The 72,089-nt window shown below is 40.8% G+C and overlaps 1 protein-coding gene across 3 annotated transcripts; it reads right to left on the reverse strand.

Moving 5' to 3' along the window:
- Nucleotides 1-4,605: 4,605 nt before the first annotated feature.
- GNL3L (G protein nucleolar 3 like) lies at nucleotides 4,606-48,733 on the reverse strand. Of its 3 annotated transcripts, none has more exons than XM_077145791.1 (14): nucleotides 48,586-48,733; nucleotides 46,345-46,410; nucleotides 28,781-28,821; nucleotides 27,238-27,345; nucleotides 26,100-26,216; nucleotides 25,356-25,439; nucleotides 25,050-25,185; nucleotides 23,969-24,072; nucleotides 11,393-11,537; nucleotides 9,195-9,282; nucleotides 8,479-8,653; nucleotides 8,249-8,391; nucleotides 7,797-7,933; nucleotides 4,607-5,986 (listed from the first exon to the last, which is right to left on the reverse strand). In XM_077145791.1, exons 1-14 carry the CDS (start codon nucleotides 48,713-48,715, stop codon nucleotides 5,757-5,759), a joined length of 1,704 nt encoding a protein of 567 aa, XP_077001906.1. In that variant the 5' UTR covers nucleotides 48,716-48,733; the 3' UTR covers nucleotides 4,607-5,756. The 3 variants fall into 3 exon arrangements, with proteins under 3 accessions (XP_077001907.1, XP_077001906.1, XP_077001908.1); XM_077145793.1 differs by having other exon boundaries at nucleotides 4,610-5,986; nucleotides 46,345-46,444; nucleotides 48,586-48,698; XM_077145792.1 differs by lacking the exon at nucleotides 46,345-46,410 and having other exon boundaries at nucleotides 4,606-5,986.
- Nucleotides 48,734-72,089: the final 23,356 nt, after the last annotated feature.

Genomic DNA, 72,089 nt, shown 5'->3' on the forward strand with positions numbered 1-72,089 from the left:
ACATAACAGCCCAGGCCAGGCCCTTTTGAGTACAAGGAGTCAGCAATGCATCCACCCTGATACCCACCACTTTTTCTGCATCTTCTTCTTATCTTTTCAAGGCAGATGCCAGAGCCTGGCCCTGTTGCAAGGGGGTCTGTCTCCAAATCCTCTGTAGCATCGGGCGGCGGTCCACTGGGCGGATGTCTACCCGTTATAGTTTTGTGGGCAGTGGTCCACACTGCGTTTAGCCCACCCTACTGATGACGATTCGGATTGGTGCAATACCCAGTGAGATCATCTCACAACGAGAAAGGAGGACAACAATGAGGTCTTGGCCCCCAGAAGCAAGACTTCTGCAGAGGAGGCAGGGACAGGCTTGGGTAAAAACAGGGAACCCAGCCGTGCAGAACTATGTCCCAGTCATAACTCCACCACAGACTAGAAGAAATTTAGCTAACCTCATAGCTCAGTTTGCTCATGTGTCAAATGGGAGTGATAATGGATAGCTTGCTTAGCTTTTACAAGGATAAAATTAAAAAGTAGAGTTATTTAATCAATGCCAATTGGTATTACAATGATTCTTTACTCAAGTGACTCTTCAAGTTCTTACTCAATTTAATAAATATTTTCTGACACCTAGTTTTATGGCCAGCTTTGTACGGGGCAATGATGGGGACAGAGAAATGAGAGGCTCAATCTCACCTTCGGGAAGCAACCAGGCTAAAGACGTTGCGACCCACTATAACCCAAGTCAGTGTGGTAAATATCCATTAAAAAGATAAAGGATAAGTTGCTTGAAAGATGGGGAGAGGGGTGTCAAACTAATTCTACTGATGGCATGAGCATTCCTGACAACATTGGAAAAGCATGGAGCACACATGGATACCAGAAAGAATTCTATTTGGCTGAAATGGATGGTAGATGGTAGTAAAAGCTAATACTGACAGATTTCTCTGAGACAAACACCATTATTATTCCCATTTTACATACAAGGAACAAAGAGGGTAAGTCTAAGGTCACATATCTAGTCAGTAGTGGAGCAAATTAGAACCAAGCAGTCTGGCTTCAGAGACTATATGTATGACCACCCGCTACACTATAGTGGGGCAAAGGCAACACGGGGTAGATCTGAGCAAGGCTATCACAGGGTACAACTCTGAAGTTAGGGGGTTGGCACCATTCACAATCAAAATGGGGTCCTCAGGAATTGTGCAACAGGGTGGCCCTACTGAGGACCTTCAACCTGAGTCTCAAACCTTTAGTAGACTGAGGAACTACTGAAGGTTTCTTGAGGGAATGATATGTTCTAGGCTTATGGGGAGAAGGTTTGAATATACACCTTTAGACTTATTTTCCTATAAGCAACATCTGAAACTGTGTAAGCATGGGAATATGTGATAATTGTCACTGCCCTAATTCAGGCCTCATCCCCTCTCATGGAATATAGGCTATAGTCTCCTTCCTGGACTCCTTGCTTCTACCCTGGCCCTTTTGTTTCTAATCTAATAACACCAGACTGGACTTTCTAATACACAAACCTGAACATGTAGCTTCCCTGCTTAAGTAAGATATTATTTAGTCATGAGAAATAAAGGACCAGTTCTTTATGTAATCAGTAGAACAATCTCCAAGATGGATTCTTACATGAAGTACACAAAGTACAGAACAATGCAAACATAATGCTACAATTTGAATTCAAACAGATATCTTAATCTGCTTGTATGTATCCATGAATCGTATAAACATGGAATAGCTCTGAAAGAACACTCAAAAACATGCTAATAATTACTGCCTCAAAGGAGGAAAACAGTAGCTGGGAGACTGCAGTAGGAGAATTTTTTTTTTCACTGTATACCCTTTAGCACCTTTAAAATTTTTTGCCATGGATATGTATTACATTGTCAAAAAATTAATTAAAAATTCTTTCAAATAAGGAAAATAGAGAAAAAAATATTAAGACCCTTTGACTCCTCCCCTCAAAACTCAACTTTTAGTGTTTTCCTGTCCTGTGGTTTAAATTCAAACTCAAGGCCATTGTTCCCTAAAGTACTACAATCTGACCCTGCTGGGGCCTGGCATGAGCATAGGCTGAGCCTCCTGCCCACAAACTTCTGTTGCACTTTCCCAGAGAATTTCTCGCCTTCAAGACATGGGTCAAACATCAAGTCCTCTAAGAATACTTGACCCACAAGTATAGGTTAGGCCGCCTTATACCCATGCTTTTCTAACCTCCATCCCTATCACCACCCCATGTATCTTCCTTATCATAGTTCCTGTTTCTGAAACCCATTAAACTGTGAACTCCTGGGGAAAAGATGGGAACAGGCTGAAGAAAATGCTAAAAAAAACCTCAAGGAGTCATATCATGCCATGTAGGTCATGAAAACCAGGCCTTTTGAATATGTACTTGATCCTGTAGGTGATGAAGAGAAAGACTAGGCCATTAAAAACCATGGGACAGGGTGCACAGGTGATTCAGTGGTAGAATGCTTGCCTGCCATGCATTAAAAAAACATGGGACAACAACAAAAAGACAAACAACCCAATTAAATCTGGGCAAAGTCCTATATTCTGGAGCAGCTAGAAGGAAAAAATTGGGAGGATCATATGGTAGCCCATGACAAACTCTGGGATCTGTCCTGTAACTACTTGTTGAAGAGTGCTTTGAAAACTATTCCTTTTTTCTTTCTTTGCTTTGTATGTATGTTATATTACACAATAAAAAAGTTTTTAAAAATGGGCAAAGGACTTGAGTAGACATTTTCCAAAGACAGAGAAATGGCCAATAAGTACATGAAAAGATGTTCAACATCATTAGCCATTAAAGAAAAGCAAATCAAAACCATAATGAGATAACATTTCACATCAATTTGAATGGCTATTATTAAAAAAATGGAAAATAACAACTGCTGATGAGGATGCGGAAAATCAGGAACCTTAATATATATTGGTGGGAATGAAAAACAGTGCAGTCACATGTGGAAAACAGTTTGGTTGAAAACAAAAAACTACCATATGACCCAGCAATTCCACTTCTAGGTATATACCCAAAAGAATTGAAAGCAGGGACTCAGACATTTGTACACCAATGTTCATAACAGCATTGTTCACAACTGTCCAAAGATGGCAGCAACCCAATGTCCATCAACAGATGAATGGATAAACAAAATGCAGTATACACATACAATGGGATATTACCCAGCCTAGGAAGAAATAAAGTTCTGATACATGACACTACATGAACAAACCCTAAAAATACCATGTTGAGTGAAGTAAGCAGAATATACAAATTCAGAAAGTAGAATTAGGTTACCAGGGGCAAGGAAGAAGGGGGAATGGGTGTGAACGAATGCAGGGTTACTAGTTGGGGTGATAAGAAAGCTCTGATAATGGATGGAGTGAAAAGTACAACACTGTGAACACTATTAAACTCACTGAATTGTATACCTGGGAGTGGTTGAGATGGGAACTTTTTTTTTAATTGCAGAAAATTGTGAATTTACAAAACAATCAAGTATAAAATACAGGATTCCTGTTCACCAGCCTACCACCAACACCTTCCACTGGTGTAGAACATCTGTCACTATTAATAGCACTTTTTTTTATATACATCATACCTTTTAACAGTAGTTACTTTTGTTACAATTTTTACATTTAATACAAAATTATAAAAATAGTTCTATTGCCCATTATTTACAAAAGATGTTTTTCCCCATATACCACCTTATTATTACCACCTTGTTTTAGTATTGTACATTTATAATTTATAAAAGAATATTCTTATAGCTGCACCATCAACTACAGTTCATCAACTGGTGAATAGGGTTCACTATGTTATACAGTCCAATGCTTTTTTTCTCTTTTAATTTTTATTCTGGTAATATATAATCCTCAAGTTTCCTCCTTTCACTACATTCACCTACAGTTCAGAGCTGTTGATTACACTCACAATAATGTGCTACCATCACCACCATCCATTTCCAAACCTTTACCATCAGCATAAATAGAAATTCTGTACAAGTTAAGCATCACCTTGTACTCTCTAAGCCCAATCTATTTCCTGGTAACCTATATTTTAGATTCTTACTCTATGAGTTTGTTTATTATAATTAGTCCATATCAGTGAGATCATACAATATTTGTCCTTCTGTGCCTGGCTTGTTCACTCAACATAATATCCCCACAATGCATGCTGTCGCATGCATCAGGACTTCATTCCCTTTTACAACTGAATTATATTCCATTGTATGTACATTCTACATTTTGTTTATCCATTAATTGATTAGACACTTGGATCATTTCCATCTTTTGGCAATTGTGAATAATGCTGCTATGAAGATCAATGTGCAAATGTCCGTTCAAGTCTCTGCTTTCAGTTCTTCTGGGTACATAACAAGCAGTGGGATTTCCAGATCATACGGTAATTCTATACTTAGCTTCCTGAGGTATTGCCAAACTATTGTACCATTTTACATTCCCACAAGTAATGAATGAGTGTTCCTATTTCTCCACATCTTCTCCAACACTTTCAGCTTTCTGGTTTTTTAATAGTGGCTGTCCTATTAGGTGTGATATGATATCTCATTATGGTTTTGATTTGCCTTTCCCTAATAGCTAGTGATGTAGAGCATCTTTTCATGTATTTGTATTTCCTCTTTAGAGAAATGTCTATTCAAGTCTTTTGCCCATTTTTAATTGGGTTGTCTTTTTATTGTTGAGTTGTAGTATTACTTTATATATTCTGGATATTAAACCCTTATCGGATATGTGGTCTCCAAATATTTTCTTGAGATGGGAAATCTAATCAATTTTTTTCTTAAAGTTTTTATTTTGAAATAATTTCAAATTTATAGGACAGTTGAAAAATAACACAAAACCCATACAGAGAATCCTACATACTCTCCAGATATCCAGATTCAACAATTTTAACATTTGAGATGGCAAATTTTACATTGTATATGTGTCCACAATTTTTAAAAAAGAGACAATTACAATTAAACGTAATATATGATCCTAGACTAGATCTACCAATTGAGGAGAAAAATGCCCAAAAGGACATTATTGGAATGAGAATATGGAATGTAAGCTTTATAGCAAAGTTAAATTTCTTGACGTTAATAACTGTACTTTACAGTGTTTAAATAATTGAATATCCTTCTTCTTAGGAAATATGCATGGAAATATGAAGTATTCAAGGAGCATGATATATACAATCTACACTCAAATACTCAGAACATATATAAATAAAAAGACAGGTAGGTAGGTAGGTATGGAGATGGATGATAAATAGATAAAATGATACAGCAAATATGGTAAAATGTTAAAGATGGTGGATCTGAGTATCTGGGTGGGGGATATGGGTTTTGATTATTTTTATAACTATCCTGTAAGTTAGACATTATTTCAAAATAAAAAGTTTAGGGGAAAAAAACACATAGGACAAATATATATCCAGGTAAGAGAAGACTGGCAACTCAGACAAGGGTTCTGGGAATGATAGCTTATCAGAGATTTAGGAGGGAGGAGCCATGGAATTTGGTGCTGTCTGTTTATGGGATCCTGGATACTAAATAAGGAAAAGGAAGAGTCAGGGATAACCACATCTGCAATTCTGACAATTTAGTACCAAAATAGTGAGGCTGTTCTCTGAGCTAAAACCAGGGCTAAGGAAGCTGCTATAAGAGACCATGTTTCCTTCGTGGTAAAGGGTGTACCAGGCCAGGCACACAAGTAGCCCACATGGAGTGACTAAAACAACCCATATCTCACCACTATCACAAGCAGACTTTGTGGGAGCCAAGAAGAAGGGATTCACCACTTCCAAAAAAGAGGCCTGGGTAGAAGAAAAGGTTACCATTAAGAAAGGGGACAGGTACCTTATACATGGTCGTTTCATTTTCCATGGTGTCTGCTATTTTCATCATCGGAGAATGGAGCCACTTGATCTCCATTTCAAGTGGATCCAAGTCACCCAACAGCTCATCAGATTCTCCAGTGGCTAAGCCTTTAAAACAACCAATAGCACTGTCAGGGCCCTGGTTCCTCCCTGCTGACAGCCCCCTGGTCAGGCCTCAGTAGAAAGGACATGTGCCCAAGGGAGTAGGGAGAGAGGGCCTTTGCAAAATTCCTGCTGGGAACATGACAAAGGATTAAACATGAGTTCTGCAGTAGGGCAAACCAGGGTTTGCATCCCACTCACCTCTGGGGGCTTCCCCCTAAGCCTCAGCTTCCTCATGTGGAAAATGGGAATGCAACAAAATCACATCACCCAGCGATGTTAAGGAGAGTCATAGTGGAGAATTTCTGTAAAGCACTAGCCAGAGATGGTACTCACTAAATGAGAGCCACTGGGATTCCTCCCCAGACTGGGACTCTCTCTTCCTCCCTCTATCCCGTTGCTGGGAGCTATCCTCCACTACAATCCTAGATGTACTCAATGCCCCATGTCCACATTACTCTCATGCCTGCTTCCACAACTCAGCCCCCAGCACCTTCCCTGAGCCTTCCAATGCCTACTCACCCTTCAAGATCCATCACTAGGACCAACTCCCCCAGGAAACTCTCACCACTAACCTCTCCCCTGCTCTCTTTTCAACTTCCCAGATCTCAATCTTTTGCCAAAGTACCACTCCTGCCCTCACATTTAGCTAAAGTCAAGTATCATCATAAAAGCATAAGCTCCAATCTCTCCCAAATGCCCACCTGATACAAGAGGAAACCAAAATTCAAAAAAGGGCTGACTTGCCCGAAGCCATCTGAGGAATAAAGTATGATAAGCACTAAGTCCTTGTCTTCATTTTTAATCCAAGCACACGAAAAGGCCCAGAAAAAAGAAAGCTACCAGCCCTCAAGAGACACTAGAAGCCAGACTAGCCATGACTTTTTCACACTATCCCTGAGTTTCTGCAGACAGGTCCAGAAAACACTAGGAATCTTTCTTTGTCAGGGTAGAAAAGAAGCAAGACCAACAGGCCAGTAGCACACAGGGTAGTGTGTGAGAAAGGATTCTGAAGAGAACAAACTTCCTAGAGGAGTTTCTGGAAATCACATCTCTGTGCCCCAGCAAATAATCATCTTAGTAACAGTCAAAACTTACTTGAGCATTTATTACATGTTGGGCACAGTTCTCGGTGTTTTTTTTACATAATAAATGAATCCCCACAACTACCTTATCAGGTAGATGCTATTGTCCCTGTTTTACAGACGACATAATTGAGACATGCAGAAGTTAAGTAACTAGCTCAGGATCACACAGCTAATAAAAAACAGTGCTTGGCCTTGAATTCAGACAGTGCATACTTATAACCACTTAGCTACTCTGTGCTTGTTCAAATGTCACCTCTACCTGCCACTGACTACATGCCTTCAGGCACATATCATCTTTCTGTGACTCCAAATTCTTCATCCATCAGTGGGGGTGAGAATGAAAATCCAGGACTAGATAAGAAACAGCTGTGGAAAAGCCTAAGGCAACATTAAAGAAAGTTTTTTTGAGGGGAGTATCTCAGTTTATTCAAGGTCCCAAGAGATAGGAGAATTGAACCTTGCATTTCTTGAGCACTGTACTCTGTACGAGGTACTTTGCTGACATCATTCTTATCTACCAAAACTCCTAATCACCTGCCATGACCTAGATTAGAATTCTTCATCTTGCAGGAGAAGAAATGAAGCTTACAGTTGGTTAAACAACTTGTTCAAAATCAAAACAGGACCCGGGAAGGGGATGTCCAATGTGAGATGTGTTCTCAGGTCTATAAGGCTCCACTATGGCAAGACAAAGTGCTCAGTAAGCCAGTCCACCCATCTCCACTTACATTCCATGGTGTCTCCATTGGCTTGCTCAGTATCCTTAATGTCAAAGACCTCAGTCATCTCCTTCACAATCTCAGCACTGAGATGGGCAGGCAGAGTATGGGTGGGTGGTGGTGGTACATAGAAGCTTATCTTCCCACTGCATTGGGAGGTGGGGGGAGGGATTGATAGTGATGACATTAAGAGAACAAATGAACACTTAAGAGAGAGAGTATCCAAGCCTGAAAGGGTAACAGACAACAAGGAAACCCAGGCAGTGGCCTCTGAACAAGGAGTTAAGTTGCTAGGTTGAGTTGCTAGGTAATCTTGAGCCATGAATACCAGAGCAGGACATGACCTGGTCTTCCTCTGCCTTGGACTTAGGACATCAGTCTACCCCGCTGGCTACAATGAACAGCAGAGATGACTCCTTTTATGGCATCTATCTTCCCTTACCCCTAAACCCCCTCCTTACCTCACCCAGTCAGCCAAGACGGCCTTGGCTGCCTGCTCCTGACTATATATGCCTCCCTTCTTCTTCTTCCCCAACCGGTGGGCCACTGCAGTCAGAAATTGCTCGGTGGTCTGGAACTCAGAGATGCCATAATAGTTGGAAATCTGGTAAAGGGAGGAAGGAGAAAAGTCATGAGGAAGAGTAAAGACCTCCTGGATTGGGGCAAGACATTAATAAGGAGCCCTGCATACCTCCTCTAGGTTGCAGCGCTGCAGGATGGTCTCCACTGGGGTCACCGGGTCTGCCAGCTTCTGTACATGGACACAGTTACGCAGAATGGTGCCTACCTCTGAGTTGGGTCCTAAGACAACACCTGGAGCATCCAGAAGTCTGATGAACTTGTCCAGGTAGACCTCTTGCATGAACCTGGAGCCAAAGAGAGATAAGAGAAGCAGGACATTCAAGAACCTGAATGTATCTAGCATCCTCTAGGCCCCAGTCATAGGTTTGGGCCTGGGTGGGTTGGGGGTGGTGGTGAGGGAGTGAGGGGAGAGTGTTTACAGATGGAAGTAGAGAAAGATAGGGCCTAGGGCACTGGAGTCCTACATACCCAGGACTGATTCTAATCTGGCCTCCAACACTAAGGATTGAGTGGTAGGACCTTGGACAAGCTTCTAACTCTGAGTCACAGTTGTTTCACCTAGAAATGGAGCGAGCCACTTATTACTAACCTAATCTTGCACAGCTGTTAGGAAGCTTCAACGAGCTGGTATGAAAAGCCCCCAACTGGATGCCTGGCCCACATCTAGGATGTGGCCAAGTGAATGTGGGCTATTACTGCTTCCATGCCCAGGGAAGAATCAGAAGCTGGTCCAGCTGAGAATAAGGAAAAAGGGCTGAAGGTACAGAGTTGGGAAGAATGGTACAGAAAGGGAGTTGTGGAGAGAAGGGGCAAGAAGGTGCTTACTTGGTGATCCCAGGAATGGCTCCCACACTGCATGCACGGCTGCGCTTCAGACTATTGATCAGGCTGCTCTTCCCAACATTGGGAAGGCCTACAAAATAGCAATAGGTGGCTTAGGGCAGGAAGGGCCCTCAGGAAACATTCAGGCAGGCTGTATAAGGGAGGCACAGGCACTGACCAGACCACAAGGGAGCCAAAACCAAAGCCTGCCCTCTTGCTTTCCCACCCCAGGCCCTAACCAAGCCCCTACACAGCCATTATATACCTCCCCTCCATTTGTGAGCATGTTAAATAGATGTGACCCTCTCTCTAGATGTGACATCCAATCCCACCCATACCAGAATGGGAAAGGTACACAGTGGCAAAGCCTCCATGATGGTCCAACAAACAGTAGGCTGATATCAGGAAGTATCTGTGGAACAGAGAACCTTCTGTACTGATGGTGTGCAATTTGCCTGGGAGACAGGGGTGCTCACTTCCAGATGATGATCTCTGAGTAGCTGTCTGCCTGTGGTGCATGATTTTTTGTCTGTCTAGGCATCTGTGAGCACCTCTTGGCCTGTGTTTAAGTTTTTATGTGTTTCTCCTTCTCAATGGGTCTCTCATTCTCACCATCCTCCTTCTCTTTGTGCTAGAATGCACATGTTCCATTCTCACATACGTGCCTATATGCACCCCTTGTGTGTGGAAGTATTTGTACATCTCTTTCTCGACGTGTCTCTTGGTTGCTTGGTCCTTCTCATGCTATATATCACTGCTTTTTCCTCTTTGTCTCTCTCCCATTCATTTTTTCTTTATCATATCTTTCATCTCTGTGTACATGTGTAAGCATCTCTTTCTTTGCTGGTTTGTCTCAGTTTCTCATTTTGACCATTGTCCCCACTCCATCCCCACCAATTCTGACTCTCTCTTTGTAATTCTCTCCACATGTGAATTCCTTGCAGTCTCTTTCTGTACATTGTTTTTCTCTCACTGGATTTCTCTCTATATATGTATGTCCCTTTGTGTTTCACTGTCTATCTCTTTCTCTCTCCCTAACCTTCTCTCTATAAATCTCTTCTCTATTTGCTCATACACACATACATGTGTCTATGTGTCTATGTGTATTTATTTGTCTGTCTCTGTTACTCTGGGTCCATGATTGTGTCTAAGGGTTGTAGTGTATCTGGGCACGCATGTAACTCTCTTTATATACGCCTTGAAGGAGCAGAACTGGTCTGCGTGTCCATGAGAAGGGCTCAGTCTGCGTGTGGGTCTATCTATGTCTCTGTGTGTCTAGATGTACCTCCTCTGGGTCTATACATGTCTCCACATCTTTGTATATACATGCATGATTTTGTGGATCTGTACATGTGCTTAGGTCTACGTGTATGTGTCCCTCTGTGTCTACATGTCTGTTCCTGCCTGTTTCTAAGTGTATCTGCCTCTGAATTTTTCTCTTTACCCCCCCGTGTAGAGGTGTCTCTCTCTGGTTTTCTCTAGGTATGTATATCTACATCTCTACATACACGGATTTCTCTTAAGTACTTATGTCCTTCTCTATGCATGTGTCTGTGTCTATTATCTTTCAGTGTTTCTTTAAGATCATATCTCCCTCTCTCTGCATGCCTGTTGTTTAGGTTTATCCCTCTTTTCTACTTCCCACCAACCCTGTCAGTTTTTTTTTTACTGAGTCTTCCCTTGTAATCTACCCAGGTATGTGTATCTAAATCTTTTTCTAAGAGTATGGCTTTCCCTCTGTCTTTCTCTGTTGGCTTCACATTCCCTCCCTGATAATGTGTCTCTGCTCTCCCAATTTCCCTCCTCCGTTCTCCCAGCCCCTCCCCTCTGTACCCAGGGTCCCAGATAAGCCCAACTTTAACGTGGCTCTGCCCAGGCTTCCACAGAGCTGGACCATGTAAGTCCTTTTCCCTCCTCTGGGACTCAGTGTTCTAGGCTATAAAAGGAAGACATTTATCACTCCCTCTCATAGCACAAGCCTGGCACTGCACATTTGGTCCATGGCATTAATACACAATACATGGTGGTAATTCTGAGTATTCCTACTACTTCCACCAATCCAAATTACACACCACAAAAACCTTCTTAAAATCACTCCCCTCTTTCCTAAAAGAGCAACACAAAGTTCCCAGGGTCCCTTTCCCCAATGAAGTCCCTGCCAAGAAAGGAGGCTGAGTCCCAAGGCCACGTTCAGAGCTTACCCACGACCCCTACACGGATATGGGTCCGCACTTCACCAAGGCGGCAATAGTTCCCCAGAACCCTCATGAGGTTTTCAGCTCCAAAACAGGCCTTGCTTTTCAACAGAGACTCAGAGGCCTGTTCTACTGGCACACTGCAACGGTTCTGGAAAGTAAAATATATTATAGAAGAGGTAATACAGGAGGTCAGAGCCCAGATTTCTAAGTTGTCCCAGGTACTCAAGAGCTTTCAGAGACTTTCTGTGATCACTGAGATCTTCAGTCTGAAATGGAAGGCTTCTCACACAAAGCCCTGAATAACCTGACATTTCCATGATCCCCTCGGAGATCACAGGCCTGTTTTGTCACTGTCTTTAAGTATCCACCTCTGCCTTGTCTTGCCTTTGTCTCCACCTCTGCCTCCACCTCTGCCTTGCCTTGCCTCCCACAGCAGGAACAGTATGATACCTTCACATGTAGACGGGCCAGGTCTACGTTACAGCTCTACCTCTCATAAAGCTATGCTAGGCAAAGCCTGATTCCCTTCCATGGGCCTCAGTACCCTCACCTGTGCAAAGGGGATACCCACACTCCCTGAACGTGAGGGATAAAATTGTGTCTAGCTCTCACCCACCTTCCCTTAATTCCTCAAACAAGGCCATTCTAGCCTCGCTCTCTTTACCCATGATTTCACTTTCTCTGCCCAGAATGCCCTTACTCCCTGTTTCTCTTTTCCTACTTATTATACACAACATTTTATAAATCAGAATTAAGCTAAATATCCATCAATAATAAACAGGTTACACACACACACACACACACACACCTTTAAAATAGGACACACATGAGATTGTAAACCAAAAGCAAAGAACAGGAGACAATTTCTGGTCAACCAAGATGCAAGCATAAGATGCTCCAGAGTGTCATTCCTTCCAAAAATCTGTGAACAACTAGCAAAAACTAGCAGAGCCATCTTCCTCAAAACTCTGGAAACAGTTATAAGTATTGCAGTAACTGAATCAAGACAACACACCTTTAAAAACAGTGGGAGAGGTAGGAGCCAAGATGGCAGCTTAGCAATGTGCGCATTTTAGTTCATCCTCCAGAACAACTACTAAATAACCAGAAACAGTACAGAACAGCTCCCAGAGCCACGATAGTGACCGGACACACAGCGTATCCCAGTCTCAACCAGCTGGACCGGCTGCGAGTCTCCAGAACCCTGAGTTCCCCAAGCCACGGCGGCCGGTGCCCGGTGCCCCTCCCCCACAGGCGGTTTCCCAGAGGGAAAGGAAAGACACTTTAACAGTAGCAGGGACTGAGTCCAACCAAACACCAATTGTGGCATTAATAAACAAATTCTGACTACTAAAAATAGGCCCCCAGCACATGTGAAACTGGTCAAGGCAGAGGTCGCTGATTGGGCTAACCGAAAAAGAGGAAAGGGGAGGAAACGGAGGTTTTTGTGGCTGTTTCTACCGAGGCTTGGCTGCCTCTGGATTCAGCAGTGGGACTACTCAGGCTGGAACTGCCCCAGGCTTAGGCAAAAACAGACTGCTTTCAGGGCTGTCTCCCACCTGTGCCTTCCCCAAGAGAGGGGTGAAGCCCAACTTAGATGGAATCCCTCTCTCAAGGAATTCAGATCCCAGGGCTTGGCAATTCGAAGCCATTAAGACCAGCCTACAACATCTCCTCTGTCTCCACCACGCCCCAGCAGGGAGAGCCTTCCAAAGTTAAAGGAGCCACAACATACTTTGCTGTTGGGACCCTCAGGCAGACAAGCGCCACATACTGGGTAGAATAAGAAAAACAGAGCCCAGAGACTTCACAGGAAAGTCTTTCAACTTGCTGGGATTCACCCACAGGGAAAACTGATGCAGGTGACTCCTTCCCCCTGATAGGAGGCCAGTTTAGTCCGGGAAAACGCGGCTGGAGTATGTACTACCTATGTAGACCCTCCTAAGGGTGGGGAGGGAAAAGGCACCTTAAAAGCAGGAAAAGAAACAAGAAAACAAGAACAGAAAACTTACCCTCTGTTAAACAAAACTTAAGCTAGAGGCCCAAAAAAAGCTGAACTGAAGGTCAATGATCAGATAGACAACAAACTCATCTAGCAAGAAAACTCTAGATAAGATAAGTGAAAGCAATCTCCAGAATAAACTAATTAAGGTAATTAAATGTCTAGACGCCACCAAAAAATAACAAATCACACCAGGAAAATTGAAGATAAGGCCCAGTCAAAGGAACAAACCAACAGTTTAAATGAGATACAGGAGCTGAAACAATTCATTCAGAATATATGAACAGACATGGAAAACCTCATCAAAAACCAAATCAATGAATTGAGGGAGGACATGAAGAAGGCAAGGAATGAACAAAAAGAAGAAATGGAAAGTCTGAAAAAACAAATCACAGAACTTATGGGAATGAAAGATACAGTAGAAGAGATGAAAAAAACAATGGAAACCTACAATGGCAGATTTCAAGAGACAGAGGTTAGGATTAGTGAACTGGAGGATGGAACATCTGAAATCCAAAAAGAAACAGAAACTATAGGGAAAGGAATGGAAAAATATGAGCAGGGACTCAGGAACTGAATGATAATATGAAGCGCACAAATATACGTGTTGTGAGTGTCCCGGAAGGAGAAGAGAAGGGAAAAGGAGGAGAAAAACTAATGGAAGAAATTATCACTGAAAATTTCCCAACTCTTATGAAAGACCTAACTCTTATGAAAGACCTAAAATTACAGATCCAAGTAGGGCAGCACATCCCAAAGAGAACAGATCCAAATACACGTTCTCCAAGACACTTACTACTCAGAATGTCAGAGGTCAAAGAGAAAGAGAGGATCTTGAAAGCAGCAAGAGAAAAGCAATCCATCACATACAAGGGAAATCCAATAAGACTATGTGTAGATTTCTCAACAGAAACCATGGAGGCGAGAAGACAGTGGGATGATAAATTTAAATTACTAAAAAGAAAAACTGCCAACCAAGATTTCTATACCCAGAAAAATTGTCCTTCAAAAATGAGGGAGAAATGAAAACATTTTCAGGTAAAAAGTCACTGAGAGAATTTGTGACCAAGAGACAAGCTCTGCAAGAAATACTAAAGGGAGTACTAGAGACAGATATGAAAAGACAGAAGAGAGAGGTGTGGAGAAGAGTGTAGAAAGAAGGAAAATTAGATATGACATATTAAATACAAAACCCAAAATGGTACAAGTAAGTACTACCCATACAGTAATAACACTAAATGTTAATGGATTAAATGCCCCAATTGAAAAACACAGATTGGCAGAATGGATTAAAAAACAGGACCCATCTATATGCTGTCTACAAGAAACACATCTTAGATCCAAGGATTAACATAGGTTGAAAGTGAAAGGTTGGGAAAAGATATTTCATGCAAATAACAACCAGAAAAGAGCAGGAGTAGCTATACTAATATCCAACAAATTAGACTTCAAATGTAAAACATTTAAAAGAGACAAAGAGGATACTATGTACTAATAAAAGGAACAATTCAACATGAAGACAAAGCAATCATAAATATTTATGTGCTGAACCAGAATGCCCCAAAATACATGAGGCAAACACTGCAAACACTGAAAAGGGAAATAGACACATCTATCATAATACTTGGAGACTTCAATTCCCCACTCTCATCAATGGACAGAACATCTAGACAGAGGATCAATAAAGAAACAGAGAAGTTGAATATTACAATAAATGAACTAGACTTAACAGACATTTATAGGACATTACACCCCACAACAGCAGGATACACCTTTTTCTCAAGTGCTTACGGATCATTCTCAAAGATAGACCATATGCTGGGTCACAAAGCAAGTCTCAACAAATTTAAAAAGATTGAAATCATACACAACAATTTCTCAGATCATAAAGGAATGAAGTTGGAAATCCATACTAGGCAAAGTGCCAGAAAATTCACAAATACATGGAGGCTCAACAACACACTCTTGGGAGTTCTGGGTCAAGATGGCGGCTTAACAACATGCGCATTTTAGTTCGTCCTCCAGAAGAACTACTAAATAACCAGAAACAGTACAGAAAAGCTCCCAGAGCCACGATAGTGACCGGACACACAGCGTACCCCAGTCTGGACCAGATGGACTGGCTGCGAGCATCCCCCAGAAACATGAGTTCCCAAAGCTGCAGCGGTCAGCACCCCTCCCCCACAGGCCGCTTCCCAGAGGGGAAAGGAAAGGACTTTACCAGCAGCAGGGACTGGGCACAATCAAATGCCAATTGTGGAACTAATTACCAAATTCTGACTACTAAAAATAGGCCCCCAGCTTAAGTGAACCTGATCAAAGTGGAGGTTGCTCATATTTGCCCCGGCGCCAAGGGAGCAGGACTGACAGAAAAAGGGGAAAAAAAAGAAGGTAACAGAGGTTTTTGTGGCTGTGTATCTACAAAGGCTTGACTGCCTCTAGATACAGTGGCAGGAATTTTCAGGCTGCAACTGCCCCAGGCATAGGCAGAAGTGAGCACTTTTGGTGGCTTATCTGGAGCTTGTGCCTTCCCAGGGGAGGGGTGAAGCCCCCCCAGGTGGAATCCCTCCATCAAGGAATTTAGACACCAGTGCTTGGTAATTTGAAGCCATTAAAACCAGTCTACAACCTCTCCTCTGTCTCCACCACGCCCCTAGCAGGGAGAGTCTGCCAAAGTTAAAGGTACCACATCATCTTATGCTGGTGGACCTGCAGTCAGACAAGCGCCACATACCAGACAGGATAAAAAAACAGAGTCCAGAGACTTCACAGGAAAGTCTTTCAACCTGCTGGGTATCACCCTCAGGGAAAACCAACGCAGGTGACTTTTCCCTCCTGATAGGAGGCCAATTTGGTCTGGGAAAATCTGGCTGGGGTCAATAATATCTAAGTAGACCCTCCTAAGTGTGTGTGGGGGGGAGGTACCACACAAGCAGGGCAAGAAACAAGAAAACAAGAACTGAAAAACTCTCCTCTGTTAAGCTACAGGTCCAGATAAAGCTGAACGGAATGTCAAAGAACAGATAGACAACAAATTCATCCAGCAAGAAAACCCTAGAAAAAGAAGTGAAAGCAATCTCCAGAATAAACTAATTAAGGTAATTAAATGCCTAAATGCCAGCAAAAAATAACAAATCACACTAGGAAAATTGAGGCTGGAGGGAACTGCTTGAAAATGTAGAGCTGTGTTCCAGTAGCCATGTTTCTGATGAGATTGAACAATGATATAGCTTTCACAATGAGACTCGGTGAATGTGAAAACCTTGTGTCTGATGCTCCTTTTAGCTACTAGATCAACAGAAGTAGAACGTATGGAATAAAAATAAATAATAGGGGGAACAAATGTTAAAATAAATTTAGTTTGAAATGCTAGTGGTAAATGAAAGCGAGGGTAAGAGGTTTGGTATGTATAATCTTTTTTTTTTCTCCATTATCATTTTATTTCTTTTTCTGTTGTCTTTTTAATTCTTTTTCTAAATCGATGCAAATGTTCTAAGAAATGATGAATATGCAACTATGTGATGATATTAAGAATTACTGATTGTATATGTAGAATGGAATGATATCTTAATGTTTTGTTTGTTAATTTTTTTTATTAATTAAAAAAAATTAACAAACAAAACAGTGGGAAAACTCAAGGAGCCCTTGCTAACTATGCCCCCAACCACTCTCCGACAGTATGGGCCAAGCTAGCACCCCCATTACATTCCAGAAGGAGCAAAGTAAACACTAGCACATACTGAGGTGCCTGTATATCAGGTGGCAGCATGAAAGAGTGAACCATGACACTCACCTTTAGCTCACCCTCCCAGACCTTGCCCTGCAGGCAGAAGCAACCTGCAGACAGCTAAAGCATAGAAGAAATAATTAAGTCAAAGCAGCCGGAGGCAAAGGTTACCATCTTAAGTCCTTACAACAAAGCACAGGGAGGGGAGAAAGTCTATTCATAGGCAACAGAGGGGACATTCAAATTCCTGTAATTGAGGGAATTTCTAAAACCACTAGCAATACAAGTCCAGGACAAGACAAAGATCAAAAAAGACAGAAACCACTCTGTGCTTCACTTTTACCTCAGGTCAAACTTTTGGATAGATGGGCTAAATTCTGAAAGGGAGTACGAGCCAATGCACAACCTATTTGCAAAGACAGAAAAGGTGGGTTTTTTTTTTTTTGCATTGATTTGTGTGTTTTTGTTAGCTCCTGGCACACAAGTAAATAGTTGTCATATCACTAGTTGGAAATGAACTTAAGGAACAGACTAAACAACTCAGGACTAAATCCAAGAGTTAACATGGTAAAATATTAAAATGCACACTATGCAACAAAAGATTACAGGACAAACAAGAAACAAGAAATGATGGCCCATCCAAAGGAAGAAGGAAACAATTCCGAAACCATCAATGAAGAAGATCCTGCTTTGGACAAACAGGACAAAGAATTTTAAAAAGATGGAAAAAAAACTTCACTATGCTCAAGGCGTTTAGAAAACACAAAGAAAGAACTAAAGGATATCAGAAAAACATAAATGAACACAACAAAAATCAAAAACACACAAATTTTAAAAGGAACCACACAGAAATACTGGAATTGAAGACTATAATAACTGAAATGAAAAATTCCCTAGAGGGTTTCAACAGCAGATTGGAGCTGGCAGAAGAAAAATCAGTAAACATGAAGACAAGAAAACTGAAAGATTCAGGTGAAGAGGAAAGAACAAAGAATGGAAAAGAGTGAACAGAGCTTAAGAGACCTATGGGACACCATCAAGCATATCAATATATGCATTATGGGAGTCTCAGAAGAAGAACAAGGAGGGGACAAGAATATTCAAAGAAATAATGGTAGAAAATTTGTGAAATTTAGTAAACAAGAATATATAATTCAAGAAAACCAACAAACTCCAAAGATAAATTGAAGAAACCAAGCCCAGACACATGGTAGTCAAACTGTCAAGTGCCAAGTACAAGGAGAGAGTTCTGAAAATTGAAAAAAAGAAAACCCACAATGTATTATGTACAAGGGCCCCGATAAGATTAAGTGCAGATTTTTCATCAAAACCAAGAAGAAAGAAGCAGTGGGAAGAAACATTAATTAAAAAAAAAATCCTGCTTCCTTAAAACAGTGAGAGTTAATGGGCATCTCAAGCTTTTCTTTTCTTTTTTAATGATCCCTGCACTATCCGAGAATTCAGCATTCTTTCTTCGTTTAGCATATAATCATGCACAAACCTTTTATTTCTGAGGCAGGAGTATATTTTTATTTCCTAAATGCCATACCATAAAGCTCAAATTCCAAAATGTGTTTTACAACTCAAAAAAATCTTTATTAAAAAAACAAAATGATGATGATTGAACAATGATATAGCTTCACAATGAGACTCCGTGAATGAAAACCTTATGTCTGATGCTCCTTTTAGCTACTCTATCAACAGAAGAGTAGAACATAATGGAATAAAAATAAATAATGGGGGAACAAATGTTAAAATAAATTCAGTTTGAAATAGTGGTAAATGAAAGCGAGGGGTAAGGGTATGGTACGTATAGTCTTTTTTTTCTCAATTATCATTTTATTTCTTTTCTGTTGTCCTTTTTTTCTTTTCTAAATCGATGCAAATGTACTAAGATGATGAATATGCAACTATGTGATGATATTAAGAATACTGATTGTATATGTAGAATGGAATGATATCTAAATGTTTTTTGTTTGTTAATTTTTTTTTAATTAATAAAGTTTAGAAAAAAAAGAAAAACAAAAAAATTCTCAGGTGCAAGACACACTTAAAGCAAGTTTTACTTTTTGGTGTATTTTCATTGTATGTTATAAACCTTATTTAACATGTTGCAGTTTTTAGTAAAAAAAAAAATCCAAAATGTATGCTCAACAATCACTAAAATTTGCAGCATACCAAAAAAAAAAAATTTATATGGATGGGTAAAGGCTCCAAATAGCCAAATCATCTTGAAAAAGAATGAAGCTAGAAGACTCACTTCCTGATTTTAAAACTTATTATAAAGCTACAGTAATCAAAACTGCATGGTATTCCAAAAACCTTGATTCTAGAAGACAACTGTGTTAACTATATAGCTTTTACAATGTGACCATGTGATTATGTAAACCCCGTATCTGATGTTCCCTTTTTCTAGGGTATGGCAAATGATAAAAATTAAGGATTAAAAAATAAATAACAGGGGGGTAAGGGTAAAAAAAAAATTGGGTAGATTGCAATACTAGTGGTCAATCAGAGGATGGGGTAAGGGTATGGTATGTATGTATTTTTCTTTTCTTCTTTTTCTGCAGTGATGCAAATGATTGAGAATTATCATGGTGATGGATACACAACTATTGATATATTGTGAGCCACTGATAGTATACTATGGATGGACTGTATGAAAGAAAGAAAGAAAAAGAAAAGAAAACTCAATAATATGAAAACAAAAACCTAGCCTAAAAATGGGCAAGCAAAAGTCCCTTGAGGATTGACTGTACACCATGTATGGAATGTCTGTGTTAAGAATGTTTGTATGTTAATTTTATCAATAAAAATATTTTTTTAAACAGTCCCTTGAGGGACTGGAGAAAAAATAACTATTAAACTTTATCACTAGGAAACCCTTTATACTGTCTCCAAACATCAGGACTCCCAAGTCGTTGATCTGAGGCTTGCTCTTGTGAAGTTTATTATGTAATGGAGAAGCTAAATCTACTATAGTTATGTCTAAATGGCTTCCAGAGGACCTCTTTTGTTGCTCAGATGTAGCCTCTCTCTAAACCCAACTCTGCAAGTAAAATCATTACCCTCCTCCCTACATGGGTCATGACAAGCAGGTGAAAGTCAATTGTAACAAATGTACCACACTAATGTGAGGTGTTAAATACAGTAGCATATGGAAATTCTATATTTTATGCATGATTTTTTTCTGTAAGCATACAATTTCTCTAATAAAATTAAAAAAAAACAAACCATAGTTATCATTCACACGACTAGAATGGCTACTATTTAAAAAAAGAGAGAAAGTACCAAATGTTGGAGAAGAAGTGGAGAAATAGGATTTCTCATTCATTGTTGGTGGAAATACAAACTGGTGTAGCTGCTGTAAAAGGTCGGGTGGTTACTCAAAAGTTAAGTAGAGAATTACCATGTGATCTAACAATTCCACTTGTAGGTATATACCCAAAAGAACTTATTGGAAGCAGTGGCTCAAAAACTATTTATTTGCACCATGATGTTCACAGCAGCATTACTCACAACCACCAAATAGAAGCAAACCCAAGTGTCTATTAACAGATGAATGGATAAAAAATTTTTGTATAAATACAGTGTAATATTATTCATCCATAAAGAGGAATGAAGTTCTGATATATGTCAACATGGATGAAGCTAGAGGACATCATGTTGAGTGAAATAAGCCAGACACAAAAGGACAAATATTGATCTCACTTATATGAAATTAGCATGAGAAAATTCATAAAGTCAAAAATAAAATACAGGTTACTTGGGCTGAGGTGGGGTAAGCAAAAGGATTTAATGCCTAATTGATACAGAGTTTTTTGGGGTGATGGAAAATTTTGGTTTTCCTTCATTTTGTGAATACGACTAGCACCACTGAATAGTGTATCTGAATGTGGCTGAAAGGACAAATTTTGGGAGGACTATATGTTATTAGAATGGAAATTTATTAAAAAAAATAAGACTGTACAACACAAGCAGTATAACTATGTACTGTCGTTAATAGTATAATTCTGGATGTTGTTTCATGAGTTTTAACTGAGGTACCACACTTGCAAAGTGTTGGTGATGGGGACAATTTTGTGTATATGTGTGTTGTGTGAGAGAAAGAGATGGAAGGTATATGGAAGTTCTGGGTTTCTGCATCAATTTCTGTAAACCTGCAACTTCTTTAATTAGAAAAGGTTTTTTAAAAGCAAAAAAAAAGAACACAAATGAAATATGGCTGTTATAAAAGGATGCTTACACATTTTATCATTAAAAAAGGCCAAAAAATTATATTTGAGGTATCATGTTTCACCCAGAGTAGTATAGTTTGAAAGTTTAATGGTATCAAGTGTTAGCAAGGGTGTAGGGAACCAGTATCTCTCATACATTCATCTACTCCACTGAGGGAAGATAAATTGTCACAGTCATATGCAGGCAATTCGTCAGTGTCTAGTAAAATGTTTAATGTATTAAGCCCATCTCTCATAACTAACTTACACAAATACTTGCCCATGTGCCAAGGAGACATGTGCAAAGGTGTTTGTTGAGGTGCTGGCTAAACAATGAAAAAACTTGAAAATAATTTTATGTAGCTTCAAAAAGGTAGCTCTTTATAAAAAGATATTCAAGAAAACAAAAACAAGCTCCAGAATGACACAAATAATTCACAGTATTTTCTATGGACATGTATATGTGTATAGAAAATAAAGAAGTCTGGAAGGATACACACCAAAATAATGTGGCTACCTCAAAGCATGCATAAAGGGGACTGAAATTAGGGTACTAATGAAAGCAATTATTAAAGATTTACCTGTAATTGATTTTATCTAACTTAATTTTTAATTAGTTTTATACACAGTACAAAACTGTGTATCAGGAAGCAGTGTGATTTGTTTTTGTTTCTTCTTTTGCATGGGCACGCTCCAGGAATCGAACCCGGATCTCTGGCATGGCAGGCAAGACTTCTGCCACTGAGCCACTGGTGCCCACTGTGATTGTTTTTAAGGGAAAAAAAGAATGGACTATACTTAAACACTGGAGGCTAGAAGAATTTCTTTTTCTCTTTTGTGAAAGATAATATATACAAAAAGCAATAAATTTCAAAGCATATCACAATTAGTTGTAGAACAGATTTCAGAGTTTGGTATGGATTACAATTCCACAATTTCAAGTTTTCACTTCTAGCTGCGCTAAAATACTGGAGACTAAAAGAAATATCAGTAAAATGATTCAATAATCACATTCATTTGTTAAACTCTACCCTCTCTATATAATTCCACCATCACCTTTGATCTTTCTCCCACTCTTTAAGGGTATTTGGGCTATGCCCATTCTAATTTTTAAAAGCTGGAAGGGATTATCAATAATATGGATGGTGGATGGAAGCAGCTGATGTTCTAGAGGGGCTAGCCCCTCTGCATTTCAGGAGTTAACTGGTCCAGCGACACATGTGGCAGTTTAAGTTTCTGGAAAGTTAACCTAGTGCATGGAATCTTTGTAGAATCTTATATATGCCCTAGGTGTTCTTTAGGATTGGCAGGAATGTTTGGTTGCAGTCTAATGTATTTTTAATACAAATTACATCATATCTAAAAAAGAATTACTTAGATGCAAAGCATTGGACAGAAAAAAATGTACTGATAAGCCAAGTAAAGAATGACACTTCCATTGCATATCTTATGTTCAGCAACAAGAGTTGTTACTCTAATTTTTTAATGTTCTGGTATCTATAGACACCACATACCCACAATCTGTAAGGTCTGGTGGTAGTGCTTCCTCTACTGGGACCCCTACAACACAGTATCCCACTGCCTCCCCTAAATCTCGGAGCTTCCCAGAGGTGACTTACAGCTGCCAACCACATCACTGTCATTCTCCCAGTCGCAAATATACAATGTCTTTTTTTTCTCATTTTGAAATGTTTCCTTAAAAGGCAGCATTTATTTGGTCTGTTTTGTCTTTTATGACTACTGAGTAACTACATCTTAATATGTCTACTGCTAATATACTTGGATCCCACAGAGGGAAAAAAAGTAGTTACCAGTAAGAGTTTAAGTCAAGAGTGATTTTTCCTTCTACTCCTCTATATTTTCCAAATTTTTTTGGATAATAACACACCCTTATAACTGAAAAAAATGCTTCCTAAACAGGGATAATAAGGAAAGAACAAACTGAAACTAATATTAAGAAGTCATCTAACAAAGATAACACAGAAAGCAAAGAAGGAAGACCCTGACCCTTCCAAAACCGAAGCCAAAGCAAAGGCTTTAAAAGCCAAGAAGGTAGTAATGAAAGGTGTCCACAGTCACAAAAAAAGATCCATACTTCACCCACATTCTGCCAGACTAAGACATTACAACTCAGAAGACAACCCAAATATCCTCAGAAAAGCACCCCCAGGAGAAACAAGCTTGATGACTATGCCATCAAGTTTCCCTGACCACTGAATCAGCCATGAAGATTGAAGCCAACAACATACTTGTGTTCACTGTGGATGTCAAGGCCAACAAGCACCAGGATCAAAGAGTCTATGAAGAAGCTCTATGACACTGACAAGGCCAAGGTCAACATTCTGATCAGGCCTGATGGAGAAAAGACGATGTATGTACGACTGGCTCCTGACTACGACACTTTGAATGTTGCCAACCAAATTGGGATCATCTAAACTGAATCCAGCTGGCAAATTCTAAATATAAGTTTTTTGACCAAGAAAAAAAAAAGAAGTCATCCAGTAGATCAAAAAGCTCAAAGGTGAAGATCTAGTCCAATTACCAAAGGGCTGGAGGTCCTCATCTAACCACTACATCCCAATCCTGGCCCCACCTACTGTGAATGAATTTAGACTCCCTGTACCCAGGCTTACCAGGTTTTTCACCTGATGTTGGGTGCTGGCTTTGAAGGCTACAGTTGGCAATTCATTCCGAAGGTAATCCAGCCATTTTTCTACAACATCCTTGGGGACCAGGTCTGGGGAAAATAGGAACAGACGGGGCTGGTAAAGTGAACATCACCTTGATGGCTCATCCCAAAGATTCTTCTACCCATACCCAAGGCTAGGCTCACCTCCTGCCAAGAGATATCTCTGCTGGCTCTCTCAGTCCTCTCCAGTTCCCAGGTTGGAATAAGAAAGGCTCACCTGGTCTATAGGACCAGTTAGCCCTTCTAGAGCAGGTCTCTGCCCCTTGGGGAAAATGAGCAAACTAGCTGTTTGGTTCCAGATGCCCTCCTTCCAAGCCGAGGCCCAATGTACTGAGAGGCTTCCCCAAGATTGTTTTCCCACCCCCTCTTTGGATCAGTCTGGTTTGGGCAAATGTCTGTCAAAAACAACTCCGACAAGAATGGCTATCTTTTGTGAAGTACTGGCCATGTACCAAGCACTTAACATCCTCAAAACAACCCTATGAAGTTGGGACAATCACCCCATTTTACAGCTAGAGAAACTGAAGTCTCAGAGGTACCATGACTTACCCAAGGTCCCAGAGAAAACAGACAGCACAGCTGAGACCGAGACCTGAGTGAGTCCTGAATTCTTGTGTTCTCCCCCCTAACAGGCTGCAGAGTAAGTCTTATCTCTTGCCTGCCCTTTCCCAAACCTCTAGACCTTGGTTTCCAGCTTGGGGTAGAGGACCTCTCTGGGTTGTCCATCAAGGCTTATGGTTGTCCATAAGGTTCAAAATCGCAGGAACAGGGAATTTGAAAGACAAAAGACTTGGATTCTACCTCTAACTTTTGCTACATTGTGTGTGTGTGTGTGTGTGTGTGTGTGTAGACAAGTGACTTCACCTCTCAGATTCCTAGCTTTGAAAACTGGAAGAAGAATTCATACCTTGCATGACTATTATGAATATCGCTGCATTGCTGGATCTCAGTGTCTGGTCCCATGCTAATTTTTCCAAGAAGGCCTGGCCACTTCCCTGCCTTACCCAATCCTGCCCAACACCCACCAATCTTGTTCAAGACCAGGACCAGCTTCTTATTGCCTTCCGCCTGCAGAACAGCCTCTTCCATTTGGAAGCAGCGACAGCCCAATGGGTCTCTAGCATCCAGGACTTCTAGAATCACATCAGAATATTCCACAACCTGCAAAGCAAAGGACAAGGGAGATGAAGGAAGGGAGAAGACTGGGTAGCAGTAACATAGGCCCATGAAAGAAAAAGTCTCCATCTTTGTCAACAGAAATAGAAAAAGAAAGATGATAGGACTGGATTGGTCCCCCCCCTTAAAGGGCCTTAAGAAATGGGTCATCATACCTTACGAAATTCCTTGTAATAAGCCTTCCTTGAGGCCTCATCATCCAGCTGAGGAAACATATTTAATTCCTGCAACACTTCTTCCTAGAGGAGAAAATAAGAATAGCCCAGGGGAGGAGAAAGAAAGCACAGGGTTTTGGAAATCATAGGCGGCTGGGGAAGTCACACGAGTCTCAACCCTCCCCAAAGTAGCTTTGACCAGCCAAAAAGGGAAACCAGAAGAAGAAAGGACAAATACACATACAGTACATGTGCATGCCTATGTATGTGTGCTCAACCACAGAACACCAGCTGGAAGCCTGAATGTACACACAGATGTATAAGGGAGCGACGCGATAGAGAGGTATAAGTAGAAAAACAATCTATAGAGGTCATGGGACAGGAGAGGGAAAGTGAGTACTGTATGTCATAAAGGGAGCATGAGTTGGAAAATGGGTATTTTGTGCGAGACAAGACTATATGGCAGACAGGTAGCATGAAGCCAAGAAGGAAAATGACCACCCCCTCATATATATGTTCCTCTCTAATTTCTCCCCTCATATCCTCATTCCATCTCTACCCCTGTCCCTCCACTTGATTACTTCCCTCTCATCTTCTCTCCCTACCCCTAACACTGTCTCCCATCCTCTCTGCATTTGAATTTCCACTTCCTCTCCAACAATTTCATACTGTCCCTCTTTCCCTTTCACAGAGCAATGAGCAAACCCAAGCCAGGTCCACCCAGGGAACAAAGGATGCTCACACCTTTTGCTCAAACTCTTTCTGGCATCTCAGGACATCTTGACAGTAGCTCTCGATGGTCCGGCGTCTATGTCTCTCTTGCTCACGGGCAGCCTGCTGCTTCTCCCTCATCTCTTCTACCTAACAAGAAAACATACACTGTGATGTAGCCAATTGGGTAGGTTACCTAAGGAATGGATGGGAGACAAAGAGTAACAGGGAAGTGGTGACAAGTGTGACATCACAGGTGGGAGGAACAGACATACAGGGAGAGAATATATATAACAGCAAGATAGAGAATTTAGATTGAAATGATAGTGATCAATGAAAGGGAGGGGTAAGGGGTATGGTATAAATGAATTTTTTTCTGTTGTCTTTTTATTTCTTTTTCTGAATCAATCCAAATGTTCTAAGAAATGATCATGATGATGAATATGCAACTATGTGATGATATTGTGAATTACTGATTATATATGTAGAATGAAATGATCATAAGTTAAGAATGTTTGCATTTGTTGTTATATATTTTTTAAAAATTTAAAAATGAATTAAAAAAAGATAGAGACAGAGGGTTTCAGAAAAAAGCAAAAACCAAGATGAAGGAAGGGAAAGAATAGTGGAAAAAATAAAAAGGTATGTGTTAGCTGAGAGAGAATACATTCGAGGCAGAGGAAACCACTTAAGACCAGTGGATGAAAGAGGACAAGGTTCCAGGATATGCAATCATTTAAAGAACAGGAAGAGGAAAAAGCAGAAGAGACTGAAAAAGACTGGTCAAAGAGGAAGGAGGACATCAAGGTGAGATGACAAATCAAAGTAAGAGGGTTTCAAGGAAAGCATGGTCTCAAATGCTGAGAACTTGAATAAGATGAGGATAGAAAACTATCCATGGATGCAATGTCAGAGAATGCCCTGGTGAAGCTGGCAAGAGCAGTTTCAGTGCAGAAGTGGGAACATAAGATAGACAACAATGGACTCAGAGGTGAAGAGTTGGTGAGCAAATGGAGACATCAAATCGAATTATCAAGGCAACCACCACCTCCCATAACCAGCCTCAACAACTCTAAAAACCTGAGCTTTTCCCCTTCCATCAAACACTTCTGCAAACATGGCATTCAAGCCAGGGCCCCCTTTCTTCCCCAAGGTAAAGAAAGGGGCTTACCCTCTTCTGCTTCAATTCAGCTTCCCGTTTCACATGATCACTGAAGTAAGTAAGCTGAAGAACAGAGGGCACCTTGGAGGCTGCTTTCTTTCCATTCTGCTTTGCAGTCTGTCATCACACAAGAGAAAAATATCAAACAGACCTAATGAACCCATGAAGTTCCCCTCCCCTGGGGGCTAAAGCTGCTCAAGAAATACAGTTGTGAGGGAAAAGATACAAGAGGAGTGTGGTAGTTAGGTTCAGGTGTCAACTTGGCCAGGTGAAGGTACCTAGTTCTATTACTGTGGACATGAGCCAATGGCATGTGGACCTCATCTGTTGCTGATTACATCTGCAGTCAGCCAGGAGGCGTGCCTGCTACAACGAATGATGTTTGATTTAACTGGCTGGTGCTTAACTGATAGAGCTCAACATAGCACAGCCCAAGCAGCTCAGCATACCTCATCTCAGCACTCAGCAGCTCAGCCCAGGCCTTTGGAGATGCAGAAAGGAATCACCCCAGGGAAAGTTGTTGGAACCCAGAGGCCTGGAAAGAAGGCCAGCAGAGATTGTCCTGTGCCTTCCCATGTAAAAAACCTCAGTAGAAAGTTAGCTGCCTTTCCTCTGAAGAACTATACACTTTAACTAAATAAATCTCCTTTTATTAAAAACCAATCCATCTCTGTTGTGTTGCATTCCAGCAGCTAGCAAACTACAACAAGGAGTATGCAAAAAAGCAGGACTCTATTCTCTGAGATATGTCCATCTGGCTGGGGAGAGACCCTCTCTCCCCCAGCCTTCAGGGACTCACTGAAGAACTTGAAGAAAGCAGTGGGGGAGGGAGAGCGGCAGCTCGGGAGATTTCCCAACAAAAAGATGGGAGAAAAGCTTTCTAGATGAGTAATTCTCAAAGTATGGTGTTTGAACCAGCAATAGCAGCATCACCTGGAAACTTGTTATAAATGCAAATCCTTGGGACACCACGGGCAGACCCACCAAATCGGACACTCAGGGGTGGGGACCAACAATCTATTTTAACGAGCCCTCCAGGTAATTCTGGAAGCCGGGTTAAAATTTAGGGACTTTAACCATGCTATAGTCTGAGAAACTGCCCTAGCCCACATCTTACTTACCCACACCTTTCTCAGTAGGACCAGGAGATCCAGGAGCTGGAGCCAAAGATTGAATTTTGGCCTCTCTCTTCAACATGAGCAATATGGACTTGGGAATCAGAGATTCAAATTCCAGGTGGGTGACTTTGAATCTAGTAACTTCCTCTTTCTAAGGCTCAATTTTTTTCATCTAAAAAACTGGACTGATGATAATCCCTACCAAGGTAAATCAAGTACAAGGAGCTTATTGCTCATGGTGGGAGCTTAATGCTGCTGATTCTCTGCTTTGGCCACCCAGAAAAGTATGGAAAGACAGATTTTCTGATTCCAATGCTCTGTCCAGAGTCACCCAACATCTACTTGTTTTTGTGGGCCTCTCCCAAGGCAGGCAATCTGTTCCTAACCTTACCCCAACAATGGACATACCTTACCTGAGGATAGGACCAACTTACCTTCTTGTAGCCTTTGGAGACTTTACCTGCCTTTTTATTTTCTACAAGAAATTAAAAAAAAAAAAGCATTATCCACCTAGCCAAAATTTGTGGACAGCTTAAATCAAGGCCAGGTCACACCGGGATCTGAGGAAGCCTCAAATCCCATGGCCTATCCAGGGCCAGCACAAGTTAGATGCAGATGACAACAAGAATGTCAGGGACACAAAGTTTGGAGGGTTATTTCAATGTTAAACTTAAATAACTCTTAAGGGAATTCTTTAAAGAGAGTGACCTGAATGTACACCTATGATTTCTCTCTCTCCTCCAACTTCCTTTTGGGGGCAATTCAGCAATTCGGTATCAGGCTGGGGGGGGGGGTCAGTGGCATGGCAGCATGAGAAGGTGATCCAGAGGGTGATCCAGTAGATCCAGGTGATCTACAAAGCCAAGATGGATTCCCTCAGCCCTACCTTGGGAAGAAAACTATCCCTTCCTGCTGACCCTGCTCATGCCACTGCCTCCCAAGGTACTTGCCCTATTCAGCTAAACTTTGTATCCTATTCTTCCTTGGATACAGAGGAGAGAGCTGCAACTTCCCCCAATCATGCCTTAACAAAGCCCAAAAACTTAAGAGGCCTCCCGGCCTTCAATAAGAAGTCCTGTCTGTCATTTCCTTTCCAGTTGGCCTCGTTAGGAAAAATCACTTCCTGCAAGGGGACTAAAGGAATTTCTCAAAGGAGAAATTCTAGAAGGTAAGAATATATACCAACAAATACATGAGCAGCTTAAGATTACCAGACAGGGAACAGGCTCCACAATCACACGAGGTGACTCCCACTGAAAAAAAAAATGAATGTAGAAAACTTAAAAACTACTGTTAAATTCTTAAGGAGATTCAAGAAGAGACTTCCACGGACGTATGAGAAAAACAAAACTGATTCCCAAAACTTGATACTGACCATGGAAGATTAACCATTTCAAAGTTCTCAGAAAAGAGAGTGTTTCAAGATAAATTCCTGTCCCTGATGAAAAGATCACTCTTATGTGTAGACACATGATCTGATGTGCAAAGAACTTGTGTTCTCTTTCTGGAAAAACTACTTGAGGAAATATACCAGCAAAAATGAAAATTAAATCAGAATAAAGATCTCAAGCTAAAGGAAACAATTTGTTGTGAACAGGAAATCTATTACAATCTATCATAAAATCTAAAAAAAATGCTGAAAATGTGGCTAAGAACCACAATACATATTAAGAAAGGATTCTTAAAATTCAGGAAACATCATAAGGAAATAGCTCAGAACCAAAATACCAAATTATTTAAGCAAAATCCAGGAATCAAGCAATCAGAGTTGGAAAAGCATACCATAAAAGCATGCTAAAGATCACAACTTGGGAGGACAGAATAAAAACAGTTATTGAAGTTTGGTAAACTGATAGGGAAATATGTTTAAATATGTTTGATACAAATATGAAAGCAATTACCAACATTAACTTCTATTACTGGGGAGGATTTTTTTAACTTGATCAATTTAGCAAAAAAATATATATATAAAGGGAGAAAAAGAAATGAAATAAATGATAACTATAAAATAAGGTAGCAGAAATTAGACCAAACATATTAGTTATCACAATGAGCATGAATGAGTTGACTTTCCCTGTTAGAAAAACAGACCTCAAGTGTCCCCTTCTTCCAAAGTACTCATGCTGTGATGAAAAGAATGTGAGCTTTGGAATTAATCAGGTATGGCCATTTTGGTCAACAATTTCCACCTGCCAACATCCTTGAACTGTGGACCTGTGCTACATAGTGTCACACAATGAAAGAAATACATCACTTAGGAAAAAAGCATCTGCATCAAATGGGGAAGAGGGTGGTTCAGTGGCAGAATGCTTGCCTTCTATGCGGGAGACCTGGGTTCAATTGCCGGATCATGCACCCCCCCTCCAACCCCCCCACCAGAGAAAAGAGGGGGGAAGGAGAGAAGGGCAAGGGGGGAGAATACAGTCATCACTAAAACACTGCAGCACCCAGAAGCCTCTGCTAATTTGATTTTTCAATAGCTTCTGAGAGAAACTGCTACCATTCTGTAGCCAGCCAGAACTGGGTTCTCATTCTGGCTCAATAACTGCCTAGCTATATGAAGAATATTTTTTAATCTCTCTGAGCCTCAATGTCTTCATCCACCAACATATAGGCCTAAAATCAGCAAGCTTATATCAACACTCAAAAAAAGACTTACCCAACATCTCCCAAACCCTCACCCCCATATATCCCTGTACACTCATCCTTAAACTCTCTCCACCATCCTCCCTCTGCTCTTGCATCCATCTTGCCATTGTGTCCTCTGAAACTCCCATTTGGGTGTTCAGCACTCCCCTAATTCATCAACCTCTCTTTGGGAACACTTTCCCAATTCCCTGCCTTAAGTAAGACCTGGTTCTATCCTGAGGACACTGTTTCACTTGCAGGCCTCTCAAAAAGTGGCTGTAAACCAAGATGGCAGTTTAGCGAAGTATAGGATTTAGTTCATCCTCCAGAGCAGCTAGTAAATAGCCAGGAACAGTACAGAACAACTGCTGGGGCCACATCAGTGACCGGGCACACAGCATACCCCAGTCTGGACAAGCTGGACTGGTTGCAAGCCCACCCAGAACCATGAGTTCCCCAAGCCATGTCAGCTGGGACCCCTCCCCCACAGGCTGCTTCCCAGAGGGGAAAGGAAAGAGACTTGACTAACAGCAGGGGCTGAGCACAACCAACCTCCAATGGTGGAATTAATTAACAAATTCTAACAACTAAATATAGGCCCCCAGCTCAGTGGAACCTCAGCTGAGGTTGCTGGTTTTTGCACTGGCACAGAGGGGGCAGGACGGGCAGAAAAACAAAACAAAACAAAAAAAAACAGAGATTTTTTGGATCTGACAGCACATAATACTTGAAAGGGTCTGGGCCCTGAAGGAAAGGAGGGGGCACATAGGACCTGGAGACAAAGAGCAATGTACCAACTTAAACTCTTGATTGGCAAACCCAAGGAAGGGAGTCCTTCTCTGAAAAGGATTTTTCTATTTCTTTTTTGTGGCTGCGTTTCTACGGCTTGGCTACTCTTTAGACACAGCTGCAGGGCTTCTCAGACTCCAACTGCCACAGGCATAGGTAGAATTAAGCTTGTTTGAGAGTCTGTCTGGAGCCTGTGCCTTCCCCAGGAGGGTGGGGCCCAGCTCAGATGGAACCCCTCCCTCAAGGAATTCAGATACCAGGGTCTGGAAAAGTGAAGTGATTAAAGCTAGTCCACAACCTCGCCTCTGTCTCAACCAGGCCCCCAGCAGGGAGAGTCTGCTGAAGTTAAAGGTACCATATCACCTTATGCTGGTGGGACCCACAGGTAGAAAAGTGCCACATACTGGGCAGGACAGAAAAAACACGGAGTCCAGAGGCTTCATAGGAAAGCCTTTCAACCTGCTGGGTTTCACTCTCAGGGATAACTAACGCACGTGACTCTTTCCTCCTGACAGGAGGATAGTTCCATCTGGAAAATCAGGTTGGGGTCTATAATACTTAAGGAGGTCCTCCTAAGGTGGGAGAAAGAGGCATCATAGAGGCAGGGCAAGAAAAAAGAAACAACAACTCAAAAATTCTGATCTGTTAAACAAAACCTAAGCTACAGGTCTAGAATGAGCTGAACTAACTGTCAAAGAACAGAGAGACAATAAAGTCATCCAGCAAGAAAATCCTAGATAAAAAAGTGAAAACAATCTGCAGAATAAACTAATTAAGGAAATTAAATGCCTACACACCAGCAAAAAATAACAAATCATACTAGGAAAATTGAAGATATGGCACAGTCAAGCAAACAAACCAACAATTCAAATAAGATACAGGAGTTGAAACAGTTAATTCAGAATGTTCGAACAGACATGGAAAACCTCATCAAAAATCAAATCAATAAATTGAAGGATGATATAAGGCAAGGAATGAACAAAAAAATCGAAAGTCATAAACAAATCACAGAAATTATGGGAAAAGGCACAGTAGAAGAGATGAAAAAAGCAATGGAAACCTACAACGGGAGATTTCAAGAGGCAGAGGATAGGCTTAGTGAATTGGAGGACAGGACATCTGAAATCCGACAAGCAGAACAAAATATAGGGAAAAGAATGGAAAAATACGAGCAGGGACTCAGGGAACTGAATGACAACATGAAGCAAACAAATATATGTGTTGTGGGTGTCCCAGAAGGAGAAGAGATGGGAAATGAAGGAGAAAAACTAATGGAGGAAGTTATTATCACTGAAAATTTCCCAACCCTTATGAAAGACTTAAATGCACAGATCCAAGAAGTGCAGCATACCCCAAACAGAACAGACCCAAACAGATGTACTCAGAGACACCTACTAATCAGAATGGCAGATGTCAAAGAAAAAGAAAGAATCTCAAAAGCAACAAGAGAACAGCAATCCATCACATAGAAGGGAAGCCCAATAAGACTATGTGTAGATTTCTCAGCAGAAACCATGGAGGTGAGAAGACAGTGGGATGATATATTTAAGTTACTAAAAGAGATCAACTGCCAACCAAGAATTCTATATCCACCAAAATTGTCCTTCAAAAACAAGGAGGAAATTAAAACACTTTCAGTCAAAAAAATCACTGAGAGAATTTGTGACCAAGAGACTGGCTCTGCAAGAAATACTCAAGGGAGCACTAGAGATAGAGAGGAAAAGACAGGAGAGAGAGGTGTGGAGAAGAGTGTAGAAATGAATACTATCAGTAAAGGTAAAAAGAAGAAAAGTTAGACATGACATATAAAATCCAAAAGGCAAAATGCTAGAAGAAAGTACTGCCCTTATAGTAATAACACTAAATGTTAATGGGTTAAACTCCCCAATCAAAAGACACTGGCAGAATGGATTAAAAAACAGGACCCATCTATATGCTGTCTATAGGAGACACATCTGAGACCCAAGGATAAACACAAGTTGAAAGGAAAAGCTTAGGAAAAGGCATTTAATGCAAACAACAATCAGACAAGAGCAGCAGTAGCTATACTAATATTCAACAAATTAGACTTCAGATGGAAAACAATTAAAAGAGACAAAGAAGGACACTATATATTCATAAAAGGAACAATTCATAAAAGGAACAACATCAAGGGATAGAGAAAAACTTTTCGACTAAAAGGGGGAAGAGTGAAATGAGACAACATGATAAAGGGAATATATGAAAAAACCTCAGATAACATCATCCTCAATGGGGAAAAGGAGAAAACTTTCCCCCTAAGATCAGGAACAAGACAAGGATGTCCACTATCACAACTGTTATTCAACACTGCATTGGAAGTTCTAGCCAGAGCAATTAGTGAAGAAAAAGAAATACAAGGCATCAAAATTGGAAAGGAAGAAATAACATTCCCACTGCAGAAGATATGATACCGTATGTTGAAAATGCCGAAAAATCCACAACAAAACTACTAGAACTAATAAATGAGTACAGCAAAGTAGCAGGCTAGAAGATCAATACTCAAAAATAGGTAGTATTTCTATATACTAATAATGAACAATCTGAGGAGGAAATCAAGAAAAGAATTCCATTTATAACTGCAACCAAAAGAACAAAATATTTAGGAAAAAAATTAACTAAAGAGACAAAAGACCTATATAAAGAAAACTACAAGAAATTCTTAAAAGAAATCACAGAAGACCTAAATAGACGGAAGGGCATACCATGTTCATGAATTGGAAGACCTAAATTGATTTACAGATTCAATGCAATACCAATTAAAATCCCAACAACTTACTTTTCAGAAACAGAAAAACCAATAACCAAATTTATCTGGAAGGGCAGGGTGCCCCAAATAGCTAACGATACCCTGAGAAAGAAAAATGAAGTTGGAGGTCTCATACTACCTGACTTTAAGGCATACTATAAAACTACAGTGGTCAAAACAGCATGGTACTGGCTTAAAGACAGATATACTGACCAATGGAATTGAATAGACCCTCTCATCTACGGACAATTGATCTTTGATAAGGCAGTCAAACTAACTCACCTGGGAAAGAAGAGTCTCTTCAATAAATGGTGCCTAGAGAACTGGGTATCCACATGCAAAAGAATGAAAGAGGACCCATATCTCACACCCTATACAAAAATTAACTCAAAATGGATCAAAGACCTAAATATTAGATTTAAGACCATAAAACTTTTAGAAGAAAATGTAGGGAAATATCTTATAAATCTTATAATAGGAGGCGGTTTCCTAGATCTTACACCCAAAGCACGAGCATTGAAGAAAGAAATGGGAACTCCTCAAAATTAAACACTTTTGTGTATGAAAGAACTTCATCAAGAAAGTAAAAAGAAAGTCTACACAGTGGGAGACAACATTTGGAAACGGTATATCAGATAAAGGTCTAGTATCCAGAATATATGAAGACACTGTTCAACTAAACAACAAAAAGACAGACAACCCAATTACAAAATGGGCAAAAGACATGAACATACAATTCTCAGAAGAGAAAATACAAATGGCCAAAAGGCACATGAAAAGATGCTCAACTTCCCAAGCTATTAAGGGAATACAAATCAAAACCACGAGATATCATCTCATACGCACCAGAATGGCCATTATCAATAAAACGGAAAACCACAAGTGCTGGAGAGGATGTGGACAAAGAGGCAGACTTATATACTGTTGGTGAGAATGTCAAATCATACAACTGCCGTGAAAGGCAGTTTGGCATTTCCTCAGGAAGCTAAGTATAGAATTGCCATATGTTGCAGCAATACCATTGCTAGGTGTCATGGTCAGGTTCATGTGTCAACTTGGCCAAGTGGTGGTACCTGTTTGTCTGGCTGGGCAAGTGCTGGCCTGTCTGTTGCAACAAGGACATTTCATAGAATTAGATCATGATCACGTCAGCTGCATCCACAGCTGATTCCATTTGTGATTAGCCAAAGGGGAGTGTCCTCTGCAATGAGTGATACTTAATCTGATCACAGGAAGCCTTTTAAGGAGGATTCAGAAGAGACAGGTTCTATTCCTGCTTCAGCTGGCAAGCCTCTCCTGTGGAGTTTGTCCAGACCCTCCATCGGAGTCATTGGCTTCACAGGCTACCCTGTGGATTTTGGATTCTGCATTCTCACGGTCACATGAGACACTTTTATAGATTTTATATTTGCGAGTGTTCCCTGTTGACTCTGTTTCTCTAGAGAAGCCCAACTAATACACCTTGGTACCAGGAGTGGTTCTTAAGAAACAGAAACTTAAAAATAGGTTTTTATGAATGGTTTTGTACTCTGACTAGACTCAAAGACACTAAGGACTCTGATTCCCATAATCAGAATGACACTTCCAATCCATGGAGTGAGTTGGCAAAAGAGATAGTCAAAATATCACCATTTGATTCTCCTAATGCTTCACTTGTATGAAGGCAGGCTCTGGGGGATGTTTTTGATACCTTTTCAAAGTTTTGTAGAAATAAGAGGTATAGAGATGTTGGTTGGTTGTTGTTAGATACACTACCTACATTAAGGAGTGAAAGGGAGAAGCTTAAGTGCCATCTGACAGATGTAGATGTTTCTATAAGTATCCTGAAGGAAAATCTTATTTCCTGTAGCCGTAGACTTGAGATCTCTGAAAATCAAACTCAGAATCTTATTGTTAGAGTAGCAACTTTACAACATAAACTGAAATCTCAACCTTGCATGGTGTCTGCCGTTAAAGTGAGGGCATTGATTGGAAAGGAGTGGGACACTAAAAAATGGGATGGTGACATACGGATTGATGATGATGTTGGGGATGAGGTTGAAACCCTAGATCATGCTGAACCTTCTCTAGATAACCATGTAATAGTTTGCCCTGAGGACACAACTGCCCCACCTCCAGCCTGCCTTGAGGAGTTGACCACCAACCTCCTCCTGAAGGGATCAGCCCTAGAATGATTAATCCTGTTTCACCAGATGAAACTACAAATGAGGGCCCTGAAGCAAATGGCTTGGAAGATATTTCTAATTCTTTTCATGACCTACCCCCACCACCCCTAATTTCTTCCAGACCTAAAACTAGACTAAAGTCCCAACAGGCCCCTAAAGGTGAGGTACAAAGTATCACACATGAGAAGGGATGTTATACGACAAAAGAACTGTGTGAGTTTTCCAATTTATATAGACAGAAATCAGAGGCATATGTGTGGCAATGGATTTTACGGGTGTGGGATAATGGTGAGAGGAATATAAGGCTGGATCAGGCTGAGTTTACTGATATGGGCCCGATAAGCAGAGATTCTGCATTCAATGTTATAGCTCGAGCACTTAGAAAAGGTGTTAACAGTTTGTTTGGATGGCTGGTTGCAACACGGATCAAAAGGTGGTCAACATTACCTGAGGTTGAAATGCCAGAACTGCCCTGGTATAATGTAGATGAGGGGATCCAGAGGCTTAGAGAGACTGGAATGTTAGAGTGAATTTATCATGCAAAGCCTGCTCTTACACCCCAGGAATGTCCGGAGGATGCACCTTTTACCAGAACAGTGAGAAATAAATGTGTGAGACTAGCACCATCATCCCTAAAGAGCTCTGTGGTTGTACTTCTCTGTAGGTCAGATATTACTGTAGCAACTGCTGTCAGAGCTGGAATCCCTAAACACAAAGGGGATGACGGGATCCCGAGTTGGTAAAAGCCATGTGGCAGCACTTAATCACCAAAGACAGGGTAGACGTGGCTATTATAATAGACAGCAAACTCAAAGCAGGTGTCAAAATTATATGACACACAGAGATTTGTGGCAATGGTTAATAAATCATGGGGTACCTAGAAATACAATAGAAGGGCAGTCTACTAAATTCTTGTTCGAGCTCTATAAAGAAAAGAGTTCAAGGTCAATGAACAGAAGTCTAACCTTAATTACAAAAACACAGAGTCACGACCCCTTAATCAATTTCCAGACTTGAAACAGTTTACAAGCCCAGAGCCTCTTGAATGAAGGGAAAGCCAGGTCCCGTTGGGGGAGAACCCTGTTACACTGCCACAAATTTGTACTGTTAATCTTCCTCCAAGCTTTCCCCAAGGAGACCAACGGCCTTTTACCAGGGTAACTGTGCACTGGGGAAAAGGAAATGCTGAGGTATTTCGGGGATTATTAGACACTGGTTCAGAAGTAACATTAATTCCAGGGGAGCCAAAACGTCACTCTGATCCACCAGTCAGAGTGGGGACTTATGGAGGCCAGTGATCAATGGAGTTTTAGCTCAGATCTGTCTCACAGTGGGTCTAGTGGGCCCCCGGACCCATCCTGTAGTTATTTCCCCAGTTCCAGAATGTATAATTGGTATAGACATACTGAGCAACTGGCAGAATCCTCACATTGGCTCTCTAGCTTGTGCAGTGAGGGCTATTATGGTGGGAAAGGCCAAGTGTAAGCTACTAGAACTTCCCCTACCAAGCAAAATAGTAAATCAGAAGCAATACTGGATTCCTGGAGGGATTGCAGAGAGTACTGCCACTCTTAAGGACTTGAAGGATGCAGGGGTAGTGATTCCCATCACATCCCCATTCAACTCTCCTATTTGGCCTGTGCAGAAAACAGATGGGTCTTGGAGGATGACAGTGGATTATCGTAAACTCAACCAGGTGGTAACTCCAATTGCAGCTGCTGTCCAGATGTGTATCATTGCTTGAGCAAATCAGTACATCCCCTGGTACCTGGTATGCAGCTACTGATCTGGCAAATGCTTTTTTCTCAATAGCTATTAGTAAGGATCACCAGAAACAGTTTGCTTTCAGCTGGCAATGTCAGCAATATACTTTCACTGTCCTACCTCAGGGTATATCAACTCTCCAGCCCTATGTCATAATCTTGTTCGCAGAGACCTTGATCATTTCTCCCTCCACAAGACATCACATGGTCCATTATATTGATGATATTGTTGACTGGATCTAGTGAGCAAGAAGGAGCAACTACTCTAGACTTATTGGTAAGGCATTTGTGCATCAGAGGATGGGAGATAAATCCAACAAAAATATAGGGCCTTCCACCTCAGTGAATATTTCTAGGTGTCCAGTGGTGTGCGGCATATCAGGACGTCCCTTCTAAGGTGAAGGATAAGTTGCAATATCTGGCCCTCCTACAACCAAAAAAGAGGCACAATGCCTAGTTGGTCTCTTTGAATTTTGACAACAACATATTCCTATTTGGGTGTGCTACGCGGCCCATTTATCGAGTGACCAGAAAACTGCTAATTTTGAGTGGGGACCTGAACAAGAGGCTCTGCGACAGGTCCAGGCTGCTGTACAAGCTGCTCTGCCACTTGGGCCGTATGACCAGCAGATCCAATGGTGCTGGAAGTGTCAGTGGCAAAAGAGATGCTGTCTGGAGCCTTTGGCAGGCCCTATAGGAGAATCACAACACAGACCCTTAGGATTTTGGAGCAAAGCCTTACCATCTGTTACAGATAACTACCTCCTTTTGAGAAACAGCTTTTGGCCTGCTACTGGGCCTTAGTAGAGACTGAAAGCTTAACCATGGGCCACCAAGTTGCCACGAGATGAGTTGGGTGTTGTCTGACCCACCAAGCCTAAAGTTGGGCATGTACAGCAGCACTCTATTGTAAAGGAAATGGTATATACAAGATAGAGCCAGAACAGGTCCTGAAGGCACAAGTAAGTTACATGAAGAAGCGGCCAAATGCCCATGGTCTCCACTCCTGACACATTACCTTCTCTTTCCCAGACCAGAGCTATGGCCTTTGGGAGTTCCTTACAGTGAACTGACTGAGGAAGAGAAAACTCGGGTCTGGTTTACAGGTTCAGCATGATGTGCAGGTACCATCCGAAAGTGGACAGCTACAGCACTACAAACCCCTTTCTGGGGTGTCCTTGAAGGACAGTGGTGAGGGGAAATCCTCCCAATGGGCAGAACTTCGAGCAGTGCACCTGGTTGTTCATTTTGCTTGGAAGGAAAACTGGCCAGAGGTGCATTTGTATACTGACTCATGGGCTGTTGCTAATGGTTTGGATGGATGGTCAGGGACTTAGAAAGACCATAATTGGAAAATTAGTGACAAAGAGGTCTGGGGAAGAAGCATGTGGATAGATCTTTCTGAGTGGGCTAAAAACATGAAGATATTTGTGTCCCATGTGAATGCACATCAGAGGATGACTTCAGCAGAGGAAGGTTTTAATAATCAAGTGGATAAGATGACCCATTCTGTGGATACCAGTCAGCCTCTTTCCCCAGCAACTCCTGTCATTGCCCAATGGGCTCATGAACAAAGTGGCCATGGTGGTAGGGATGGAGGTTATGTATGGGTTCAGCAACATGGACTTCCACTTACCAGACTGACTTGGCTACAGTCACTGCTGAGTGCCCAATCTGCCAGCAGCAGAGACCCACACTCAGCCCCCGACATGGCACCATTCCCCGGGGTGACCAGCCAGCTACATGGTGGCAGGTTGATTACACTGAACCACTCCCTTCATGGAAGGGGCAGCAATTTGTTCTAACTAGAGTAGACACATACTCTGGATATGGGTTTGCTTTCCCTGCACACAATGCTTCTGTCAAAACTACCATCCATGGGCTTGCAGAATGCCTTATCCATCATCATGGTATTCCACATAGCATTGCTTCTGATCAAGAAACACATTTCACAGCAAATGAAGTGCGGGAATGGGTACATGCTCATGGAATTCTCTGGTCTTACCATGTTCCCCATCATCCAGAAGCAGCTGGATTGCTAGAACAGTGGAATGGCCTTTTGAACACTCAATTACGGTGCCAACTAGGTGGCAATACCTTGAAAGGCTGGGGTAATGTTCTCCAGGAAGCTGTATATGGTCTGAATCAGCATCCACTGTGTGGTGCTATTTCTCCCATAGCCAGGATCCATGGGTCCAGGAACCAAGGGGTGGAAATGGGAGTGGTACCACTTACTATAACCCTTAGTGATCCACTAGGAAAATTTTTGCTCCCTGTCCCTGTGACCCTGAGTTCTGCTGGTCTACAGGTTTTAGTTCCAGAATGGGGAGTGCGTCCTCCAGGAGAAACAACGATGATTCCACTGAAATAGAAGTTAAGACTGCCACCTGGTCACTTTGGGCTACTTATGCGACTGGATCAACAAGCCAAGAAGGGGATTACATTATTGTCTGGGGTGACTGACCGGGACTATCAGGAGGAAGCAGGACTGCAACTACATAATGGAAGTAAAGAAGAGTTTTCTTGGAATATAGGAGATCCCCTAGGGTGTCTTTTAGTACTACCATACCCTGTGATTAAAATCAATGGAAAACTGCAACAACCCAATCCAGGCAAGACCACCAATGGCTCTGAAACTTCAGGAATGAAGGTTTGGGTCACCCCACCAGGCAAAGAACCATGGCCAGCTGAAGTGCTTGCTGAGGGTAAAGGGATCATGGAATGGGTAGTAGAAGAAGGTAGTGATAAATATGAACTTCAACCAAGTGATCAGTTACAGAAACGAGGACTGTAATGCTGTTTTGTTCATGTTATACTACTTAAGTTGTAAGATATCAAGTTTAAGAATGAATGTTGCCCAAGAATTTGCGCCCTATTCTGGAGAGATTTAATGTGTTTCCAGTTATATGCAGGACAGTTGAGTATTGTTAGGTAAAAGAAAAACAAATGTGTTTTATTGTTTTTATTTGGAAATTGGGTATGGTTTAAGGTGATATATATACCTGCCAAGTTGACAAGGGGTGGACTGTCATGGTCAGGTTCATGTGTCAACTTGGCCAAGTGGTGGTACCTGCTTGTCTGGTTGGGCAAGTGCTGGCCTGTCTGTTGCAACAAGGACATTTCATAGAATTAGATCATGATCACGTCAGCTGCATCCACAGCTGATTCTATTTGTGATCAGCCAAAGGGGAGTGTCTTCTGCAATGAGTGATGCTTAATCTGATCACGGGAAGCCTTTTAGGAAGGATTCAGAAGAGAAAGGTTATATTCCTGTTTTGGCTGGCAAGCCTCTCCTGTAGAGTTCATCCAAACCCTCCATCGGAGTGGTCAGCTTCACAGCCTGCCCTGTGGATTTTGGATTCTGTGTTCCCGTGGTCATGTGAGACACATTTATAAATTTTATATTTGTGAGTGTTCCCTATTGACTCTGTTTCTCTAGAGAACCCTAACTAATACACTAGGTATCTACTCAGAGGACATGAGGGTAAGGACACAAATGGACATTTGCACACCAATGTTTATAGCAGCATTATTTACAATTGCCAAGAGATGGAAACAGCACAAATGTCCATCAACAGATGAGTGGCTAAACAAGCTATGACATATACATACAGTGGAATATTATGCAGCTGTTGAGACAGAATACAGTTATGAATTATGTAACTACATGGATGGACCTTCTGGACATTATGCTGAGTGAGATTAGTCAGAAACAAAAGGCAAATACTGTATGGTCTCACTGATATGAACAAACATTAGTGAATGAATTTGGAGAATTTCAGTTAAGAACAGGTCATCAGGAGATCAAAATAGGGTAGAGATTAGGTAACTGGAGCTGAAGGGATACAGATTGTGGAATAGGACTGATTGTAAAAATTCAGAAATGGATAGCACAATACTACCTAACTGTAATACAATAATGTTAGTACACTGAATGAAGCTGAATGTGAGAATGATAAAGGGAGGAGGGCTGGAGGCACAAATGAAATCAGAAGGAAAGATAGACGATAAAGACTAAGATGGTATAATCTAGGAATGCCTAGAGTGTATAATGATAGTGACTACATGCACAAATTTAAAAATGTTTTTGCATGAGGAAGAACAACGGAATGTCAATACTGCAGGGTGCTGAAAATAGATGGCAATTAATATCTTAAAACTTTAACTTATGTGTGAGACAAAAGCAAAAACTGTTATTTTGTATAAAATTTGTATTTTGACTAGTGCATTTCCTAATATAACTTATGTGGACAGTTTAATTGAATACCAAAAGCACATGGAACCTTGAGCAGGGCATGAGATTTTGTAGGTTTGTCTAGAGAGATTTGAACAGTGAATAATAAGTACTCACAAAGTCCTCTTGGGGGAATGTTGAGGATGGGGAAAACTCACCTTCACCAAGTGGAGAACTCCTGATATTCTCACAAGCAGTGGGGACAACCAAAGCAATAGGCCCAACCATCAAACTGGGTGTTGGTTCATATGAAACATCCCCACAAAGGATAGGCTAAGCCTACTTAAAATGAGGCCTACGAGACAGCCCCAGAGAGCCTCTTTTGTTGCTCAGATGTGTCCTCTCTCTCTCAGCCAACATAACAAGCAAACTCACTGCCCTCCCCCTCTTTACATAGGATATGACTCCCAGGAGTGTAAACCTTCATGGCAACATGGGACCCAAATCCTAGAATGAGCTGGGACCCAGCATCAGGGGATTGAGAAAACCTTCTTAACCAAAAGGGGGAAGAGAGAAATGAGACAAAATAAACTGTCAATGGCTGAGAGATTTCAAACGAAGTCGAGAGGTTATCCTGGAGGTTATTCTCACAAATTAAATAGATGCCACCTTTTTATTTAAGTTACATTGGAGAGGCTGGAGGGAAGTGCCTGAAAGTGTAGAGCTGTGTTCCAGTAGGCATGTTTCTTGAAGATGATTGTATAATGATATAGCTTTCACAATGTGATTGTGTGATTGTGAAAACCTAGCATCTAATGCTCCTTTTATCTACCTTATGGACAGATGAGTAAAACATATGGATTAAAAATAAATAAATAATAGGGGGAACAAATGTTAAAATAAATTTAGTAGATTGAAATGCTAATGATCAATGAAAGGGAGGGGTAAAGGGTATGGTATGTATGCATTTTTTTTCTGTTTTCTTTTTATTTATTTTTCTGAATTGATACTCTAAGAAATGATCATGATGATGAATATACAACTCTGTGATGATATGTGAGTTACTGATTATATACCAAGAATGGAATGATCATATGGTAAGTATGTTCATTCGTATGTTGTTATGTTTAAAAAAAAAGTGGCTGTATTTTCCTCTGGCACACAAATACCTTGAGACCAGTAGAAAGGGAGACGTCAACTCATCATTGCCAAACCCAACACCATTTCTCTCTCTTGTTATAGAAGAAAAAGAGAAAACTTTTGCTCTTTTTGAGGCTCCTACTGTGCTGCTATGTCTCAGTCATCTATGATTCACTTGTCCTCATTTACTCAAGCACCTGGCTCATAATTTTCTTTTCCACCAATTCTTGTCATCATCAACCTGGGTAACATTAATAATCACTGGACAATCCTCACAACAACACCCTGGCTTCCCAATTCCTTGACCTCTTCACCTTCAGATCTCCACTCCATCTTGGCTACCCACCCACCAATTCCTGTGGTTACACTTATGATAATCACCTGAACTGCCTGGGCCTCTAAAAGCAATCTCAGACATCCCTCTCTCCTATCCTTAAGATCATTTGTTTAACTTGTAGAGACTACCATAAATATGTTAAATTCTACTCAATTTCTTATTCTTCAGCTACCCCACCCCGCTTCCCACCCTATCCAGCTTATATTCCACTGTCTGTCATTACAATCACACTCATGCACACAGCTACAATTCCTTTATCCCTCCATCTCCCTATTATGGTAACTTTACCAGAGTTTCCCAACTGGCACGCTGTTTCCACAGCAGAGGTGCCACAAATTGATTATATACATGTGCCACATTTGATGGTTGCAAACTTTTTAGATGATACGATACCCCATCCCTTTTAAAATACCATTCAAAAATGTACAACAGCTGAAATTACATTTGAATACTATTTGTAGAGCTCCTTCTGTAACCTTCACAGATTTAATCATTATCCATTACCATCTTGGTATATGGAATCCCCATCCAGCAGTCAGAAAAGCACAGGTAGCTGCAACACATGGCACCACCCCCGATCTTCCCTTGAATCATCCCAGCCATCACTTTTGTCCCATAGAAGGTAGCATACTATACACTCCCTTCTGCATCTTGCTTTTTTCATTTAACAATCCTGGAGATCCTTCCATCCAACAGTCTTTCCACATAATCTTTCCCTATAATACTTCCTCATTCTTTTTTTAAACTCCCTAAGATTCTTTTGTATGTATATATCCTATTTAACCCTATTTAACCAGCTAATCATTGCCTTTTTCACCATATCCGTAATTTTATCAATGGTATTAGGTGTTCATAAATAGAACATAATCAATTCTGTCCATTTTTCCTCATGTTACTTGAATAAATGACTATTTGCTTTGTGTATTAACATAGGCAATGCATAATTCTTGATGGAATTTTACAAGTATATAAAGAAAACGTATTGAATTTTTTTTCACCAAACCCTATATAGGCATGGCACCATTACAGCACAATTCCAGGGATCGCACACAGAATGTAAGATAGTGGGCTGCACAGTCCTTGTCCAATATATCTAGTTTGCTATCCAAATATTATCATTTTCCATGTGAACCATGGCAGGATAGTAAGGGTAGCACAGAACTGAACCTGCCCTAACACCCCTGCTTTCCTTTTTGTAAGGGAGAATTCCATGTCACATTTGTCTTCTCGCTCTAGGCCGTAGGCATCAAAATGAGGGAGGGGGAAATTGAGTCTGCATTAATAACTGAGCTATTCTAACTCCTGGTACACAGGAAGTACCAAATTGTTATGCCTGGTCATGCTGGGCTCTTGGGACACAAGATGAATCAGATGTGGGCAAGAAGTCAACAGTAGTGAAGGAGAGAGACCCAGACCACAGAATGTCAATAAGCCCCAGTTCCTGTGGGTACAGATGAGTGGAAACCAAGGGAAGAGGTTAACAGAGAGGGATTCTCATAGGAAGTGATGTATAAGCTAAAACTTGAAAACAAGCCAGAGTTATCCTGCTGCAGAATGAGAGAGAAAGGGAGGGAAAGAGCCCTGAAGGTAGAAAGAACAGTAATACATCCATTGTCTATTCTACAGTTAAGAACAATTCAAAGCTCAGAAGTCAGTAATTTGGTGGCAGGACAGTGTATATGTATCTGCCAAGGAGATAAATTCCAAAGAGAAATGACGAGACTGCATTTTTTAAGCCAAGACGTACAATATTTACAGAGTGCTCATTATGTGTCAGGCGCTATTGTATTTCACCTATTTTAATTCATAAAATACTCACATTAACATTATGAGGATGATGCTATTATTATCATTCTGTAGATAAGGAGGCTGAAGTTAAATAATTACCCAAGGCCACACAGCTAGTAAGTGGAAGAGCTGTAATTCAAACTCTGGTTCCAGGGCCCATGCTTTTAACCATTGGGCTACACATTTCTTTAAAGGTACAACTTATAAAGAAAAACATTAGGGCATGTTAGGTTTACAGGCAGTGTAATACGGTATTTATTGCTAGTTACCTAAGATCAAGTCCCTTAACCTTGCGGAGCCTCAGTTTCCTCATTTGTAAAGTGGGAGTTTCAAGTCAGGAGAATATCAATGATAACACAGGTAAAAGACCCAGACTGAGTGCTCTACTACACATTTAATGAAGTTCGAATTAAATCAGGATTGGGAGGGGAGATAAAGGAAACTCACTGTGTCTAACTTTCATCATGATGACCAACTTGAAAGCAGGTAAGTTCAAAGTTGCTGACCTTCTTCCTATTTGGGATGGGGGATGAACGAGAAGACAGAGCTGGGAACAAGGCCAAAAGGCAAAATTAAAATGTTAAAGGACCTGATCAGGAAGCACTAACAATTAAATGTTAATTAATTAACAGTAAAGGCAAAATTAAAATGTTAAAGGACCTTATCAGGAAGCACCAACAATTAGGGAAACTGGGAGAAGGGGCTGCACTAGAGCTAGGGCCTGGAATGGCTCAGTCTACACAGGGAAGGCAATGTCTGAACCTCTCTTCCTAGGAAAAGTCAGTGTCTCAATGCATTGGATGGGTTCTTTGGTCCTTAATTCTGTTATACCCTAGGTAAAGAACTAGCACTAAACCCCTCTAGACTGAGGGGAAGGGGCATGCAAGGATAATGTTTCTACATGGGGTGATAATAGTGCCTCTTTTCACAAGTAAGAGGTCCTATGTCTCTTCTACCTTGGACGGGGGGTGGGGAGGACAAATCCCAACAGCCTACTTTGGGCTGGGGCCTCAACACTATTTATCTGTGTGTCCATGTGAACTGAGGTCATGAAAAATCTTGGGGAAGGGGAAGGAAATCTTTTCCTGTATATGTGGGTGGGGGCTATACCTTGACAATTCTGGAAGTCGGTGGGTTGCTGTCTGTCACTTTAGTCTGGGGTGCAGAGAAACTAGGGGAACCAGTACAGTAGTTCTGTGCAGATCTGTACATCTCTAAATTGTGGGGAGTGGGGTCCTGGTTCTCTTTACCCTAGAGAGGGCTGTGAAACAGAACTGCTATGCCTATCTCTTCTCTAAGTTAAGTTTAGTGCCACACTTACAAAGGGGAGAATTGTACAGCTTTGCGTGGGTGGGATCTGTGCCTTGCCTGCAGTAGACTATTCTGGACACATCCTCAGGAGGTGGGGAGGGTTTTTATGTGAAATCAGCAGCACTAACACGGAAGGGAGTAGGAACTCTGGTTATCTGCATGGGGGGGGGGGCAGGCAATGCAGTTGTAAATTCCATGGCTGGGCCCTTACACTTTGGGAGGGTTGGGGAGTCTTTATCCCGGGTGGATATAAACAAACCTAAGCTGTCCATATACATGCACTGTGGGGTTATCAGTGATGTCACTGCCTCTCAACATCGCAGACAGGGGGAGCTATACCTCTGTACTATGGCGGAGTCTCTCTCGCTTGCAAATTAGATTAGATTTTGGATCAGAATTTGGTGATTCTAAATCCTTGAGGGAGGGGGCCGTGGGAGCTAGAGGGCGAGCTGTGTCTACCTCAAGAAAGCGAACAAATCTGTGCCTCTCTACACCTCCTCTGGAAGGCAGATCTGGCTGCCTGTTCGTGAGTTGAGGTCTGGTCCTGTTTGCCGCAAGGAGACAGGCATTTTGGGGGGATCAGGCCTTCAGAAATTGTGTAAACCAGCGCCCCTTTACTGGGGTAGGGGTCGGATCTGGTTGTCCAAAATAGGGACTCATTCTAGCCTGGGAGGAGGAATCTGCATGGCTCAACGAGGCCGAGGTCTGTAGTCCCAAACACTTCAGCGAGGTATGATCCATGGTCACTGCAGGAGTGAGGGTGGGGCTTCCATCAATGAGTTACACGATAGCGAGGCGGGAAGGTCCCTGCATCTTTACATGCAGAGGAGGGTCCCTTTCTCGGTATATTAAATATTTCTGAACTCCTCTATACTGGCGGAAGGGAGGATGGGGGGGGGGGCGGTCTGCCGGGAGTGGGGGATCCATGCCTCTGCCGTGATGGAGAGCCACGAGGCTGATCTTTTTGTCTTCTCCCGGCAGAGGTCTGCGTAGCTGAGCTCCGCAGGGAGGGGAATATATGTCACTACAATAAAGTCAACGGCGCCACACATTCGGTGGGTCTACACTTGTCTACCGGGGTACGGCGGAATGCAGTCTCACTATATACTGACAGGAGGAAAGCAACAGACACTTCTCCACACATATAGAGTCACAATGTATCCGGGGATCTTTTTAGATGGGTGGGGGCCACGCGTCTCCACACGCGGAGCAAAGCTTGCCCTTCATCCGGGCCCTTCAACCCAGGAGGGGAGGCGGAGCTTTACCTCTCAAAAACCGTGGAGGGCGTCTACGGTTTCACCTCATATGGACAATCCTTACCACGCAGTAGGGCCTGGTGAGCGCTCACAGTGAGAAAAGAAAAGAGTAGACTCTTACCTAGACTTCCGGCGGGGATCTGACAGGAGAGGGTGATAGGGAAGCACGGTTGGCGGAGGACACCCGCTCGCTCCTCTGGGCTCCGACTTCCGGATCCCAGCTTGGCCTGGAGTGGCAGCCCGCCCACCATGCCTCACGGGGGGGAGGGGTTTTGAATTGATGGCTTACGCGTTTCCCTTCCTCACAACCACTCTGGCCCCGCCTCCTGGCTGCCGGGGGAGGTAAGGTATAGCAAAAGGGGCTAGAAAGGATTCTAACGTCTCGCCCTAGAAACACAGGCAGACTGGTGGTGGGGCAAAGCCGTGGTGTCGACTGGTATGGCCATATTGCCTATTTGTAAGTCGAAATCTTGTGTGCGGACCTCTGTCTACACGTAAATATGCGTGTTCCAGAATCTTAATGACCAAGAGTTCACCCTGTCCGCAACGAATAAGGTTGGGGGGGTTGGTGCCTTTGTCTGATGGAAAATGGCGACGGGCAGGGAGTGAGAAAATGGCCGCTGAGTTATACGTCTGGCCAAGTGTTCCTTTACTGAGGTGAATAGGTTGGCTGTTCCCAACAACTTTCCCTCCTCTTAGGGCTCACACAAACCCTGTGGCAAGCACTCCCTTTTGAAGGTGCTTGCGGCCAGGCTCACTCGGGGCAAGGACCGGGGCTGGAGCCGGAACAACAAGTCTCTCCCTACCGGTCTGCCTTCTTCCTGCCTTCAGTCTCCTTCCCTTAGCTCCGAAGCAGCGTGTGCTAAGGGAATGAGAATGTCACTGAAGTGGTGGCAAGTACGAATTTGTTCAAAAACAGTCTGAGGAGCCCTGGCCAGGGAATGAGATCTACCCTAAAAACCGGTATTACTCCGAAAATGTCTTTTGCCAGATAATTTAATTCCAGCTTCTCCTCTTCCTGAAATCTAAACTTTGTAGTGCGTGCCCCTCTGTCCGAAAGTTTGTTCTCCATTATAAGCATATCCAAGCAGAAAACGACCCCTTTGCTCTCCTACCCCTCACGTTCACAGGACTCACTACCAAGAAAGGCCTCTAATCTCCATCCTAGACACACGGAGATCCCTGGACCCTAAACCAAACTTGGCCGGTTTCTCACACACACACACACCTTCGCAAACAAATTCTATTTCTTTAAGACCTAACTCCTGTCATTTCTATGGAACCTTTTCTGACTTCCCAGATGAATTAAAAACCCACAGCACCTTGTAAATACAGCTAATCTAACTCTTATCATTTAATAATATATTTGTTTATGTGGTGGTATATCCACCCACAGGAGCGTGAAGTACCTGAGGGAAGGAGCTATCGATGATTCATTTCCTAGTCCTCAACAAGACCCTATACAACACTGGTACAAGGCAGACTTCAGCAAATTGTTAAATGGGTGCGTTTACAGGCCTATTCTAGTCTACCAGTTTATCAAGGAGATATATAAAAGTAGCATCACAAATCAATGGGAAATGGACAGTTTAGTAAATATGTAGCATTCAGAAATTTGGCACACCCTAAGAAGAAACATAAAACTGGATACCTACATGAGAGGGTGGATTCTGAATGTGAAAGGTAAAACTATAGAGCTAATATAAAAAATGTAGGAGAATGTCTGTAGCACAGGGCTGGGGAAGGACTTTTATAAACAAAATCCTAAATGCACAAATTGTAAGGGAAAAATTGCAATGAAACTTTTCATAAGAATAAAAATTGGTAATTAACATTGGAAAATAATTGTAAAGTATTTAAAATAGTTGAAGTTGGCCTGGTTCCCAGCAATTCTACATAGACTTTAAGTTGTAGGGAAATTCATACACATATATATATATACACACAAACGTGTATATATATACATTCACACACGAGTCATGTGCAAGAAGACTCATTGCAGAACTGTTTGTAATAGATGAAAAATTTGGAACAACCTAAAGTCCATGAACAGGAGAATGAATAATTAAATTTTCACCATAACAGTGAAAGATTCAAGAGCAAAATATTGAGATAAAATGCGAGTTGCAGAAGTATACATAAAGTATGAAATCATTTATAGTTTTAAAATCTAGAAAACAATCTGATATCTTGTCTAGATACATACATAAAAACAATATTTTAGTGTTTTTAAAACAAGGAAATTAAATGCTAAAAACAGAATGGTGATTACTTCCAGGGAAGAAGACAAAGGAATGGAATCAGTGAGAAATACACAGGGGACTTCAATATTTTGTCAGTATTTTATCTTTTAAGCTGGGTGGTAGGTATGTGGATGTTATATTATTCTCCATACTTATTTTTATGTCTGAAACATCTCAAAACAATATTTAAAAAAAACCTACAAGGATCTACAACACAATGATAATAATGGTTTAAGTCTAGATCAGTGGTTCTCAAACTTTGGCCAGCATCAGAATCACTGGAAAGACTTATTAAAACACATTGCTAAGCACCGTACTGCCCCACTCCCAAAGTTGCTTTTTTTAAAATTTTCGTATCAGTTATTTTATTTTCTCTTACTCTTCTCTGATTCATTCCAATTTTAGCATATGTGCCACCAAGCAAGCACCTCACCCCAGAATTTTGATTCAGTAAGTCTGGGGTAGGGCACAGGAATTTGAATTTCTAACAAGTTCTCAAGTGATGATGATGATGATGATGATGAAACTGCTACTGCTGCTGCTGCTAGTCCAAGTACCACAATTTGAGAATTACTGATGAAGTGAGATTATCACTGAATTTAATTTTCTTTGTTATGCTTTTCTGTTTCCCACCTGTTCAATAAATTTGAATTACTTTAGTGAGCAGTTTTTTGTTGTTTTTAAAATTGCTTTCATTTGTTTACTTCCTATAGGTAACCATTCTAAGGTGTTATATGCATCTTTTTGTTTATATGCATTCTTGCAAAATCTGTATTATTTTGTGTGCATAAAGTTTCTTCAAAATTTTTATTTTTAATTTTTTTAAAATTAGAGAACAATTGAAAGAACAGTACAATGAACACTAATATACCCTTAATATTTTGCCAAATTGGCTTTACTTGTCTTTATACATCTGATAGGGCAAGTCACTCCTCTTTAGTTTTCTTTCAAGTTTGTCTTAGCCATATCACATAAATTTTTAAGTAACTTTCTTGAGGTCTCCAAAAGTCCAACTGGTATTTTGGTTTGGAGTTGCACTGAATTTATAGAATGATTAGGGGGAGTCAGTGTCATCATTGAGATTAACTCATCCCATCTAAGAGCATGGAATGTTTCCTCACTTGTTCAGAACATCTTCTGTCAGTGTTGTTATTGTTTAAAGTTTTCTCTTTAGGATTCTTGTGTATTTTTTTTAATTTAATTCTGTTGCTTTACAGTTTTTGTTCTTATTATGAATATTTTATTTTTATTTTGAATAGATAATACAGGTATATTTTAAATATTAAAATTATACCTAGAGAGGTATCACTCTCACCCCTGTTTACACCCAGTTGCCGCCTCGACTTCCGCCCCCGCCCCCATATCAGTTTTATTAGTTTATTTTGTGTTCGTCTACGGTTTCTTTTTTGCAGATACAAACATCAATGTATATCCTATCGCATTCCCCCCCTTTTTTACATAAAATGTGAAATACAACATATAAAGTATGTTGCTTTCTTCACTTAATAATACATCCTGGAGATCTTTCCATATCAGAACATTAGATAGTTACCAACTCATAGAAAACTACTGTATGGAAGCACATTGAGTACTTCCTCAAAGGGTTACACTATGTGGAGGTACAATCTTTTATTACTTCAGTCTCCGATTCTTAGGGACTTTTAGTCCTTTGCTATTACAAAGAGTGACATAATGAATAGATATTTCATATATGTACAGCTATTTATAAAGGATAAATTTCAACAATTACATTTGTAACTCTGGTAGTTAATTGTCAAAATTGTCCTCCATAGGGATTGTGCCATTTTGCACTTCTATCAGCTATATATCGATTTCGCCACAGCTTTACTAAAACAGTGTATTCTCAGAAGGAAAGATATACGATAAAGATTGAGATGGTATAATCTAGGAATGCCTAGAGTGTATAATGATAGTGACTAAATGTTCAAATTTAAAAATGCTTTGCATGAGGAAGAACAAAGGAATGTCAATAATGCAGGGTGTTGAAATAGATGGTAATTAATATCTTAAAACTTTAACTTATGTGTGAGACTAAAGCAAAAAATATTTGGTATAAAATTTATATTTTGACTAGTGCATTTCCTAATATAACTTATGTGGACAGCTTAATTGAACACCATAAGTACATGGAACCTTGAGTACGGCATGAGATTTTGTAGGTTTGTCCAGAGTGATGCCTCAGTAAGTCCCAGAGTGATTTGAACGGTGAATAAAAAAGTATTTGCAAAGTCACCTTGGGGGAATGGTGAGAAAGGGGGAAAATTCAACTTCCCCAAGTGGAGAATTCTTGATATTCTCACGAGCAATGGGGACAACCAAAGCAATAGGCTGAGACCCCAATCTTGGGGTTTGTTCATATGAAACCTAACCCCACAAAGAATAGGCTAAGTCTATTTAAAATTAGACCTAACAGTCACCCCCTGCTCCGATGACTGAGTCAGATTAGACCTCAGTCATCTGAGCAACAAAAGAGAATGTCTTTTGTTGCTCAGATGTGGCCTCTCTCAGCCAACACAACAAGCAAACTCACTGCCCTCTCCCTCTCTACGTGGGACATGACTCCCAGGGGTGTGGACCTTCCTGGCAACGTGGGATAAAAATCCCAGAATGAGCTGGGACTCAGCACCAAGGGATTGAGAAAACCTCGACCAAATGGGGGAAGAGTGAAATGAGACAAAATAAAGTGTCAATGGCTGAGAGATTCCAAACAGAGTTGAGGGGTTATCCTGGAGTTTACTCTTGCACATTAAATAGATAACCACCTTTTTAGTTAAGGCATAACAGAAAGGCTGGAGGGAACTGCCTGAAACTGTAGAGCTGTGTTCCAGTAGCCAGTTTCTTGAAGATGATTGTATAATGATATAGCTTTCCCAATATGACTGTGTGATTGTGAAAACCTTGTGTCTGACGCTTCTGTTTATCTACATTATGGATAGATGAGTAAAACATATGATTAAAAATAAATAAATAATAGGGGGAACAAATTTTAAGATAAATTTAGTAGATTGAAATGCTAGTGATAATGAAAGGGAGGGGTAAGGGTATGGTATGTAAATATTTTTTCTAAGAAAATGATCTAAGAAATTATCATGATGAATATACAACTATGTGATGAAAAAAGAATGTTCATATTGTATGTTGATTGGCTTTATTAATAAAAATTTTTAAAAAGTATTCTTAGACTTCTGGATTTTTTACAGTATGATAGGTGAGAAATGGTATCTCAATGTACTTTTAGTTTACATTTCTCTTATTATGAGTGAAGTTGAGCATCTTTCCATATGTTTAAAGACATTTTTACGTTTTCTGTAAATTGTCTATTTATATCCTCTGTCCATTTTTATGTTGAGTTGTTGTCCTCTCCTTGATTTCTAAGACTGTCATATAATTAGAGATCTTAGGTCTTTATCAGTGAAATCAGTTGTCAATATTTGTTTCCCAGTTTGTCATTTTTCTTTTGACTTTGCTGACTGTGCTGGTTTGAAACTGTTGTGCACCACAGAAAAACCATGTTCTGTAACTCTGATTCAGTATTACTAGGGAGATCTTTTTTATTGTTTCCATGGAGATGTGACCCACCAAATTGTGGGTAGTACCTATTGATTAGGTGGTTTCTATGGAGCCGAGTCTCCACCCATTCAAGGTGAGGTTCCTTACTGGAGTCCTTTAAGAGAGAACCATTTTGGAAAAAGCTTCAGAGCCCACACGGCCAGAGTCCTTTGGAAATTAAGAAGAAAAATGCCCCTGGGGAAGCTTCATGAAACAAGAAGCAAGGAGAAAAAGCTAGCAGACATCCCCATGTGCCTTCCCAGCTGACAGAGGTGTCCAGAAGCCAAAGAGCCTAGCAGACGTTAGCCATGTGCCTTCCCAGCTGACAGAGGTATTCCGGATGACATCAGTCTTTCTTGAGTGAAGGTAACCTCTTGTTGGTGCCTTTATTGGGGCATTTTCATGTCCTTAGAAATGTAAACTTGCAACTTAATAAATTCCCTTTTAAAAAGCCATTCCATTTCTGGTATATTGCATTCCAGCAGCTTTAGCAAACCAAAATGCTGATAGTTTTTTTTCCAAGAAAATTTTGTTATTTTTATGTAAACAAATTTATCTATATTTTCTCTTACAGGTTCTAGATTTTGAATCATTATGTGATAGATTGCATTAATGACTCTGATTTTTTTAAAGAACATAAAACATACAAACACGAACATTCTTACCATGTGATCATTCCATTCTTGGTATATAATAAAAAAACTCGCAATATCACCACCATGATCATTTCTTAGAACATTTTCATCAATTCAGAAATAAAAAGAAAAAAAGAAAAAAACTCATACATACCATGCCCCTTACCCCTCCCTCTCATTGACTGCTAATATTTCCATCTACCCAATATATTTTAGCCTTTGTTTCCCCTATCTTTTCTATACCCCTTACCCCAATCCCTTTCACTGATCACTACCATTTCAATCTAGTAAATTTATTTTAACATTTGTTCCCCCCATTATTTATTTATTTTTAATCCATATGTTTTGCTCATCTCTGCATACCATAGTTAAAAGGAGCATCAGACACAAGATTTTCACAATCACACAGTCACATTGCGAAAGCTATATCATTATACAATCGTCTTCAAGAAACTTGGCTACTGGATCACAGCTCTACATTTTCAGGCAGTTCCCTCCAACCTCTCCATTACATCTCGAATAACAGGGTGATATCTACTTAATGCATAAAAATAACCTCCAGCATAACCTCTCGACTCTGTTTGAAATCTCTCAGCCATTGACACTTAATTTTGTCTCATTTCTCTCTTCCCCCTTTTTGGTTGAGAAGGTTTTCTCAATCCCTTGATGCTGAGTCCCAGCTCATTCTAGGATTTCTGAATAACCCTGGTTTTTCATGTGTCTGTATCCACAACCTTGGGTAGTACTCTTCCACACTGACTCAAGAGCTTGGCCATATGGATCACTTTAACCAATGGGATACTACCAAACGATATAAGCAGACTCTTGAAAGAGCTCTTACATATCCTCCTCCCTTTCTCAGCCCCCTGCCACTGCCATGAGAGCATACCCAAGCTAGCCTGCTAGAAGAATATGAGAGGTACATGGAGATGAGCCTGGCCATCCCAGTTGAGACATCCTATACCAGCCCGTCTCCAGGAAATCCACCAACTGAGTGGGGACACATTGAGATCAACAGGGCCTGGTCCAGATGAGTAGACCCATGCTTACTATTCACAAGATGAGGAATCAAGGGGTGGAAATGTGAGTGGCACCACTCACTTTCACCCCTAATGATCCACTAGAAAAATTTCACCTCGTGGAATGGTGGTGTACCAGGGGCTGAGTGTGGGTCTCTGCTGCTGGCAGATTGGGCACTCAGCAGTGACTGTAGCCAGGTCAGCCTTGGTGAATGGAAGTCCATGTTGCTGAGCCCATGAATAACCCCCATACCTACCATCATGACCACATTTTTCATGAGCCTATTGGGCAATGACAGAAGTTGCTGGGGAAAGGTGCTGACTTGTATCCATAGAATGAGTCATCTTACCCACTTGATTATTAATACCTTCCTCTGCTGAAGTTACTGTATGATAAACACATGGGACACAAATATCTTCATGATTTTTGCCCTCTCAGAAAGCTTTATCCATATATCTCTTCCCAGACCTCTTTGTCGCCAATTTTCCAATCATGCTCCTTCCAAGTTCCTGACCATCCAGCCAAACCATTAGCAATAACCCATGAGTCAAAATATAAATGTACCTCTGGCCAGTTCTCTTTCTAAGTGAAATGAACAGGCAGGTGTGCTGCTCAAAGTTCCAACCACTGGGAGGACTTCCTTTCACCACTGTCCTTCAGGTACATCCCAGAAAGGGGCTGCAGTGCTGTACCTGTACACTTTTGGGTGGTACCTGCATATCATGCAGAACCATCTATAAACTAGGCCCGAGTTTTCTCTTCCTCAGTCAACTGATTCTAAGGAAATACCCAAGAGGCCATAGCTCTGGGCTGAGATAAAGAAGGTAATGTGGCAGGAGTGGGGGCATGGGTATTTGAGCCATTTCCTGATGTAACTTACTTGTGCCTTCAGGACCCGCTTAAGCCCTATCTTGTATACACCATTTCCATTTCATGATGGAGGGCTGCTGTACACGCCCAACTATATGGTTCAGCAGGTCAGACAACACCCAGCTCATGATAGACAATTCAGGTCTCATGGAAACTTGGTGGCCCATGGTCAAGTGTCCAGTCTCTACTAAGGCCCAGAAGCAGGCCAAAAGCTATTTCTCAAGAGGAGTATAATTATCTGCAGAGGATGGTAAGGCTTTACTTCAAAATTCTAAGGGCCTGCATTGTGATTCTCCTATAAGGGCCTGCTAGAGGCTCCAGACAGCATCTGTATTTGCCACTGACACTTCCAGCTCTATTGGATCTCCTGGATAATATGGCCCAAGTGGCAGAGTAGCTTGCATAGCAGCATATTGGTAGGCATCCTTTTGTCCTGTACCCACTCAAAACTAGCAGCTTTTTTTATTGCTCAGTAAATGGGCCAGAGTAGCACACCCAAATGTGGAATATGTTGTATCCAAAATCCAAAGGGGCCAACTAGGCATTGAGCCTCTTTTTTTTGGTCATAGGAGGAGCCAGAGGTAACAGCTTATCCTTCACCTTAGAAGGGATAGCTCAACATGCCCCATACCACTGGACACCTAGAAATTTCACTGAGGTGGAAGGCCCCTGTATTTTTGTTGGATTTATCTCCCATCTTCTGACATGCAAATGCCTTACCAATAAGTCTAGAGTACTTGCTACTTCTTGTTCACTATGTCCAATCAACATGATGTCATCAATATAATGGACCAGTGTGATGTCTTGTGGGAGGGAAAAACAATCAAGGTCCCTGCAGACAAGATTATGACATAGGGCTGGAGAGTTGATGTACCCCTGAGGTAGGACAGTGAAAGTATAGTGCCGACCTTGCCAGCTGAAAGCAAACCATTTCTGGTGGTCCTTACTAACTGCTATTGAGGAAAAAGCATTTGCCAGATGAATAGTTGCATACCAGGTACCAGCCGATGCGTTGATTTGCTCAAGCAATGATACCACATCCGGAATAGCAGCTGCAATTGGAGTCACCACCTGGTTACATTTATGACAATCCACTGTCATCCTCCCAGACCTATCTGTTTTCTGCATAAGCCAAATAGGAGAGTTGAATGGGGATGTGATGGGAATCACCACCCCTGTATTCTTCAATCCTTTAGCATGGCACTAATCCCTACAGTCCCTCCGAGAATCTGGTATTGCTTCTGATTTACACTTTTGCTAGGTAGGGGCAGTTCTAGTGGCTTCCACTTCACCTTTCCTACCATAATAGCCCTCACTCCACGAGTCAGGGAATCAATGTAGGGATTCTGCCAGATGCTATGTCTACTCCAAGTATGTATTCCAGAACTGGGGAAATAACTGCAGAATAGGTCTATGGGACCACTAGACCCACTGTGAGACAGACCTGAGCTAAAACTCCATGGATCACCTGACCTCCATAAGCCCCTACTCTGAATGGTGGACCACAATGATGTTTTGGATCTCTGAGCCAGTGTTTAATAATCTCTGAAATATCTGATCCTTTCCTTTTCCCCAATGCACAGTTACCCTGGTAAAAGGCTGTAGGTCTCCTTGGGGCAGGTTGGGAGGAAGATTAACAGTATACATATTTGGCAGTGTAACAGGGTCCTTCCCCAAGTTTACCTGGCCTGCTCCTCTTTCAAGGGGCTCTGGATCTGTAAACTGTCTCAAGTCTGGGAATTGATTAAGGGGCCATGACTGTTTTTGTAATTTAAGTTAGACTTTTGTTCACTTGAACTAGAACCCTTCTGCTTATACAGATCAAACAAGAAATAGGTAGACTGCCCATCTATTTTACTTCTAGGTACCCCATGATCTATTAGTTAACACCATAAATCCTTGCGTGTCAGATTAGTTTGACTGCTGCTTTGAATCTCCTGTACATTATGGTTGCCACGCCCACCTTGCCTTTGGTAATTAAGTGCTGCCATGTGGCTGCTGCCAATTTGGGATCCGATCATCCCCATTGTGTTCAAGGATTCCAGCTCAGTGACAGCAGTTCCCACGGTAATATCTGACCTACTATCTGACCTACAGAGAACAGCGACTACAGAACTCTTCAGGGATGATGGAACAAGTCTCACAAATTTATTCCTCACAGTCCTGGTAAAAGTGTGTCCTCTGAACATTCTTGAGCAGGTCTTCCATGAATAAATCCACTCTACTATTCCAATCTCTCTAAGTCTCTGGATTCCCCCATCTCCATTATACCAGGGCACTTCTGGCAATTCAACCTCAGGTAATGTCGGCCACCTTTTCATCCATGTTTCAGCCAGCTACCCAAACAGTTAATATCCTTTCTAACACCTTGAGCTTCAACATTGAATGTAGAATGTCTGTTTTGTGGACCCATATCAATAAATTCAGTCTGATACAACTTCAAATTCCTTCCACTATTATCCCACACCCTTAGTATCCATTTCCACACATATTCTCCTGATTTCTGTCCATATAAATCAGAAAATTCATGCAAGTTCTTTTGGAGTATAGCTTTCTTCCTTATGGGTCACACTTTTTACCTCACCTTTCAGGGTCCATTGGGACTTTAGTCTAGTCTTTTCATCCCTCTTTTGGAAGAAAAGAGGGATGGTGGGGGTGGATCATGAAAAGCATTAGAAGTGTCCTTCAAGCCAATTACCATTGCAGTTTTATCTGGTGAAACAGAATTAATCTCTCCAGACAGATTAGTGAGGGCTGTTTCACCAGGGGAGGTGGTTACAGGTTTAGCAGGTACTGAAGGGTTAATCTCTTTAGGTAAAGATTGGATAGCAGACTCCACAGAGTGAAGTGGAGATTGGGTGACCATTTCTTCAGGGCAGGCTGGAGTTGGGAGTGGGGCTGTTTCCTCAGGGAAGACTATTAGAGATGTATCCAGCAAAGACTCAGCAGAATCCAGAGTTCCAATGTACCCACTGCCATCATTATAAACCCATATGTCCCCATCCCAATTTTCAGGATCCTATTCTTCTGTAATCAAGGTTTTTACTTTAGCAGCAGATACCCTGCAAGGTTGAGATTTTACATTATGATGTAAATCTGCTTTTCACACAGTGAGACTCTGAGGTTGGTTTTCAGAGACCTCAAGTCTGCGACCACAGAAAATAAGACTTTCTTTCAGGGCACACTTAGAAATTTTTACATCTCCCATACACCGTTTAAGATGCAAATTTGAAATCTTCAGCTCATCGCTTTCTCTTATAACTGTATCCAACATATCAAAGAACAAACAGCCAACATCATTATACTTCTTAACTCCACAAACCTCTGTTAAGGTGTATCATAAACACTGTCACCCAGAATGTCAAATGATACAACTGCTGTGGAAGGCAATTTGGCAAGTTCTCAGGAAGTTAAGTATAGAAGTGCATACGACCTGGCAATACCATTACTAGGTGTCTACTCAGAGGACATGAGTGCAAGGACATAAACGGACATTTGCACACCAATGTTTATAGCAGCATTATTTATAATTGCCAAGAGATGGAAACAGCCCAAATGTCCATCAACAGATGAGTGGCTAAACAAGCTGTGGTATATACATATGATGGAATATTGCGCACCTTAAGACAGAATAAAGTTATGAAGTACGTAACAACATGGATGGATCTTAAGGACATTATGCTGAGTGAAATTAGGCAGAAACAAAAGGACAAATACTGTATGGTCTCACTGATATGAACTGACATTACCGAATAATCTTGGAGAATTTCAGTTGGTAACAGAGACCATCAGGAGATAGAAATAGGGTAGATATTGGGTAATTGGAGCTGAAGGGGTACAGATTGTGCAACAGGACTGGTTGTAAATATTCAGAAATGGATAGCACAATACTACCTAACTGTTATACAATTATATTAGAACACTGAATGAAGCTGAATGGGAGAATAATAGAGGGAGGAGGACTGGGGGCACAAAAGAAATCAGAAAGAAAAATAGACGATAAACACTGAGATGGTATAATCTAGGAATGCCTAGAGTGTATGATAGTGACTAAATGTACAAATTTTAAAACTCTTTTTGCATGAGGAAGAACAAAGGAATGTCAATATTGCAGGGTGCTGAAAATAGATGGTAATTAATATTTTAAAATTTCAACTTATGCGTGAGACTAAAGCAAAAAAATGTTTATTTGGTACAAAATTTATATTTTGACTAGTGCATTTCCTTATATAACTTATGTAGACAGCTTGATTGAACACCATAAGTACAAGAAACCTTGGGTAGGACATGAGATTTTGTTGGTTTGTCCAGAGTGATGCCCCGATAAATCCCAGAGTGCTTTGAACAGTGAATAAAAAACTATTTGCAAAATCCCCTTCAAGAAATGGTGAGAATGGGGGGAAATTCAACTTCCCGAAGTTGAATTCTTCATATTCTCACAAGCAGTGTGGACAACCAAAGCTATAGGCTGAGCCCCCAGTCTTGGGATTTGTTCATATGAACCTTAACCCCATAAAGGATATGTCAAACCCATTTAAAATTAGGCCTAAGAGTCACCCCCAAGAAAACCTCTTTTGTTGCTCAGATGTGGCCTCTCTCTCCAGCCAACACAACAAGCATACTCACCACCCTCCCCCTGTCTACGAGGGACATGACTCCCAGGGGTGTGGACCTTCCTGGTAACGTGGGACAGAAATCCTAGAATGAGCTGAGACTTAGCATCAAGAGATTGAGAAAACATTCTCAACCAAAAGGGGGAAGAATGAAACGAGACAAAATAAAGTGTCAATGGCTGAGAGATTCCAAACAGAGTCGAGAGGTTATCCTGGAGGATATTCTTACGCATTGAGTAGATATCACCTTATTATCCAAGATGTAATGGAGAGGCTGGAGGGAACTGCCTGAAAATGTAGAGCTGTGTTCCAGTAGCCATGTTTCTTGAAGATGATTATATAATGACATAGCTTTCACAATGTGACTGTGTGATTGTGAAAACCTTGTGTCTGATGCTCCTTTTATCTACCTTATCAACAAATGAGTAAAACATATGGAATAAAAATAAATAATAGAGGGAACAAATGTTAAAACAAATTTAGTAGATTGAAATTCTACTGATCAATGAAAGGGAGGGGTAAGGGGTATGGTATGTACGAATTTCTTTGTTTTCGTTTTATTTCTTTTTCTGAATTCATGTAAATATTCTAAGAAATGATCATGAGGATGAATATGCAACTATGTGATGATATTCTGAATTACTGATTATCTATGTAGAATGGAATGATCATTTGTTAAGAATGTTTGTGTTTGTTGTTATATATATATTTTTAATTTAAGGTTCTGGGCCAAGGTGGCGGCTTAGTAATGTGCGCATTTTAGATCGTCCTCCAGAACAACTACTAAATAACCAGAAACAGTACAGAACAACTCCTGGGGCCACATCAGTGACTGGACACACAGCATACCCCAGTCTGGACCAGCTGGACCAGATGTGAGCCCCCCAGAACCATGAGTTCCCCAAGCTGTGGCGGCCAGTGCCCCTTCCCCACAGGCTGCTTCCCAGAGGGGAAAGGAAAGAGAGTATACCAGAAGCAGGGGCTGAACCCGATCAAGCGCCAATTGTAGAATTAATTAACAAATTCTGACTATTAAAAATAGGCCCCCAGCTCAGGTGAACCTGGTCAAAGCATAGGTCGCTCATTTTTACCCCGGTGCCAAGTGGGCAGGGCTGATGGAAAAAGAAAAAAAAGAAGAATCAGAAGTTTTTATGGCTGTGTTTCTACAAAGGCTTGACTGCCTTTGGATACAGTGGCAGGACTTCTCAGGCTGCAACTGCCCCAGGCATAGGCAGAAACAAGCTCCTTTTAGGGCTTGTTTGGAGCCTGTGTCTTCCCAAGGGGAGAGGCGAAGCCCAACTCAACTGGAATTCCTCCCTCAAGGAATTCAGACACCAAGGCTTGGTAATTTGAATCCATTAAAACCAGCCTACAACCTCTCCTTTGTCTACACTACACCCCAGCAGGGAGAGTCTGCCAAAGTTAAAGGTACTGCATCATCTTATGCTAGTGGGACCTGCAGGCATACAAGCACCTCATACTGGGCAGGATAAGAAAAACAGAGTCCAGAGACGTCACAAGAAAATCTTTCAACCTGCTGGGTCTCACCCTCAGGGAAAACTGACACAGGTGACTCTTTCCTCCTGACAGGAGGCCAGTTTGGTCTGGGAAAATCCGGCTGGGGTCTATAATACCTAAGTAAACCCTCTTGGGGTTGGGGGTGAGACACCATACAAGCAGGGCAAGAAACAAGAAAACAAGAACTGAAAAATTCTCCTCTGTTAAACAACAACTAAACTAGAAGTCCTGATAAAGCTGAACTGAATGTGAAAGAACAGATAGACAACAAATTCATCCAGCAAGAAAACCCTAGGTAAAAGAAGTGAAAGCAATCTCCAGAATAAACTAATTAAGGTAATTAAATGTCTAGACGCCAGCCAAAAATAACAAATCACACGAGGAAAATTGAAGATATGGCCCACTCAAAGGAACAAATCAACAGTTCAAATGACATACAGGAGATGAAACAATTAATTCAGAATATACAAACAGACATGGAAAACCTCATCGAAAACCAAATCAATGATTTGAGGGAGGATATAAAGAAAGCAAGGAATGAACAAAAAAAATAAACCGAAAGTCTGAAAAACCAAATCACAGAATTTATGGGAATGAAAGACACAGTAGAAGAGATGAAAAAAACAATGGAAACCCACAATGGTAGATTTCGAGAGGCAGAACATAGGATTAGTGAACTGGAGGGCGGGACATCTGAAATCCAGCAAGAAAAAGAAAATATAGGGAAAAAATGGAAAAATATGGGCAGGGACTCAGGGAATTGAATGACAATATGAAGTGCATGAATATGCATGTTACAGGTGTCCCAGAAGGAGAAGAGAAGGGAAAAGAAGGAGAAAAACTAATGGAGGAAATTATCACTGAAAGTTTCCCAACTCTTATGAAAGACTTAAAATTACAGATCCAAGAAGTGCAGCGTACCCCAAAGAGAATAGATCCAAATAGATGTACTCCAAGACATTTACTAATCAGAATGTCAGAGGTCAAAGAGAAAGAGAGAATCTTGAAAGAAGCAAGAGAAAAGCAATCCATCACATACAAAGGAAGCCCAATAAGCCTATGCATAGATTTCTCAGTAGAAACCATGGAGGTGAGAAGATATATTTAAATTATTAAAAGAGAAAAACTGCCAACCAAGAATTCTATATCCAGCAAAATTGTCCTTCAAAAATGAGGGAGAAATTTAAACATTTTCAGACAAAAAATCACTGAGAGAATTTATGACCAAGAAACCAGCTCTGCAAGAAATACTAAAGGGAGCACTAGAGACAGATATGAAAAGACAGAAGAGAGAGCTGTGGAGAAGAGTGGAGAAAGGAAAACGACGAGTAAAGGTGAAAAGAAGGAAAATTAGATATGACATATAACATCCAAAAGGCAAAATGGTAAAAGAAAGTACTACCCGTGCAGTAATAACACTAAATGTTAATGGATTAAACTCCCCAATCAAAAGACATAGTCTGGCAGAATGGATTAAAAAACAGGACCCATCCATATGCTGTCTCTACTCAAAGGACATGAGGGCAAGGACACAAACGGACATTTGCACACCAATGTTTATAGCAGTATTATTTACAATTACCAAGAAATGGAACATCCAAAAGTCCATCAACAGACAGGTGGCTAAACAAACTGTGGCAGATACATACAATGGACTATTATGCAGTTTTAAGACAGAATAAAGTTATGAAGTATGTAACAACATGGATGGACCATAAGGACATTATGCTGAGTGAGATTAGCCAAAAACAAAAGGACAAATACTGTATGGTCTCACTGATATGAACTGACATTAGCAAATGAACTTAGAAAACTTCAGTTGGTAACAGAGACCACCAGGAGATAGAAATAGGGTAAGATATTGGGTGGTTGGAGCTGAAGGGATACAGATTGTGCAACAGGACTGAATATAAAAACTCAGAAATGGACAGCACAATACTATCTAACTGTAATACAATTATGTTGGAACACTGAATGAAGCTGCATGTGAAAATGATAGAGGGAGGAGGGCTGGGGGCATAAGTGAAATCACAAAGAAAGATGGGCGATAAAGATTGAGATAGTGTAATCTAGGAATGCCTAGAGTGTATAATGATCGTGACTAAATGTACAAATTTAGGGAGTGTTTCTGTATGAGGAAGAACAAAGGAATGTCATTACTGCAGGGTGCTGAAAATAGATGGTAATTAATATTTTAAAATTTCAACTTATGTGTGATACTAAAGCAAAAAATGTTTATTTGTTACAAAATTTATATTTTGACTAGTGCATCTCCTAATATAACTTAAGTAGATAGCTTGTTGAACAACATAAATACATGGAATCTTTGGTAGGACATGAAATTCTGTTGGTTTGTCCAGAGTAATGCCCCAATGAATCCCAGAGTGATTTGATCAGTGAGTGGAAAAGTATTTGCAAAGTCCCCTTTGGGTAATGGTGAGAATGGGGGAAAATTCAACATTCCCAAGTTGAATTCTTGATATTCTCACAAGCAGTGTGGACAACCAAAGCTATAGGCTGAGCCCCCAGTCTTGGGGTTTGTTCATATGAACCTTAACCCCACAAAGGATAGGTCAAGCCTAATTAAAATTAGGCCTAAGAGTCACCCCCAACAGAACCTCTTTTGTTGCTCAGATGTGGCCTCTCTCTCCAGCCAACATAACAAGCAAACTCACCACCCTCCCCCTGTCTACGTGGGACATGACCCCCAGGGGTGTGGACCTTCCTGGCAACATGGGAAAAAAATCCTAGAATGAGCTGAAACTCAGCATCAAGGGATTGAGAAAAACTCTAAAATGGGCTGAGACCCAGCATCAAGGGATTGAGAAAACCTTCTTGTCAAAAGGGGGAAGAGTGAAATGAGACAAAGTGTCAATGGCTGAGAGATTCCAAACAGAGTTGAGAGGTTATCCTGGAGGTTATTGTTACGCATTAAGTAGATATCACCTTATCATCCAAGATGTAGTGGAGAGGCTGGAGGGAACTGCTTGAAAATGTAGAGCTGTGTTCCAGTAGCCATGTTTGTAGATGATGATTGTATAATGATATAGCTTTCACAATGTGACTGCGTGATTGTGAAAACCTTGTATCTGATGCTCCTTTTATCTACCTTGCCAACAGATGAGAAGAACATATGGAATAAAAATAAATAATAGGGGGAACAAATGTTAAAACAAATTTAGTAGATTGAAATGCTAGTGATCAATGAAAGGGAGGGGTAAGAGGTATGGTATGTATAATTTTTTTCTGTTTTCATTTTATTTTTCTGTTGTCTTTTTATTTCTTTTTCTGAATTGATGTAAATGTTCTAAGAAATGATCATGATGATGAATATGCAACTATGTGATTATATTGTGAATTACTGATTATATATGTAGAACGGAATGAGCATATGTTAAGAATGTTTGTGTTTCTTTCTTGTAATATTTTTTAATTAATAAAAAAGAAAAAATAATAACATATATACAAAAATATTAAATAAAACAAAAACACTGCCTCCCAGAGCCTTGCCTCCTACAAGCGTACAATTAGCAGAATTAAATGGTGATATTTTGTGTATGTGTATTACCAGCTTACACCACGGACTATTGGTGCCATCTTGGTTATTGGAAATAATAGTCATAGTGCCTTTGATTCTAATCATAGAAGAAAACCAATTGTAAAAACCCATTTTTATGATTCTGTTTCTCAAAATCCCCTCCTGGTACCAAACTGTATTAGTCAGGTTTCTCTAGGGAAGAAGAACTAACAGGAGATATCTGTAAATACGAGATTTTATAAAAGTGTCTCATGCAACTGTGGGGACGCATGAATCCAAATTCTGTAGGGCTAGCCACATGCTCACAGCTCTGATAAAGGTCTTCAGTGAATCCCCAGGAGAAGCTGACTGGCTGAAGCAGAGAAAGAGAGATTCTCTCTTCAGACTTCTCCTTCAACTGATTAGATTAAATGTCACCAATTGCCGGGTGCAGATGTAATCAGTCATTGATGCAATCAATGTGCTAATGATTTAATATACCAGCCTTCTGGTTTATTAACGAGCCATGAAATGTCCTTGCAGTAAGGTTGGGCCAGTGCTTGTTTGACCACACAACTGGGCACCATCACTTGGAAAACTTAACACATGAACCTAACGATAACACCCTGCTTGCTTTATTTTTATTTGTCTTATATACCATTGCCCTTTCTTGTATTCTTAATCTTTCTGAGTCAATTTGTTTTAGTTGACTCTCTTGAATACAGCAGTTGGGTTTTGCTTGGTAATCCACTGTGGACATATTTTTCTTTTTACAAGGTGAGCTATGACCATAAAGATATGCTTGGTGTTAGAATTGTCATATTATTTGAATTATTGATTTTTTTTATCTATATGTTTATATGTTAAAATCCTTTCACTGTTTAGTCTGTTTTCGTTGGTTTTTTTAAATTGTAATTATTTTTTCATTCCTGACATTTAGGAGGGTTTATATTTTGGTCACATGATTAAATTTGGGGTAGGGGTGGGGCGCATGGTCCGGGAATTGAACCCGGGTCTCCCGCATGGAAGGCAGGCATTCTAACCACTAAACTACCCATGCACCCTAGATGAGATTAATTTTATATATGTTATTTTTTATTCCTTTGTTCTGGTTGTGCACTACTAATGTAGATAAAAGCTGTTGATTTTTAAAAATTTATTTATTTTTACATGGGCAGGCACCAGGAAACGAGCCCAGGTCTTCGGCTTGGCAAGTGAGAACTCTGCCACTGAGCCACCATTGCCTGCCCAATGCTGTTGATTTTTATAAATTGATTTTTTATCTGGCAACCTTGCTGTACTTTTTTTAGTTCTAATAGTACATCTGTTTTATCTGTTGATTTTATCCCCTTTCTTCCAATTTGCACACCACTCATTTCTTTTTCTCCCTTAGTAGCACTGATCAAGATCTTCTAGTTCTATGTTAAATAATACTTGTACTATTAAATACTAGGCTTCCTGTCTTATTCTCAATCTTAAAGGAAATTCAGCTTAAATTTCTCCATTTAACATAAAGCATGCCCTAAGTTTTCAGTATGTAACCTTCAAAAGTTAAAAATGTGCCTCTTCTTTACAATCTGCAAAGAATTTTCATTATAAATAGGCATTTAACATCCTTTTTCTGCATTAAAGTTGAAATAACCATATGATTACTTCCCTTTAGCCTACTAATGTGGTGAATTACGTCGATAGATTTTTCTGAGGTTAAACTAATTCTCCTTGCACTCTTGGAACAAATTCCATTTGACAATGAAGTAGTTTTTAAAATGTATGTGTTGGCTTTGATTAGCTAATATTGTATTTAAGATTTGTGCATTTATATTCATAAGTGAAACAAGCCTATGATATTCTTTTCTTGTATTGTCTTTATCTGGTTTTAGAATCAATATTTCAAGATTGTACTAGCCTAATAAAATACTCTGGGCAACTTCCTCTCCTTTTTTATTTTCTGGGGTAACTTACATAGGAAGAGAATTAATTGTTTCTTGAGTTTGGCAAAATGCACCTGTAAAGCCATCTGGGCCTGGATTCCTGGGGGCAAAGGAAGTCCTTGACTACCCTTTCCATTTCATTAAACCTATTAGTCTATCACAGTCTCTATTTCTTCCTATACCAATTTTGTCATTTTTATATTTTTCCAGGAAAAAAATTATCTGGATTTTCAGGTCATTATTGTCTAGTTCCTAATGGTTGGGTTTCTGGCTTGAGTGCTTGTCTTCACAGAGAGGGGGTGCTAGAGGAGCAGCAAGCCTGTCATTTGGGGGCTAGAGGGAGTTGGGCTAACTATGCACTTCCAGCAAAGCAATGGCTAAATGTGATTCTCTGTGGTTTTGAATATTTGTGACCATATATGAATGTGTACACTTCTATGAGTACGTATGTGTGCATGTATACATGATACTCCGGTGTTCTGCTTATATGAAAATATAAGACTGGAAGAGAACAATTTTTTTTAATGGAAATCAGCTGGATGATTCTCTATGTAGTTATTTCCCTGTGTCTGTTCACAAAAGTCCCTGAGGTGTGAGAGGGCAATTCTCTCAATGTCCCTGTGTATGTCTGCATCTCTGCCAGTGGGTGACTCATTCTGTTTTTCATGTCTCTGTGAGTATCTGCATCTGTGAGGGTCCGTAATTCTATGTGTATCTTTAAGCCTTTGCAAGTGTTCAGGTCTCTAAGAGTGGGGGATTCTGTATGTATCTCTGTGTTTTGCTGTAGAATTATATGCGCAGAGTGCACATGCTACGTGGCAAGTTCAGACTCTCCAAGTCTGGAAGAAACATTACAACAGGAAATGCTCTGGATTCCAGCTTCCGGATGGAATTTCACTCAAAAAAATACCCCTTCCTGGTCCTCCCAATAACTGCAGGCATTCTTTGTCTTTCTTCAAGAGGCTGAGTTCAGGGGGTTTGTGCTAACCTTGACCTCAAAGGCCACGTATTTCAGGAGGATTTGGCAGAGCCATGAAATTCCACACCCTGCCACTCTCCTCTTGCCAGGCCTACTTCTTCCTCCTAAACCCTTTTATAGCTCCACATTATCTACCAGACCAATTCCCATCTAAATTGTCTACAGAGGCCAAGGAGCTTGGGACAAAGAAACAGAATAAGATTTTTAAAGGAAGCAGATAAACAAACATAGATATGGGGACAGAGAGATAAAGACAAAGAGACAGAGACCAAAAAAATAGGGCCTGAGAGATGAGTACCACATCAGAAATGGAGATAAAGAAAAACAATTAAAAATGATGGAGACAGAGAGATGGAGTGAGGGGGTGGAGTAAGAAGGACCAACAGAGATGAGACAGGAATGTAGGGAGGGAGTTAGAGAGATGATGACAGAAGAGCAGCTACATTAAAAAGGGGCAGAGAGAGACATAGATAATAACAGCCAGGTATGTAAGGAAGGAGTGACAAGGATTAAATAGGCAAAGACAGAAACAGAGATGGTTATTATGTCAATGAGGAGGAAGATGATGGTGTAGAAGCCAACATTTTTGAGCATTTGTTATGTCTAAGGCATTATTCTAAGGGCTGTACATGGGCCACCTCATTTAATCCCCACAGTAACGCTATGAAGCAACTACAGTTATCAGCCCTAATTTACAGGTGAGAACACTGAGGCACAGCAAGTCAGTGGCATAGCTAGGATTGGAATCTAAACAGTCTGACACCAGAGACTTACTCTTGAATACTCAGTGAGTGACAGAGAGAGGGACAGGGGGCTGGGAATAAGACAGCAAACAGATGAAACATATCTAGGGACAGGGAGATGGAGACAATACACAGGCGCATGTGGAGAGTGACCCAACAAGAGAGATGGTGACAGAGAAATAGAGGAAATGGGGTATTAGAAGGATGAGGAGAGAAAATCAGACAGAGAGAAAAGGACAAGGAGACTAACATATGCAAATGTAGACAGAGAGAGAAACAGAGAGAGACAAAAACTGAGAAAAGAAAAGAGTTGAAGATAGCAACACAGATTGGAACAGAGAGAGGTTAGAGTACAGCAAGACAGATGGGGGAACAGAGACAGATGAATACAGCAAAACAAACAGAAAGATGAGGACTGGGAGACAACCAGAGATAAGATAAATAGGGACAGAGTGATGGTGACAGAGGTAGAGAAAGAAAATAGAAATTGAAGGTGAAACCAAAAAGACAAATTCTGAAACCCAAATTCAGAAACAGATGAGGTAGAAGAATGTGATATATATGAGGACAGAGAGACAGAACACGGTGAGGGCCATGAGTTAGATGTGGACAGGATGAAGATGGGGTGACCCCTCCCCTCCAACATAGCTAAGATAGAGTGAGGGAGCAAGAGGGGTGAGAGATTAAGGGAGAAAATAAGAAAGACAAGAAAAGAGTGACAGCTAGAGAGATGTAAACTGAAAGACAAGAGAAAGAGAAATAGAGACAGAGATGGAGGATGTCAGAGAGATGGTGATAGTGACAGTGGGCTAGGGAGAATAAACAGAAGTAAGAAAGAGAAATAGAGACAAAAGGATGAAGTCATTTTCACCCAACAACCATTCACAAGGCTCTTCCATATTTCAGGGTTGAACTGGTCTGTGTGATGCCCACTAAACTATGTGCTTAAGAAGGCAGGGCTTGGGCCTTTGTTATGGACTACTGTATCCTACACTTATAATGTAAGTCACATGGAGGGCTACTGTTTATTAAACACTAAGTGCCAGGGACTGTGCATGAATTTGCATGGATTATGTTACTGAAACTTCAGAGATTCAATGTAATAGCTATTATTGTCATCCCCAGTTTACAGATGGAAAACAGAGCAATGAACAACTTGCCCAATGTCACATAAAGTAGCTAGAAGTGAAGTCCTTAGCCTGAACCAATAGCGAAAGTGTGTCTTGAACCAAAATTAGGATTCACTCAGTTCTGTCCACCTGAAGTGAAAAAAACCCAAAACCAAAGTACATTTTGCCTGACTACAAGGTCTGCATTTTGATCACCATGCCATACTGCCCCAAATAAGTGTGTCCTCAATCATTAGCCTCTGATGCTCCCTCCATCTATGAGAGGCAGACATAGCTAGCTCTGAGAGACTGGGATAAGTCCTATAAAAGTGGCAGGAATAAAGCCCAGTGGGAGGACATCAGCCTGGGAAAATCAGAGGAGGGTTCCTGGAGGAAGAGGTCATTCAAATAGGCCAGAGGAAGATTTATGAAGTCAATGAAGCTTAAGTTTCCAGGCCCCTCATTTGCACAGGCCCTTCTAAGTTGTTAACGAACAACGAAAATCCAAAGAGTAATTAATATTTGTCACTGCACAAGAAAATTGAAATGCCCTTAAATTTTATAGCTTGTACATATGAAAGAAAATACACAGAGGTTTTCCCAAATTTGACAACCATCCTAAAAATGTACAAAATGTTAGTGTGAAGCTGAAATTTTCCTGAACCACCAGTAGTAAAAAAAAATTTCTATCAACCATACTATTAAGCAAGACTAAATATTTCCATTCTCTCCATAGAATATGACCTTACCTCATACTTCAATGGCAAAGTAGAAGCCATTAGACATTCAGAATTGTTACAGGGCCCTCACTCTCCCACAACTGAATCTCTAAACCAACCAGTATATCTGCATACATCCTTTTCTAGTTCTTTCCTGT

This window comes from Tamandua tetradactyla, chromosome X, assembly GCF_023851605.1.
Source record: "Tamandua tetradactyla isolate mTamTet1 chromosome X, mTamTet1.pri, whole genome shotgun sequence".
In the NCBI taxonomy this organism is placed as follows: domain Eukaryota; kingdom Metazoa; phylum Chordata; class Mammalia; order Pilosa; family Myrmecophagidae; genus Tamandua; species Tamandua tetradactyla.

Bases quoted from the DNA above. Each gene is read 5' to 3' on its own strand.
- GNL3L (XM_077145791.1), bottom strand. From the start codon at position 48,715: ATGGTGGGCGGGCTGCCACTCCAGGCCAAGCTGGGATCCGGAAGTCGG. The intron at 46,411-48,585 runs GTAAGAGTCTAC...CATCCCAAATAG, and splicing joins GATCCCCGCCGGAAGTCTAG to GAAGAAGGTCAGCAACTTTG. The intron at 26,217-27,237 runs GTAAGCCCCTTT...TTTTCTTGTTAG, and splicing joins CTGAATTGAAGCAGAAGAGG to GTAGAAGAGATGAGGGAGAA.